The following is a 72,089-nucleotide window of genomic DNA, read 5'->3' as shown; positions in this document are numbered from 1 at the left end:
TTACGTTAGATGGGCCGCATATTGACAACAGGATAGTCTGCCCAAGCCGAGAAGCAGTACAAGCAAAAAACTATAAACAATGGAATCTAGCCTCGTGACGGACATTCAATCGAGAGCATGTGTAGTATAGAGAAGGCCTCTCCCCGATGTGTATCTGTCCGAGCCGACTGGAAAGGGATACGCGGGAAACAGTGGATGAGTTTGTTGAAGTTAAGGACTGCAACTTGTTTACAGTAAAACAGCAGACGAGTTAGATTATGTGAAGGGTCTTCACTACTGCGAAATTAAACTATCGCTAATTTTAGAGTTTATCTGTAATATCCTCAAAACAAATAAAAATATCCGAAAAGCAGAAACGTACCGTAGTTAACTAAGCAATACGATTTTGCGTGTGATACCGTTATCACAATTCATCTATCTGCTTTCGATTTGCAACTGTAGATAGATTTAACAGTTTTTGCGGGTTCTGTAAATAGCGGCATACCAAAAGCAGATAGGTGAATTGTAGTAAAGGTATCACATGCAGAATTGTATTGTCTAGTTCACTACGTTTCTGCTTTTCGAATATTTTTATTACTTTTGAAAATATTACAGAAAAACTCTAAAATTAGCGGTAGTTTAATTTCGCTGTAGTGAAGACCCTTAATGGTACAAGTTCGGGTTACAAAATAAGCATGTGAACACTATTCTGAAATTAAAAATAAATGATAGCCAATTGTCATTCTCTATCTCTTTCTTTCTTTCTCTCTCTCTCTCTCTCTCTCTTTATTTGTACGTATTCAAACACAAGGAAACAAATAAGTAAACAATAAATGTATTTGTTTGTCATCATTCATCGTATTGTAAACAAACTAATCCTAACATGTTTATAACTTATCCTCATGACTATATGATTAGCAGAGGCCCCTTCGGTGAAATAGACACGGGTTTGATTTCTAGTGGGAGTTTTTTGTACTTCTAACTCAAACTCTCATATAAGGATATTCGCGGTGCTAAAATAATTTTGGTGATCAATAGTATTTTTTAAAAAACTATATAAATGTTTCTAATTTTTATAGTTAAATGTAAACCATCAGAAATTCTTTTTACTCACAAGTAAGGGACCATATGGTTGTCGCGCAAATCAAATGCAGACATACGCCATCTGATTGAGCATGAAAAGATATGGAGAACACAGAAATTTAAGGTGCTAAGGACATTGAATGTCAGCAAAATTGAAGAAAGTCAAGAATGACGGGAGTAGTAGGCCCCCCCGTATGGCGAACCGAGTCAGCAAAAATTTTCTCGATTCTGATTGGCTGAGAGAGGTCACGTGACTTTAGGCCCCGCCCACGCGGGAAATTCAAATTTTTCAGGTCACGTGGTATGACGTCATGAGTCACCCCGCGGGGAAATCCCTCACTCTAGATTTTTGAAATTTGTTCCCTTTTATGGCTAAGATGAGTGATTCTGATTGGTTGACAGCTGTCACGTGATCTTAGACCCCTGGGATATTTGAAAATTCGTTCCCTTTTACGGTAAGATGAATCCTTTGGTACCACGATGTTGATTGGCTGATAGAGGTCACGTGATCTTAGGCTTTGGGACTTTTTTTAAAATTCGTTCTCTTTTACGGGTAAGATGAGTGGTTTGGTACCTTGAATTTGATTGGTTGATAGCGGTCACATGATCTTAGACCCTGGGATTTTGAAATTTGGATATCCTCTTTGATGAGTACTTTGGTACTACGATACTGATTGGCTGATAGAGGTTACATGATCTTAGACCCGCTACACGGTGAACAGGTCACATGGTATGACGTCATGTTTTACCCTTGCGGAGAAATCCATCACTAATTCGTTTCCTTTTACGGGTAAGATAAGTGCTTTGGTACCTTGATTCTGATTGGATGATAGAGATCACGTGATTTTAGGTCCTAGGATTTTTGAAATTAGGGTGTCCTTTCTGATGTATACTTTGATATCTCGATTCTGATTGGTTGATAGAGGTCACATGATTTTAGACCCACCACACGGTGAACAGGTTACATGGAAAACCCGCTCACTCATTTGTTTCCTGTTACAGGTAAGATGAATGTTTTGGTACATCAATTTTGATTGGTTGATAGAAGTCACATGATCTTAGCCCCCCCACAGCCCATGAGTGAAATATAGAGCGATATGTCGGTGATCACCCTAGACCTGGATTTTAGAATTTAGTTCCCATTTTATGGTTATGCGTAAAGTTCCCATGAAGGGTTCAACCTCCTCCTTAAATAACCCTTTTTTGGTATCATGATATTGTACTGAAGTTTACATTAAATATTATCGTTCTCTTTGACAGATAAGATGATTACCAGCTTTTTTACCTTGATGAAGAGACAGACCGCCTTATATGTTTACGTATGGAGATCCTGTCCTTGAATTAGTAGCTTATGTCTCTGGAAGTAACAATGGTGAAAGAGGGGTGTCGCTTGTAGATTTCTTATAACGCATTGTTGTGAGTTTAAGCGATTTTTTAAACGCTCAGTAAGCGCTTCATTAATGGAAACAGTGTTGCCAGATTTTTTCTTACCTAAACTCCTCCGATTCTTTTCGAAACGGTTCCGCAGAGTGCAAGAAATTTTAAACTAAAAATTTTTTCGAACTAAAAAATTTTAAACAAAAATTTTCAAACAAAAAATTTTCGAACTAAAAATTTTGAAACAAAAAAGTTTCAAACAAAAAATTTTCGAACCCAAAAAAAAATTTCGAACTAAAAAAAATTGAAACAAAATTTTGTCGAACTAAAACATTTTTTAAAAACAAAAGTTTCGAACTAAAGATGTAAATCACATCTAAAAATTTTCAAATCAAACTTTTTATCGAACTAAACTTTTAAAATTTTCGAACTAGAAATTTAAACCAAGTTTTAGAAAAATCCTAAGAAATGTTTCTCCAGGAATCGAACTCAGGTCTTTCAAACCAAAGATGTGTATGCTAACCGTTTAGCTATGAATGAATTCGGTTTTAATCGTGCTTGGTGGGTTTCGAACCATGGTTCTTGAAAAGGATACACATATACTTTAAGAAAATAAATCTGACAGTGTAACGCTTCCGTTCATGGATTAAAATAAAATGTTGATAGACTTCTTTGTGTGTAGACATAGAAGTACATATGATTGAAAATGCAAACGTCAGCGGATCGCATTACTTTTGTTTTACTACGAACGTGTCAGCATGATTCATGAAAAAAGCAAACATTGACATTCTCGTATGGAATATGAGGAAAATGAAATGTCGTCACAGTTACGACAAGTAGTGACATGATCCTGGCAGAAGGGAATTGGCATCGGAATTGCGATACTAGATGTTGTAACTATTGAGAAACGTGAATGACGTCACGATCGATTGTTACACATCGTTTTGGTTCGTGATTCATGACAAAAGCAGCGAGCGTTTTGATTGGTTCGTTGTGATGTCATTTTATAAATTTCCTCGTTTCTGATTGGTTGATGATGACATCGTTTTCGCAGCGACCTAAATAAAAATCTAAATTTCATTTTTCAAATCCTACATCGCTCTCAACTATCGAGTGAGAAGGTTTGTTTTTTAAAAGTGTCTTCATTAAGAAGTTTTACTGCACCGACTTTTTGTTCATTGAATTTGAGGTAAGTTCAGTGAGATTTTATTTTTCACACAAGATTCCAAAATCATTTTTATTTTATATTTGTGGGCGGATCACGAATACACTGTTTTACTTTTAGTACGAAATATTTAGACTATGAAGGAATTAGTGGAATGGGAAAGTGGGAGTACGAATCAGGAACCTCCACACATTAGAAGTAAGCACGATAAATGATATGGTTTAACGTCCCTTCAGCTTAATGTTGAATGTGAACTCCCGTCGGGAATTGAACCATGGTCAAAGATGTGTGCGCTTAGTTTTGAAAAGAATACATTACAAAATTTCAGAAACTATGCCTGAGAATAATATGGTTCGATACCCTTTGAAACCATTATTTTAGTTTACCGTCCCCTTCAGCTTAACGTGATATTCAAGCAATCACCCGGGATTGAACCTGGGCCAGAGGTGTGTACGTCAACCATTTAGCTTAGTTTTGAAAAGAATGTATGATAACGCATGAGAATATTAAATTTCAGAAAAGGTTTGACAGCGATCCGATGTGTGAAAGCAAACCCCACCGAGGATTGAACCAGGACCTTCCACATCCGAAGCATGTACGCTAACCGCTTAAATAAAAAAGAGTGCATGAATATTTGGTTAAAAGATTTACGCTATACAGATTTTGTTTTGACAATTACGTATGTGTTACGTTAATGTTCGGTGAATCTCTTCAACTTGCAAACGCATCATTTAAAGGTCGTTGTGAGTAGAAAAAATGCTTACGCGTGCTTTATCACATCTCAGTACTGTTGAAACATTCATTCATTTCATGCATTCTTTTTATCACTATAGAATGATAGGTCAGTTACATGCTGATGCAATGGTCTCGAGTTTGACAGCAATAAAATACACATTTCAGTAACATAATTATTTTTTTAAAAAAACTTTAATTTCTAGTACACGTGCTTTAATAATGAGATTCTGAACGCCACCGCCAGGGAATCAAACTCAGGACCTTTACATGAATTACTTAGTTAAGAATTTATCATGAATGTTATGATTTCCTGTTTATCAGGTGATTAAGATTTTTCTTTCTTCTTTTCTTTTGTAGTAAATTCACGCTGCTCAATTCCTTTTTTCCCATTACATATTTGTTTTACCGTAATTGTACCTGTTTGTTTGTTTTCATTTTTAACCATGGTAGAATCGGGTTTTACTGTTTGTAATGAAATCACTCGTCATTATAGACGATTTATGTACGTTTATGTATTATGAGGTGTGTACGTCAACCATTTAGCTTAGTTTTGAAAAGAATGTATGATAACGCGTGAGAATATTAAATTACAGAAAAGGCTTGACATGCCCCCGACGTGGAAAGCAAACCCACCGAGGATTGAACCAGGGACTTCCACGTCCGAACCATGTACGCTAACCGCTTAGTCACAATAATAAAAAAAAATACACTATACAGATTTTGTTTCGACAATTACGTATCCGTAACGTTAATGTTCGATGAGTCTCTTCAACTTGCAAACGCATCATTTAAAGGTCGTTGTGAGTGGAAAAAATGCTTACGCGTACTTTGTCACATCTCAGCACTGTTAAAACATTCATTCATTTCATGCATTCTTTTTATCACTATAGAATGATAGGTCAGTTACATGCTGATGTAATGGTCTCGAGTTTGACGACAATAAAACTCTCATTTCAGTAACATAATTATTTAAAAAAACTTTGATTTCTAGTACACGTGCTTTCATAATGAGATTCTGAACGCCACCGCCAGGGAATCAAACTCAGGACCTTTACATGAGTTGCTTAGTTAAGAATTTATCGTGAATGTTATGATTTCCTGTTTATCAGATGATTAAGATTTTTCTTTCTTCTTTTCTTTTGTAGTAAATTCACGCTGCTCAATTCCTTTTTTCCCATTACATATTTGTTTTACCGTACCTGTTTGTTTGTTTTCATTTTTAACCATGGCCGAATCGGGTTTTACTGTTCGCAATGAAATCACTCGTCATTATAGACGATTTAACATTGAAGGTAGAATGCTCGAAATTCAATTCAACGCACCACCCGTAGGAACCGATATCATACAGTATGTACATAACAGTTTCCAAGCAATGCTGGACCATTTGTTAGCCAATGTCGACGATGAGGCGATGGTTGGTTTATCGGTAATATCACCACGCAACACGAATAAACCATTTTGGGTGAGTTTTCGCCAAGCCCGAAACTTGACACTGGAAACGATGTGGGCCTCCTTTGAAAGAGTTTTACAAAGTAACAATGCATTTCTCCTGCACGAACCATTCACGGTTCATTTCCATCGTGTGGATATTCCACGTGGCTATGGCGGTTTGCGGCAAGGAGTACTTCAAAATGAAGAATTATTACGTTGCAAGCGAGGGATTGTACGTGTAAAAAATCAAGATTCAAGGTGCTTGGCGTACGCCCTTGTTATTGCTATTGGTCTGAGAAAATACAAGAATGTAGATGTAAAACGACATAAGCAGTATAAAGATCAATCGAAATGTATTGTGGACGATGAAGTCGATGCGCTATGTGCAAATGCAGGAGTCAATTTGGATCATGGTGCCAGTGTAAATGAAATACGACAATTCCAGGCATACCTCAAAGAATATAAAATTACTGTGTATACCAGTTTCACAGGCCGTGATATCATGTACGAGGGGCCCAACGACGAAAATCGCACTCCCATAAATTTGATTTGTTTGGCTGGACACTTTGACATCATCCAATCTTTAACTGCTTGTTTTGCAACCAAATTCTACTGTGAAGCGTGCCATAAAAAGTATAGTAAACGTAATGAACATGTGAAAAATTGTCCTATAACGTGCTCCAAATGCTTACAGAGACCTCTATGCGACAAGAATCAAACGCTAGTGCAGTGCAACGACTGCAATCGTCAATTTTACGGCGAGGAATGTTTTAACAATCATCGTAATGCTCCATATCATCGTGGGGAACCTGTATGCAAAATGGTGAAGCAATGTACTAGATGCTACAGAGTTTATTCTTTTGTACGAAGTGGACAACGCATTCATGACTGTAATGAGATCTTTTGCAATGTTTGTAAGAAGATTGTTCCAGGATCCCATCAATGTTTTATGCTTCCTGATCGACAGTGTTTGAAACCTGGTGTTCCTTCGCTCATGCACGCAAAGAAAGCCTTATTGATATTCTATGATATAGAATCTATGCAGGACACGAATATTGGCGATAATATGTATGTACACGTTCCAAATTTATTGGTTGCACAACAAGTATGTTATGCATGTGTTGAAAACGATAATATCCAGCAGTCTTGCAGTACGTGTGGTCAGCGCCAACATATTTTCCAAGGAGACGATCCAGTTTATGATTTTCTCCAATACTTGCGGGAACGTCGTCCCAATATAAATAGGATTTTCTGTCTTGCTCAAACTCGAAAGGCTACGATGGACATTTTATCCTAAAGGCTATGGTCGAACAATGCCAATGGAGACCTGACGTCATATTAAATGGGACCAAGATATTGAGTTTAACCTTGAATAATTTGACGTTCATTGACTCGTTGAACTTCCTACCTATGGCATTAAGCAAATTGTCAAAAGCGTTCAATTTACCCGCAACCAAAGGATACTTCCCGCATTTCTTCAACACCAAGGAGAATCAATCATATATTGGACCACTTCCAGAAACAAAGTATTATGGTGCAGATGAAATGGCCGTCGAAGACAGGAACAAGTTCATGCATTGGTACAACGATCATCGTAATGACACGTTTGATTTCCAGAAAGAAATTATCAAGTATTGTATTCAAGATGTCAATGTACTGCGACAAGCATGCGTTTCGTTTTTGACGTCATTTGAAGTAGAAACCAAAGTGAATCCCTTCTTGGAGACGATCACGATTGCCAGTGCTTCCAATTTAGTATTCCGCCGGAATTTCCTTAAACCCAACACTATTGGAATTCTACCGGCGCATGGCTATCGGTGGAGAAGTACCCAATCGATCGCTGCAATGCAATGGCTGGCCTACATTGAAAAAAGCGAAGGAAAACAAATCTTACATGCGGCCCGACAAAAAGAAGTGTTTATTGCGGGATTCCATGTTGATGGCTATTACCAAGATCCTGAGACGTTAGAGGAGCACATCTACGAACATGCCGGCTGCTTTTATCACGGGTGTAAAGTATGTATTACTACTGGCCGTAATCAGCCCAATCCAGAGACACCATGGAATTCCGTTATGAACGAACGCAACGCAAAAATGCAAGACTACGTGAATTGGGGTACATTGTACATGAAATGTGGGAGTGCGAATTTAATCAGTTCTTAAAACAAATCCTGCAATGGCGACGTATCTGAAAAATCACACGTACATGAACCGCAGACCATTAAATCCAAGAGATAGCTTTTTTGGAGGAAGGACCAATTGCGTGAAATTGTACCACCAAGTCGACGAAAAAGCGGGGGAAGTAATAAAATATTTCGATATTGTTTCGCTTTATCCTTACATCAATAAGTGTGCTAAATACCCTGTAGGACATCCTAGAATTTATCTACAGGGTGATGAAAATATACCATCAATAAATAAAGTCAATGGTCTGATCAAAATGACGATATTACCAAGTCAACATCTTTATCATGGTCTCCTGCCTTACCGATGCAACAAGAAACTACTGTTTCCACTGTGTGCTGCTTGTGTCGAAGAAATGAACCCAGACCCTACAGCAACGTGTACACACAATGACCAGGAGCGATGCCTCACTGGAACATGGGTATCATATGAAATACAGAAGGCAATAGAATTAGGATATCAACCGGTGGAAATTTTTGAAATTTGGGATTATGACATTGAACAATATGATCCCATCACGAAAACAGGTGGCTTGTTCACGGAATATATTAATACATTTTTAAAATCGAAAATGGAAGCGTCTGGCTGGCCCAGTTCCTGTGTCACCGAAGAAGACAAATCAAAATTCATACAAACCGTCCTGGAGCGTGAAGGTATTGCATTGGATCCGTCCAAAATTGAAAATAATCCTGCACGAAGAAGTTTATCTAAGCTTTGTGTGAACGCTCTATGGGGAAAACTTTCGCAACGATCAAACTTTAGCCAGACCACAATTATTGATCGGCCAGAAGAATTTTATGAAAAACTCACTTCCCCCGACATTAAACTCCATCAAATTGTACCCATCAATGATACGATGTTGTATGCGTTCTGGGAGTACAATGAACATGTGCCTGTTCAAAACCGAAACACCAATGTCGTGTTAGGTGCATTTACAACATGTCAGGCACGTCTGGAACTGTACAAGTACCTGGAAATGTTGCAGGAACGTGTTTTATATTTCGACACGGATTCTGTGATATTTACAGAAAAGCCCGGGGAGCCAACCATTGAACCTTCAACGTACTTGGGATGCTTATCGGATGAGATGGAGTCTTATGGCCAACGAGCATACATCAAGACATTTGTCAGTGGAGGGCCGAAAAATTACAGCCTAGAAATATACAATCCGGATACCAACGTCACCAGTTACATATGTAAAATTAGAGGATTTACATTAAACTACAATGCAGGACAACAATTAAATTTCAACACGCTAAAAGAAATGATAACAAATCAATGCCATGGACAAGTCACCATCACTATCCCCCATAAAATATGCAGGACCAAAGACCATACCATCGTCACACGCAAAGAAGAAAAAATGTACAGCATCCAGTACACAAAACGTCGATTTAAAGAACTCAATTCCTATGATACGGTTCCGTACGGGTACGTTAAAAAACAGAAGATGGAACTGGAAAAAGAAGATGAAGAAGAAAAAACTGTAAACACCCAATAAGGCCGTAATTTCTTTTTTCCTTTTCCTTTTTTTCCCTTAATCACAAAACCAACACCAAGAAGAAAAAAACGCAGTACCCAGAAGAGTTCATAAATCACCACCAACACCATCAGTGGAAGAAATGGTGTCATCTCGTACCTAAGGGGGAATCTTGACCATAAAGCAGCAACACCAAGAAAAATGCAGTACCCAGAAGAGTTCATAAACATCCATCAGTGGTTGAAATGCTGTCATCTCGTACCCGAGGAGGAAGATGAGCCTAAACAGATCCATCATTTACGAGTAAGTTTTATTTCTCTCTTATCAATATTGACTCGTTTTTATTGTTTCAGAAAAAAAAATTCTTAAAGTAATCCGTTGTTTCTTCTTTTTCTTTACAGGATACGTCTACAAGATTCGAAGATGATGACACGTCCAACATATTCATTAACTAGATCCTGTATTTATTATGTTAATCACCTTGTATGAGAAGAGCACATACCTTTCGTTAAAATACAAGTTGAAAAAAAATATGTTTTATTATTTCTTGAAACCCTGAACACTTGTTTTCAAATCATGGTAATCTTGAAAATTTAAGGTGAAAAATATATCCAAGATTTGGTTTACATGATTTGTTCGAAAAATTAATTAAAGAATTTTTAGTGTCCAAAATTTGGTTTTTAATTTAGTTCAAAAATTGATTTGAAAACTTTCAAATGTGGTTTACATATTTAGTTCAAAACTTGTTTTTAAAAATTGGTTCGAATTTTTTTTTAAATTTTTAGTTCGAAAATTTTTTGGTTTGAAAATTTAGTTCGAAAGTTTTTTAGTTTAAAATATTTTTTTCGTTCGAAAAATTTTTGTTTAATTTTTTAGTTCGAAATTTTTTTGGGTTCGAAAATTTTTTAAATTCCTTTTAGTTCGAAAATTTTTTTTATTTGAAAATTTGGTTCGAAAGTTTTTAGTTTAAAATTTTTTGTTCGAAAAATTTGTTTAAATTTTTTAGTTCGAATTTTTTTTTGAAATTTTTGTTTCAAAATTTTTAGTTCGAAAATTTTTTGTTTGAAAATTTTTGTTTAAATTTTTTTAGTTCGAAAATTTTTTAGTTTGAAAATTTTTAGTTTTGAAAATTCTTGCACTCTGCGGAACCGTTTCGAAAAGAATCGGAGCAGTTTAGGTAAGACAAATCTGGCAACACTGTTTCCATTAATGAAACGCTTACTGAGCGTATAAAAAATCGCTTAAACTCACAACAATGCGTTATAAGAAATCTACAAGCGACACCCCTCTTTCACCATTGTTACTTCCAGAGACATAGGCTACTAATTCAAGGACAAGATCTCCATCAAGGTAAAAAAGCTGGTAATCATCTTATCTGTCAAAGAGAACGATAATATTTAATGTAAACTTCAGTACAATATCATGATACCAAAAAAGGGTTATTTAAGGAGGAGGTTGAACCCTTCATGGGAACTTTACGCATAACCATAAAAAGGGAACTAAATTCTAAAATCCAGGTCTAGGGTGATCACCGACATATCGCTCTATATTTCACTCATGGGCTATGGGGGGTCTAAGATCATGTGACTTCTATCAACCAATCAAAATTGATGTACCAAAACATTCATCTTACCTGTAAAAGGAAACAAATGAGTGAGGGGGTTTTCCCATGTAATCTGTTCACCGTGTGGCGGGTCTAAAATCATGTGACCTCTATCAACCAATCAGAATCGAGATACCAAAGTATACATCAGAAAGGACACCCTAATTTCAAAAATCCTAGGACCTAAAATCACGTGATCTCTATCATCCAATCAGAATCAAGGTACCAAAGCACTTATCTTACCCATAAAAGGAAACGAATTAGTAATGGATTTCCCCGCAAGGGTAAAACATGACGTCATACCATGTGACCTGTTCACCGTGTAGCGGGTCTAAGATCATGTAACCTCTATCAGCCAATCAGTATTGTAGTACCAAAGTACTCATCAAAGAGGATACCCAAATTTCAAAACCCAGGGTCTAAGATCATGTGACCGCTATCAACCAATCAAATTCAAGGTACCAAACCACTCATCTTACCCGTAAAAGAGAACGAATTTTAAAAAAAGTCCCAAAGCCTAAGATTACGTGACCTCTATCAGCCAATCAACATCGTGGTACCAAAGGATTCATCTTACCGTAAAAGGGAACGAATTTTCAAATATCCCAGGGGTCTAAGATCACGTGACAGCTGTCAACCAATCAGAATCACTCATCTTAGCCATAAAAGGGAACAAATTTCAAAAATCTAGAGTGAGGGATTTCCCCGCGGGGTGACTCATGACGTCATACCACGTGACCTGAAAAATTTGAATTTCCCGCGTGGATATGGAAGGTATAGCACAGTATAGCAATTCATGCACAAGGAAAAATATTAGTAACACAAAAGACAATTGAAAAGACTCTGTACACGTGCGTAAAAAGGTTTAGCGATAGTCGTGAGTGAATAATGTACATGAGGGAGGACAAATATAGACATGAAAGTGAAGGGGGTACACATGATAACACAGAAACGCTATACTGTGCTATATCTTCCATATCAATCTTATGCAGCGCTGGCAACACTGCGGTCCGGATGGCAACCCTGATAATGATCTTTCTTCGTCCTTGATGCCCTTGTTATGTTTAGCTTCGTTCTTTTGGTTGACTTTCTTTCCCTGTTTGCAAGAAATTAACTTTTCCCGTCATTCCTGACTTTCTTCAATTTTGCCGACATTCAATGTTTCCTCTTTTCTCGCTCCGCTCCCTATGGCCCTTAGCATCTTAAATTTCTGTGTTCTCCATATCTTTTCATGTTCAATCAGATGGCGTATGTCTGCATCTGATTTGCGCGACAACCATATGGTCCCTTACTTGTCAGAAGGATTAATTTTTAAAGCAATATTATTTATAAAATAATTTTGATACATAGTTTTCTTTTTTTAAAAAAAAAAAAAAGGTATATAAATGTTTACATCCTTCACGTCCCCGCAACCAGACACAGAAGTTTGGGGGGCCATGAATAAGATAGGGGGCCAAGTCATTAAAAACTCTCTTACAAATATCTAAATTGTGATTTTAGTGTTAATAATAGCATTTTGTATTGAGATAGGATCTAGAATCATTTGAAGATAGCAATGCAAAAGATACACTGACACAGAAAGAACTTGGAAAATGATTAAAGTAATCAAAATGGCATTTACACCACAGTATAATAAGCAAACATTGTACCCAAAGACATGCTCAATAACATCATAAATAATGCAGTGTTGCCAACTGAACACAAAATGAAGTTTTGTTAAATAGCACGGAACACAAATTATAACATCTAGCAAATCTAATTATCAGTAGAACCATACCTGTGAAGTCCTGAACAGTGTTGCTAACGTTTAAAGATAGACCTATATGAATTTCGGATGTAGAAGATAACATACAGTACACGATTCGAACTAGTTGAGACCAAAATATAAGACCACAAACAAGAATATAATCTCTGAAGTACAAAAACAATAGACGAAGCACAGTGTCGAAGCAGTTTTGCCCAAGTAGAAAATCAGAATAGTATCAAACACAACACACAAAACTGAAATGATGCATGCGCTTGGACCGACAATTGATTAGCAGGCTCACATTTCTGATGCACGTAATATTGTATCACCTCACACATTATTGATAGTCAGTTTTGCAGTGTTGCAAAGACGTATATCTGCCTCACTCATAATTTTGCATCGAAATAGCGCCCCCTACATACCCTCAACCAGTTGCGCCCCTGGGCTAATGCCGCGAATTGACCCCCCCAGATTCGGCCCTGCATCTAGCTTAATGTGGGATTCTAACTACTACTATGTTACAACCATAGGCGCCGACTTGAAGAAAATATTGGGGGGGCCACGCGCAAATCCCGGGAGGATGAGAGGGACATGTCCCCCCAATCTTGGACCTGGGGGGACAGTTCTCCCAATAATCTGACGTAAAGTTGTTTTGGGGATAAGTGTTATGATTTGTGTCCGTCTGCCATAAAGGAATGTAAGATGAAATTGATTTCTCTTGGCTTTTTAATTTTTTAAAAAGAATCGTATTCTGTAGTATTTCAAACTGAACTTCGTGCTGTAGTGCGTTTAGTAGTCTCATCAATATGTATTAATTCCACATCCGCTACTTGGGCACAAATTGCAATAAATGCCAGAGGATAATATGCCCCTCTCCTCATTCTGGAAAATTGTCTCAGCTGTAGGCACGGGCACAAATCCCGGGAAAATTGGGAGACATGTCCCCCCAACATTCGAACTGGAGGCTCTCCCAATAACCCGATTTGAAAAGTGCTTGCAGATAAGTGTGATGATTTGTGTCCAACTGCCTAAAAAAAATTTAAAAAATGAAAAAATAAAAATAAAAAAATAAATAAATAAAGAGGGGCGCGGTGGCTTGTTACATTATACTCAAGTATAATGTATCATAGTTCGTAGAATTTTGGAACTCCCTATGTATATACTTCAGTTTATCCTTAGCTTCGAAAATACAATTGAGAATTATTTCATTAATTACTATATTTAGGGTGTAGTTTTAATTGTAATATTCGGTCAAAATAATATCGTAGTTAAGTAATATCTATAAAAATTACATATAACCTGATATTTTAGTAATATTCTATATTTTGTCATTATTATCATGTTATGTGGGTTCAAAAGTGTATATTCTGTAATTTCTCATAGGTTTTGTATTATTTTCAAGGAAATTTTAATGTAGGGAATCTTCACAAGGAAACTCAAAATTTTAATTCTGTAATTTCTCCAAATTTATCATTGAAAAATTCAGCCATGATGTCTTTAGGCACATCCCTTTGTTTAGGTAGTAATTATTTTCTCATTAGAGCAGAGAAATCTCAGCTTCGTTTGAGGCTCATTCCAGATATCATCATTGGTTCGGTTTCTTTTGATGTGTCGAGATTTAAGATGCTATCCTTTTGTTGCGTCATCAGAGAGCCAATTAGAGCTCTTCTCCTTGTCTTTCTTTGTCTTTCTAAAAAGCTGTATCGAAGATAGGACAAGCCTTTCAGTTACTCGTCCATAATTTGTGAAATTTTGGAAATCATCACTAAAGAAAAGTTAAGTTAGCGGAAATTGTGTGATTAGTGGTAGACTAAATTGAACTAAGCGATTTTTTTGGTGTTGAAACTTTAAATGGACGGATGAGCAGAGTACTGAAGCAAAATTTCCTTGTGGAAGCCGAGTGGCGGTAGTAGCCATGACGAGCTGAACTTGGTGTTAGGTAAATTTTTTGAACGCACCGTTAAGATTTTCAACAAGAAAATTGGTGCAATCCACAAATAAGTAAGTAATCTTCTTTATTATGATTCGGTGAAACTAAAGGAAAAGGAAACTAAAATTTGTGTTTTGGGAGTGTTTGAACATCGAAATCTTGTTTGGATGAAGTGATGGTTTGTAGGTGTCTAGTGATCATGTCCGATATTAACATGCAGTTTTAAACTAAAGTAAAGTTTCCCCAGAGGCTGCAATCACATTTATCTGTCATGTGAGCCCGGATATTGCTCGAATTAGTCGGTAAAGGATCTCAAACAAAATGACTTGATTGTCGCAATAGATGGGTTTGCGCTCCTTGTGAGTGCAAGTCTCATCCCAACCTTATGTAGTAACTTTTCAGTAATGTAATTCTAAAAGAAAACAAAATTTTACTCGGAACTACAATTGATTTTAAGAACAAAAATACTGCTCATAAAGTATAAATTTTAAAATTTAAAACTTCTTTTGACTTGGTAATTAGAAATTTTAAAGAAAACATATACGATTCCCGGTTATGTATTATTATTATTATTATTATTATTATTATTATTATTATTATTATTATTATTATTATTATTATTATTATTTTCAATAACCTGGCAGCATATTTTCGAAATACACTCAGCCCTAGCCAGAAGGCATTAGGTTTGGCAACATCGCACGGAAACAAATGAATGCTGAATTGCAATCTAACCCGTTCCTACTACTATTATATTATTATTATTATTATTATTATTATTATTATTATTATTATTATTATTTTCAATAACCTGGCAGCATATTTTCGAAATACACTCAGCCCTAGCCAGAAGGCATTAGGTTTGGCAACATCGCACGGAAACAAATGAATGCTGAATTGCAATCTAACCCGTTCCTACTATTATTATTATTATTATTATTATTATTATTATTATTATTATTATTATTATTATTATTATTATTATTATTATTATTATGCTGGATCTGTATAAGTACAAGGGCAATCTTATTTTAATGAAAGAAGTATTATAAAAAATTTAAAAATAATAAGAAAAATGTCCCTAACAGGACTTGAACCTACGCCAACAACGATTTTCCTTAGAAGTATGTTGCGCTAGCTCACTCGGCTACCAGGGCCGACAGCATCTGGTCTTTACTTTGTGCTATATGTAAGTCATGACTCGTGATCGCGATATAAATGTCATTCATTTTCCTACGTTGTTGCCAAGCGTAACCCCGTTCACAATGCCTTATGGCTAGAGTTCAGTGTATTTCGAAAATATGCAACCTGGCACAGATATACGTTGAACGTACATCTCGATAATTTCTGACAACAGATTTTCTTTCGAAAACTCGCGGAAGCTATGCTATCCTACGAATAGGAATACGACTTAAACATTTAATATTTCTTTAACTTATCTTTATTTTATTTTGTCTGAAATCAATAATTTTATGCTGTTAAGCTTGAGTAGTAAAGTTTGACATCCTTCTACGTCTTTGTGTTTCAGATGTGATATGGGCTATGAATCCAGTGTGAATGTTTTATGAGTGATATATTTTCATGTTCTAGGTTAAGGTAATTTAGGTTAGAATAGTGTAAGTTAGGATATGTATGTTAGGTTACTGTATGTGCCAATCTTTTGATTCTGTGTTCCTGTATGTTTCGTAAAGTAAAATGTTAGGGAGAAAAGACACAGAAAGTGACAATGTTTCCGTGCACAGAGGGCAGGTGACCAAACGTGTATAAATCCTGTCGCCGGAGTCATTATTTGTTTTTCAGAGTCACAAAGCAACAAAATAAGAAACATTTAATGTGAGAAGTTCTAGCCCATTCACTACTGTATGAAACCTTAGTATAAATTGAACGGATAAAGTGTATTGACGTCAACTTGAAGTCGAGATACCAAGTATTATGATCCTCTCAGATGTCAACATATCTCATTAGTTTTATCAGCAGTACTATTCATGGAAAATTATTTAGTAAGAAATTCAGTATGAAATGAAACATTATGTCTATGTTGTCAGAGTTTTCCTGTTTGAAAAATCGAATATTGCAGAAACATTGAAAGAAATGACTTTTTTTAATCTTCATATTGCTCAAGATGGAGCTGTAGCATCTCTGTAAACAAAACCAAAGATTTTCTTGAATAAAATGTAGAAATTGTAATCTGAACGTTTTCTTTTGAGTAGATTTGGGAATTTGAAAATGCAGTAATCACGAATAACATTTATAGAAAAATTTAGATATGTAGTCAAGGTGCAAAATGCATGAGCAGTATCAAAGGTAGTTTAAACTTCCAGTGGAAAATGAGATTTTACAAGTTTCGAGTGAAAAGGTTCTTGGTGTGACCGACATAAGAGACGACCGAATACTGTGATTTTTTAAAAAAATCTTCATCTTCTTTTTTCTCAAAATTCTCAGTTTGGATGATTTTTTCTTTCCACTGCGCTAAAAGAAATTCTGTTTTGAATGTTGTGATTTTTTTTCTAGTAGGGTATTCAAAAACAAATATCAGGTTTTCCGTAGTCCTCATTGTCAGCATAACTTAGGGGTCGACATCCTGTGTCGATAGTTTGTGGTTTGCAAACTTTTTCGCGAGGAGTTACGAATGACGGACTGTAGGCCTGGATGCCGAGCTGTGAGTTGTGATTGAAGAGGCTCGAGAATTATCTTCTTTGGGCAAATTTTAGTTCCATTTTCCGGTGACCACGTTTGGTGAATGGATCGGTGATTGTTAGTAGCATGCCTGCACCGGGCCCAGTAGGTTCGCGACCACAAGTCAGTGACACATTTATACAGTCCATGGTCCGAAGGAAAGTGAACATCATTATTAATTATTATTAATTATTAATCAGTATTTCTACTTCTACTTTATTTTTTGTTACAGCCCAATCCCCAGATCTCAACATAATTGAACATCTGTGGTCCGTCTTGGAAACACGACTCCGGCGACGATTTCCACCTCCATCCTCTCTCACAGAACTGGGCGATGCCCTGCACAAGAAATGGTGTAAAATTCCACTTGCTACCATTCAAGACCTCTATGCCTCCATCTCACGTCGCATCAAGGCTGTTCTGAAGGCGAAAGGTGGCCCGACACCATATTAATCTGGTAAGTTGCAATTTCGTTCAGGTGTTTCCATTTTTCTGATCACCATCTGTATAAGGTAAACAGAAATAGGCCCTAAAATTGAGCCTTGTACAACACCTCTATCAAGAACAGCAGCTTCAGAAATGTTGTAATGAGAGGAACTACGTAAAGCAAGTTGCTGTTTTCTCTTATGTAGGTAGAATTCGAACCATTGTATGGTATTTACGGAAAATTTATAGTATTTCATTTTTGCTAAGAGAATGTTATGCTGAATAAGGTCGAATGCCTTTGAGAGGTCTAACAAAACTAGTATGACCACATATTTGTCATTTAGGGCATGAAGCACATTGCGTTTAATACTTAACAAAGCAGTAGAAGTGCTGTGAAATTTACGAAACCCAGATTGTTCGCATGGAAGTATGCCAGAGCCTACAATATATGAAATCATTTGCTGGAGCACTAACTTTTCAATTACCTTTGAAAGAACTGCCAATATACTTATTGGTCTAAGGTCACTAATTGATTTAATACAGGGTTTCTTTGATAATGGCAGAAGTTTAGCTAATTTTCAGGGATTACGGAATTTGCCATTCGATAAAAAGTAGTTTACAATATTAGTTAAGGCAGATATGATAACAGGTAAAGCATATGTAGGGTTACTTCATCAAAGCCCGCTGCATTGCATTTAATGTTAACAATTGCTCTTCTAACTTCATGTTCATGAACAGGTCTTAACATGAAAGGAGTTCCACAATCAATGTGTTTCAGTGAACTGTATCAATTTATTTGTTAATTACATATATCGTTGCTTGTTACTGAGATTTCGGAAACCCTAGAAAAGTGAGGGTTTATGACATCAGGACAATTTACCGGTAGTTCTTCAGGGAGGTTCAACTATTAACTTTTTCTGCCTATTCCCAAATTATGTAACATTTGCCTAGTGTCTTTATTGTTTTTCAAGACAGCAAGGCCATCTGGTACAGTATTGTTTATTTTGATGTAATTGTTATGAAATACTTAAATAGCTTAGCAACCATCTCAAGATGGTATAGGTTGTTCATGGAAAGTGAATTAAGAATAATAGTATGAAATGTGTTTTGGAAAGTAGTTTAATTTGATAAATTTTCAGTTGATTATTGAAATGAAACCTAACGTTATGAGTTGTCCCAACAGAAATTAATACTTTAACAAGCAATATGTTGAGTACGTTAAAGATAATGAATTTAGTTTTAGGCCAACTTAGAAACCATCTTTTGCCCTTGCGTCGTCTTGAAGATCATACCTTATGTAGCGGAAAAAGAGGAAAGATTATTGTTAGAAATATAAAAGTTCAAAGTGATACACTACAGAAACTAATTGAGTATTTGGAAAATCAGATCAATCATAGAGAAAGTTTACCGGTGGATCTTCCTGTGAAAGAGCAATGCAATATCCTTGACTTTATTCTAGTGTTAGTTCAGGAGGACTTGTATTATGTGTATGGTTTGTTTCTTCGACGACATGAAGACTGCCAACTATCTACAGAAATGCAAATTATTATTGCTGAAACAACTGGTCAAGTTTTTAATATGTATGTGTTTGTTCACAGAATAATGATGGCTGCTTAGTTTCCGTTTCTAACAATTGTTCAATAGACAGTTTAATAATTTGAAATGAGTTTCATTTCCAATTTCCTTATCATTTTTGTATTTCAAATCATGATAATAATAATTATTGCAAAGAAAATTTTAGTCGTATTTTAAAGTTATAAAAATTTTAAAATTATTATTTAATCGAAATCGTAATTTTTGTTGTTCTGTCTGATTACAAACAGTGCAACTCTTTCGGTTTCTTTGCTCAGCTGAAGTTTCGATTCTCGATGGGAGCTCATTTGGTTAGGATCCCACTTTTAGCTGTAGCTCCACGTCTCGCATAACCTCTGAAAGGAATGCTAAAACTAATCCATTCCAATCAGGGGAGGATCCAGGACCGACTTCTGGAGGGGGGGCCTGGGTTGTCATGCTGCTACTTAGAGCTACTTTTAAGAGCTTCAAACTCTGGGATGGGTTTTATTTATATATATAAAATAAGAAAATTTCCTCTTCTGGGGGGGAGGGGGCGATCGCCCTGGATCCGCCACTGAATCCGATGCAGCATATTTATTGTTTCTTCATACGTAAATCAACCCCAAGTATTGTACCATACAATCATTGATAAAAGTATATTTTATAAACAGGGTATATAAAATGTCTCTTTACTTTTGTCACAAATTGTATTGCGTACTAGCGCTTTACTTGCACTTCATTAGAACTGACAGTTGAGGAAGGTACCTGTGCAGATACCATCAGGGACATATGTAGGAAGTGAGTTCTAGGTGCCCAAACCTGTTTCTGTAAATTTAATCTAATATCAGGCGTAATTTTACACATTTTAATATTATTTGTCCTCACAATGAATTTGGTCTTCCCCAAAACTTTGGACCACTTCTGGAATAAATTCCTGTGTATGTGCCTGGATATCATTACACAGGAAATCTGTTATTATATCTGAATTTGATTTCATGTCAATCTAGTCAAATAGTTAATACTGATACTGTATTAAGTATTGGTTCGTACATATTCTCCCATGGTTTTATAAGTGGCGACTTGCTAAACTACAGTTCAAACACAAACAGGAAGTCCTATGCAGCAATGACACGAAGGCCAAACAAAAAATATTAATAAATACAATATATTTTAAGTCGATAGACAGCATTTTCTGTAGAGTTGAACTTCAGTGTGTTCCACCTATTGTTTTATTATTATTATTATTATTATTATTATTATTATTATTATTATTATTATTAATAATAATAATAATAATAATAATAATAATAATATTATTATTATTAAGCTCTTAGGTTATTTTCTGGACGTGTTGGTTAGTATTCTTTGGTACTTAACTGAACATATACATCGCAAGCATATGAACAAAACATCTTATTGATTATTTACGACTTCTTGTTCTTCTACCCAATGTGTTTTTATTTGTTACATTTTTATCTGGGACACGCTACAGAATTTTTGCAAGTCATAACAGTCAGTAGCAATTGATATTGCTTTAATTACAATAAGGAATAGAGAGAGATTCCAATCTGTTCTAAGATATCACATTTAAAGATCGTTATTAGGCCTCCTCGCGGCAACTGATATGTACACAGAATCCGTCATAACACTTAAATCAAATGACTAAGAATCTACAAGTTTATTTTCGTTGGTTTCCAGAAGACTTGATTCTGAAAGTTCCGAATTTCTTTTGAAAAAGTAGGAAGATTAATTAATTAGCTAATTGTAATACAATGTTCCTTTGCAGCACTGAGACTAACTATATCAGATAAGCTAACTGATCAGAATTAGATCTGAACCAATATTCGGGTTTATCCAGGCTGGTAGCCAGCCCAAAAATGTAGGGGGGCTCGGTCGAAGTTAGGGGGGGCGATCCAACCATATTATAGTTCAGTACCATATTATAGTTCATTTGCAATCCTACCGTGAAACTTTTAGGGGGGTCAGCGAAAATTTAGGGGAGCCCTGCCCCCCTAAACCCCCTGGATACGGGCCTGGGTTTATCCAAGACACGCATTCTCACTCAGAATTGAATGCAGGGTCATACAACGAATAAGCCAAAGCTACTTTATGAAGTGTGTAGACAAGAATTGAATACTTTGAAAAATGCTTCAACAAATTGTATTGTAATATTCTGTAGGTAGAGTCAAATAACGTACACGGGAATCTTTTAACCCTTCATTCTTTTGTTATAAAAATGTCTTACATAATTTTTGTACGAAATTTCTACAAGTGTTTCTCAAAATCATTAAATATTCTAAATAAATGATCTCGATGTAGGTTATGAATAGTCCCCTTCAAGGGCACCGATCCTGGGGAAACAGGGGGGCCCAAAGCTCATGTGGTCCCCCCTAATTATATTTATGAATATACAATATTTGGCATAATTTGAATGGAATTTGTCTTAAAAGCCTCGTATATGCCTTCTGCATCTGAATGCCTCCCCTCCAAAATTTACAGAAAAATCGGCGCCCTTGGTCCCCTTCGGCACTGTATGTCAGCTAGAAAGGAAATTTGTCTTAGCCCACAGCGGTCTCAGGCGGAATAGGTTATAGTCCGTAGCTCATAGCAGCCTTGGGAGCAGGTATTAAAGGTGTATACTCCCTAGCCCAAAGCAGTCTGTAGGTATTGAAGGGTAAATCTTCATAGCCCATTGCGACCTCGGGAGAAGATATTGTAAAGGAATGATCAGTATGGTACTGATAATTTCTTGGTCAGTCGTTCGCTTTTATAGCCGTCCTTTTGGATGGAGAACCTGTGGAGGGGTTGTCGGATTTCTTCGTGGTTCTCCGCGTCCTCTTCTTTTCTTCCTGTAAGTGCAGTTTTCTTCTGTAGTCTGCCACTGTTTGTTTATAAATCGTAAAAACACGTGTTTATAGTGACGGGTGTACGGATCCTTGCAATATCGTCCTGTAAACACTCTTTCTCTATTTTGAATATGGCTCACTTTTGCTCTCAATTCATGATATGCAGTGTGCGAATTAGATAACCTATATTGTGGGGGATAAAATTAGGCCAAAGGACATAGTCTGAAGGTTCAAATTTCAAAATGAGACAATAAATGCCTTACCCCCCATATATATATATATATATATATATATATATATATATATATATATATATATATATATATATATATGTGTGTGTGTGTGTGTGTGTGTGTGTGTGTGTTTTTACTTTTAAAAAAAATAAAATGAATGCTCCGGGAGCTTCGGAGAAAAAAAAATCTGAACTTATGAGTTCTTCTTAAGTTGTTTTTTTTTGTTACTACAAAAATTACTGGAGATTATACAAGACAAAACATTTTTTTTTATTCTCGATTCTAATCACAATTATACATAAACCCTATATAATATAATATCCTAACCTAACCTTAACCTATAAACTAAGTTTTTCTCCTTTTTTTTCATCCTTCTAATAATTCCTTTCTTTTCTCTTCGGAACAACGAAACAATTTTAGATTGTCAAAACTCTGAACTCCTATGCTTTCTCCCTTCAGAGTTTGCAATCTCGCTGAATTTCGAGTTAGAGATACCACTTTGTAAGGTCCGACGTAGGTATGCATAAACTTAGCGAATACCTTTTTTGGTATCGACGACACATGGTGAGTTTTCACCATCACCAAAGAACCTTCTGTGACGATGTCTTGTTGTTTCCGCAGCTTTCTTTCTTTCTTCGGTTCTGCTGCCGGAATAGAAACTACAAATTTCTTGTCTTCCTTTACTTGCACCGTCTCTTTGGGCCAAATGAAGTTTTCTTTGAAGCTCTTGGATGCTGAATACGATAAGAAACGCTCTGCTGGAGTACATCCGAGAGCATCACACCAAGAGTGATTGCACAAATCTTGGGCGGCTTTTAGAAAATTACTCCATTTGGACTGGTTGTCACTGCAATATAGGCGGAGAATGCGATGAAGGTCACGATGTCTGCGTTCGATAATGCCATGAGAAGCCGGATGGTATGGCGTGGTAAGTATATGTTTTATCCGGTGTTTTTGACAAAACTCTTTCCAGACGCCCGATAAGAACTGCGGACCTTGGTCACTCACCAAATACTTCGGGTATGGTAGCTGATAATGATATCTCTTTTCAAGGACCGCCACAATCTCTCTTGTGTGTGCCGTCCGAAGAGGGAAGAAACACACAAAACGACTGTAGACGTCCAAGATGGACAAGATATATTTATATCCTTGGCTCTTAGGAAGAGGCCCGACCAGGTCGAGGCATTGCTTCTCAAAGGAAGAAGACGCCTCAACATGACAGGGCTCCTTTCTAATCACCCTGTAGGAGTACTTGGTTCGTGCACAAAGAAGGCACTCTTGAATATACTTTGTAAAAGTCTCACGCATACCTCTCCAATGGAACATGGCCTTAGCGAACGACAAACATCGCTTCACTCCAAAATGGCCTTTATTGTGGATTGCCGAAACAATATTTTTCACTGAGCTGGAAGGAATGACCAGCAACCAAACAGAATTTTGAGAATTTCTGACGTAAACTAAATTATTCTCCACACGTACCCTAGTATTGTTTTGACAACCCTTCCAAATGGTATGTAATTTTCTACAATACGGATCTTTCCGCTGTTCTCGCCTCAGTTCCGCGACATTCAAGAAGTCAGTGTCCTCCGCGGTCAAGAAATTTACAAAATGATCCTCTTCTGCCTGAGGAATCTCTGGAGGATATCGACTCAATAGGTCTGCGATTTCATTGTCCGAACCTTTGATGTGTATGAACTGAAGATCAAAGCGTTGTAGTTTGAGTAGAAGACGAGTAGTTCGAGCATCTAGGTTTTTCAAACTGAAAGCATATGTGACTGCTGCATTGTCACAGTGGACCGTAGTCCGTCGACCTAATATGAAGTATGAGAATTTTTCACAGAGGAAAAGAACTGCAGCTAATTCCAACTGGAACACTGACAACGAGGCCTCGTGCGGTTTTATTCGCCGACTCGCATACGCAATAACCTCCGGATCATCCTGTCCCGGGGGATATTGTGCCACATAGCATGCCAATGACTCCGCAGATGCATCGCTGTACAAATGAAAGTCAAGATTGAAATCCGGTTGCGCAAGTGCGGGAGGACTACTTAAAAGTTCTCTCAACTGATCAAATTTTTCCAGTAACTCCGGAGAGTATTCAATCTTTCGATCCTTTTTCAGAAGATCATAAAATGGAGCTGTTAACCCAGCAAAGTCAGGGAAATGTCGCTTCCGCCATCCCACGAGACCAAGAAATCTTCGTAAAGCTTTCTTAGTCCGCGGCAGAGGAAAGTGACGGATGGCCTCGTTACTTTTTGGATTAATTTTGACTGATGATCCCGAAATAATGTGGCCAAGAAAAGGAATTTGTAATTGAAGAAAATTACACTTTCGAAAATTGAGCGAAAGATTTGCCGAACGAAGAGTTTCAAAGACCTTTTCCAAATGTTGAAAATGTTCGTCAATAGATGATGAAAAACAAAGGACGTCATCAAGATACACAATGAGAAAATTTTTGAAAGGTTCTAAGCCGAAAAAAGTATGCATGATTGATTGGAAAACTGCTGGAGATGACTTCAAACCCATGGTTAGACGTGTCATTTGATATTGACGACCTTTGTAAATGAAACTGACATATTTGTAAGAGTCTGGATGGATCGGGACACTGTGATATGATTGCGTACAGTCCAACGATGTGAAAATGGTTGCACCACTGACTCGTGCGATTAGATCGGAGATCGGCTCGACCTGAATCTTTGGTGCAATCACACGCTCATTGATACCACGCAAATCAACTACAGGCCTTAGCTCTCCAGACGCCTTACGCACAATATGTACAGGGCATCTGTAAGGTGAAGGACCTTCTATGATGATTCCAAGTTTCAACCATTTGTCCAGCACTTGCTCAAATTCCTTCTGGAGGTGAACAGGTACAGGATACAACTTTCCTACCACGGGAACGTCGTCTGAAAGCTGTATTCTATACGGCTCAACCTTCACGACTCTGGGATTCTCTGTAAAAAGACAACGAAACCTGATTAACAATGAAAATAAACGATTCCTAGAATCTGAATCCAAATCAGTTCTCTGAGAAACAAAATTTTGAATGTCTTCTTTCGTAATAGCTGGTTGGTATAAAGAGTCTTCCTCTTTCTCCGATGATACTTCCGCAACTGTGACTCGACAACAATGCTGCTGTTCCATGTTGATGGAGATGGTCTGTCCAGAATCAGTCTCAAGAGAGACTTCTTTCGATTTGCAATTTAGAAGAACACGATACCGAATGAAAAAGAGAAAACCTAGAATACAATCTGTTTTTAATTTCTGAATCACATATACTGGAACCTCGAAAACGTAACCTTGAATCGTAAAATTTAGAATCTGAAAACCCTTGACTTGAAAAGATTCGTCTCCTGCGAAACCTCGTAATGAAATGTTGGATTTTGGACGAAGTTTAGCTGACGGATAAATCTCCTTGATCCTCCTCCAAACGTCTCCAGACAACAAATTCGTATCCGCTCCAGAATCCAGGATACAAACTAAAGTTAAACTCCCAACTGAACAAATTAACGTAGGTGAAGGATAAGTTAAAAGAATACCTTTCTCCGCACTGGAGTCACACTCCTTCTCGTCGATCACGAAACGAATCGAGAACAGAGGCATGCCCAATTTTGTTTCCCGATTTTCGGAATCTGCCAAAACATTGAATTTTGAATTTGGAGGGTTGATATCAAAATCGAACGAGGTTGTTACCAAATTGGGATTTTGACTACTCGCTAACCGATCTTGTTCTTGTTGGGGAGTTGAGGAATCCACATGAGGGCTCCGCATGAATCCACACTCTCCCCTAATGAGGGCTGCGGTATGCATTTCCCAAACTATTCCCGTTCGTTTCCGGTGGCTGAGCCATCGTAGGTACGAATGTCGTATATTGCGGAGGCCATCCAGTGGACATCGCCATGTTCACTCCTGGGGAAGAAGTGGACGTGGGAGCCGCCACTCCCCCTCCAGGAAGTAAATTCGGCGCGTATCCCGGATAGGCTTGCGCTCCTGCTGAGTTCATCGCGTTTGGCGCGCATGTCTGAGATGTACCCCGCGGATACCCGTAACTCATCTCTGCTGGATGGTAGCGTTGGTTGTATCCATACGGAGCATTCCGATTTCCACTACCATCTCTTACCCAATTCGGTCTTCCTTGATTGGGCCAAGGTCTTCGAGACTGAAAGTTCCTTCTTCGACCCCTGTTTCCAGAAAATCGGTCATCTCCTCCTTTGCCATTGGAATTTCCTTCCTTCCTCTTGCCTTCGTCTTCCTCCGTCTGAGACGAAGTATCTTTGGTGGATTGTTTTCCTGACTTTTCGGCCTTTTTGACGACTTTCGCCTGACGCACCTGAAAGCGTCTAAACTTCTTGTCAGTGACCGGTTCACTCGGCTCCGGATGTCCCTCTATCTCGGCTATTTTGACCATAAGGTGTTGAATGTTTTTCGGCTCAACAGCCCTCAACAACTTGGCATCACCAGCTGGTAAACAATCCAAGACTATCTCAATAAGTTCGGTTTCATCCGGGTGTTGTGCCAAAGCATAATATTCTGCTACAATTTTCCCTGCAAAGTCCGTCAATCGGTTGTACTTCGCTCGATCATACTTCATTCCTTGAATGAACTTCTTTTGCAACCTTTCCATCCTGGCCGAAAAATAGTGTTCCCGGAACAGACGCACAAAATCCGCGTAACTATTGATGTCTTGACACACAGTCTGAAACCACGTCTTGGCCCCAGCTGTTAAGCAACAACGTACCAAGGTTAGACGTTCGTGTTCTGATGCCGAAATTACCTTAAACGTTTGTTCTAAATTTTCTAAGAATGATCTAGCCAAACCGTATTCACCAGAGAATGTAGGTAAATGATTTAATTCAGAAAGTCTTAAATTTAGAGTTCGCTTACCAAAGCCTTCCTCGCTTCTACTGGGGTTCACGGGAGAATTGTGGCCAACGACGGGGCTCTTTGCACCCGAGTGATTTGGACCGAAAATAGAATAGTGTTGGTAATTTTGTCCAGAAGTTAAGTTGTCTGGCATTGATACCACCGCGTGACCACACATTCCCTCCTGAACTCCAGCACACGAAGGAGTAATGTCTGCTACATTACTAGAGGACACCACATGGTTCAACCGACAACTAGTATTGGAAGATCCTGACACCTGAGATGAAACTAACAATGGATTCGACCTCCTGGACAACGCCTGACAACCTATTGTCTCAACACAGGATGTACGCAACTTGCTTAACTTCAACGTATGTGAGGATAATTCAAAGGGAAGGACATTTGTGCCGTGAATGTTGGTCGGCTGACAGACAGAGACAGTCACCGTGGGAATAGTACGAGTCTCCCCAACTGAAGAGACCGGTACATCCACGTGGATGTCTGACTCGGTCCCGTCAGACTCGATTCCATCACCGACAACAAAGTCTCGCGATCGTTTACGTCCACACCGTTTGTCTTTTCTTTGGTTTTGTTTCTCTTCCAACGTCTGAATCCTGGCTTCAAGTGCCTGACACGACCTTTGGGTACTCAGTTCGAGATGTGAGAACTCCTTAGTCAAGTCATCACATCGTCGATTCTGCGCCTCAACCGATAACCGGAGACCTTCCTCAACGGCATCTACCCGCGCGTCTATTTTAGTCTGATAGTTCCCAACAGAGGTATGTAGATCGCGAACTTCCGACCTAACAGCCTCTACGTCTTCGTTTACATGTGCTACCTTTTCATTAATCATTTGCAACATTTCGAATTTTACATTATCGAATTTTTCATTCATATCCTGAAATTTACGGTCAACCTGATTACTCATGGCCTGAAAGTTACTATTGATATCCTGAAATTTACTATCTACCTTTTCGAATTTTTCGTTTAACGTTAGAGTTAAAGTTTGACTGAAACGTTCCATCATGGCTGCAAAGTCAGTTAATTGCACATTTGAACCGGAAGCTACGTTTCCTCGACTTCCTTCCTCCTTGTCAGATTCGTTCGGGCTACCCCGCGTTACACGTTCACCTTCCTCACTCTCGGTTTCCGATGATTTCGGAAGTGGCAACACTGTCACCTGTTTCGCCAGGCAAGGCTTACATAGCCACGGCTCACTACTCTTGTCTAATTCCTGAACTTGTTCCTCCGACAAACCATAACATTGGGCATGTACCCATCTAAAACAACTGTCACAATATACACTGAACCCTGCAATTTCGTCACTACAGCATATATATTCGTTCGGATGACGAGATTCGTTACTCGATCTGCTACCCACAGACATTTTCACTTTCATTAAGTTTGTTTCCCACAACATCACGCACATACAGATCCAGAAGTGACCATGCTTCATTCAATGCAGCGATTGTCATAATGATCCCCATTACAAATACTCTGCTGTGATTGTCTGTTTTCCTTAGCGCTCGCGTAGGATTGAAACAACAGAAATCCTGGATATGGGTCGCCATTTTTTACTTTAAAAAAAATGAATGAATAAATAAATAAGTAAATAAGTTAATGTCTGTTGTGTTTTGTATGATGTTCCCTTTCCTTGAGATTACATGCTATGTTGAATGTATCACTGACTAGTGACACCGAACCTACTGGGCCCGCATGGGCTCGTCATCAACAGTCACTGACACACTCACCAAGCCAATCATCTACGGAAAATAGAACTCAAATCTGGCCCGAAATATAAAACTTCCAAACTCTCTTCCATCTCGACTCACAGTCCGATATCCAGGCCTGCAGTTCATCATCCACATCCCATCCGGAAATAGGTTGTGAACCACGACTACAGACACAGGACACCGACCTACGAGTGGAGCTGGCAATGAGCACAATGAAGATCTTGATGTTGTCTGTAAAAGCCCTATCTGAATTAAAAAAAAAATCTTACAAATCTCGAAAACCAGAATTTCGCAACAAAAAAAAATCCAAACTGAGATTTTGATTTAAACGGATAAAATTAGAAAATTTCTACAGATTCGGTTGTTTTCAACCCCGGTCACACTAAGGAAAGTCTCTTCCCTTGATTCACAGCTATTTCATCTCCCCGGTAAACTTATTATGTACGTACTGCTCTTTGCTTTGATCATGCTTCGCAGGCATACCAAAACATCAACTCCATATTTCTACTACTTCTTAAAACTACAAGATAATTATATTTCTGTATTCGAAAAGAAAGATGTTTTCACGGCTAGTAAGTTTTATTCGAAATCTTCATGAAAGTAGTGTTGGACAAAATATTTGACAACAGGAAAAATCTTTACACTAAACTGACATACCCATCTAAGAAAATAATATGATCAATTTCTATATCTTTCAGAGCCAAAACATTATTTACTTTTGCACATATATTCCCAAAATATTCATATTCATTTAATATTCTTCATTTAATATTCTTGACTTTCAGAACATTTACATTGAATCGACACGCAAAACAAATGAAAAGACACAATATAAATACATTACACTATTGAAAATAATACTTCACTGCATAATGTTGTGGTTAGCTACTTTCACTTTTCTTTATTTATTCTTTGGTGCTTAAACTTCTCTGTGCATAGAGGTTGTGGCCGGCATAGAGGATTTACGCTTTTCGCGACCTCTCTTACAGCTCGGACCCACTGGACAATCTAGCACAGGTAAACACTCACTTACATATTGCCATAACTTAAACCTAAATCCCTATTCTAACTACACTAACTTAACCTAAACAAAAATATATATAAAAAAATCACACATATATTTCATGAAGCACCATCCTTATTTTATATTTATATTTTTGTTTTTGTTTCGCTACCACATTCAGACCGAAGACGCAGTGGTTACTTGCATTAGTGTCGCTCTGAAATTTCTAAGTTTCTTAGTAAAGAAGGAAAAGGTATTTATCAGAAATTATTAAAAAAAACTGAAATTTCTAAAACTTGATGGGTATCAGATTAAAATGTTACGAAGGTTTAGCCTATTGTCGAAAGTTTTCAGTTACCAGTACGCAAACTTCATGTACCCTTGCACTTAACTGTAGCCGTGAATCTGACACTTACTTCCAAAATCAACGTTTAGAATCATTTTGTTTCAAACCAAAGAAAACATACTAAAATAAAATACAATTTTAATTTCGAGCAGTATTACCGAAAAACGAAAAATTTCAAGATTTCAGGGAATCTAAACATCTTTTCTTCACTGGGGGAAAATGTGTGTGTGGTACACACATTTTCTTGAGGTTACGACAATCGCTCTGTGCTGAGATAATCTAGCTTTCTTTTCCCCCCTCATTGAATGAAATCACGATGTCACATTGACCGAATCTGCATGTGTGCGGCGTTGAGGGAAACTTTATGCACTTAACACATCATGTTATGAATTTCACACATGCACCAGAAAATATAATCACACATGTTTGTTTTCTCGAGACAAGGAATTTTGAAGACGACAAATACCTGGATTGAAATTTCACTTTCACTGGTTCCTACTTACGTGAGTTTCATTCCTTTGACAGAGACTAAACGGATATATTAAAAAAAAAGGGTTTTCCTGATGAATTACTCCACTAGAGTCTCCTGGGAGACTCTCAACTTGTGGTCCCAAAATAATTTCGGATACGAACTACTGTAGCACCGATCCAAAACGCCGTTGAGCGTCTCTCAACTTCTTCTTCTTCGATGCCTGCACAACGACTCAATATTTACTCTCCGTCACCGTCTCCTCTGGATTCTCCTACGTTCTCTCGCTGACCGAGAACGAAAAATTTGCCAATGAGCTCATTCCGTAACAATAAGCATATCCCATACTAGTATCCTTTATGCAAGACGAAAATCACTTCACAGTTTAGAATATTACTGGTTTAATAATTTCGTTAAAACACCAACACAGCACGTTTATCTCTGCTGACAACTTCTAACACTAGCCAAAAACGAAGAATTTATCACAGTTTTAAAATAACAACAAATTATTCCACAATTTCTACAGACGCCGAACACTGCACGTCTGTCTCCTGAAACGGCTGACGCCGTAAGACAAAGAAATACATGAAGATGATCCCTAATTGGAAGATAATCGTGACGTAACTATCGGATGATAGGCTTCTGTGCGAAGATCAAAGAAAACCGAAATCTCAGCCGCAGCTGTGATTGTGGATTATCCAATCAAATAATTTACTTCGAAACAAAGAGATGCACCAAGAAGAAATTATGGCTGACTTTCTTAATTTGGAATTTTGAAGAAGATTTTACGAAATAAAATTTTTAGCTTTCTTGTGAGGATTCCCTATGCCGAAATATGAATAAAAATAAACTGAGAATCATTAAAAAGGCTGGAATATACACTTATTTGTCTAAAATAATGATATATTCTTGGATAAATACGTAAAATATACAAAATATAATTAATAATCATGTAATCTTCATGTAATATTCATTGAAACGATTTACTTTACTAAAATTACACAAAATTTTCGACCTACGTTTTTCCTACTATAAAATAAAACAGTTTTCTTACATTCTAAATAAAATTAAAATTTCCCTTCCAATATACAAGGTGCTCAAAAGCACCGGGCCATGTTACGTTATGCTGAGCATAAGGTAACATCGTGTGTGTGTGTGTGTGTGTGTGTGTGGCATGTGTAATAAATAAGAGATTTATTAATTTAATAAATCTACCGACAATAACTATGCACATAAGTTATATATTGTGTGACATACACACACCCCACTAAACCTTTCTGAACGTGTTTTAATGTTGTACTCACTCTTGTCCCCGTAGCTCTCTAAGGTTTATTTAGTTAATAATTCGGCTCGAGCGATAGCCATGATCACAAGCATATGTTAATTTTTCCACTCATATTGAAAGCTTCCACTTTGCATTAATACATACAGGTTGCGAAAAGAAACCTACTTCAGTCTTCTGAAAACTACTAAAATTATCAGTTAAACCGGACTTTTTTTTTAAGAAAATCTAGATATTAGCCTATCAAATAAGAAATGGATTGTTGCTGGTCCCGATTTCTCACATCAAGGTCAAATCGAAGGCCAAATATTTAAAATCTCTCAATTCAAATTTCGAGCTTGTGCTTCTACTTCCCGCTAAAGCTGTGCTCATCACGACTTTTTTTCTCCAAATATTCCATGATGGGCACGGAAAGTCAACACTTAAAAATTACTTTACTGTTAGGTTGAAGATGAGTTGATTCACTATGGGCTATGTTATTCAAATAAAGTAAAACATTACACTGAAGTTTTTCAGACAACATTAATTGCGTGCACAGCAAACTGTACAGCGAAAAGATGAAAAAATGAAGGGTTAACTTTAAAAAAACCCGCTCCAGTTGAAATGCTTATACAGACACGGACAATGACACGGAGAACCAGTCGTATTATCAAATGCTGAAACAAATCTTGAATTATTCGCTTATTCACCTAAAAATCACCTTCATTAACATGTCTGCTCACTAGGAGCGTATCCCCCAGCGTGTACGTTAACATATACTTACAAGAGAATACCTATATATCCCAATTATGACAAATTAAATGCAACTTTTGAGTTGCATACACACAATCTACTAGGGAATGAAGACCATGTGCTAACAAAGAGTACAGTGGAAAATGGAATAACATGTTATAACCAAAATTAAAATAAGATAATCGATACAAATATAGAGGATGAATATGAAATATCCGAACTTCGCCAAGTATGGTAGAAGAAGCTATTTGTTTACTTCTTCTTGGCCAACCGCTAAGAACATTTATAAATCGATATGTGGCTTTGTTATACGCAATTAGTACATTCAAATTCACAAACGATGACGAACTGAAGGGTACGAAGGTACAGTTGCAAGTAACAACCGTAGTCATAATAATATAGTTCTACTAAACAACGTTGAAAATAGTGGGTAATTAGGTGGTAAGTAGAAATGACCAAAACTGAACAGTTTACATCGATCATTTCGAAATACAGCTAGAAGATTAAATTTACAAGAAATAACAAAAATCAGTGAAATTTGGAGTTATACTAAGCATAGTTTGAGGGGGAAAGCGAGTATCCCCGGTGGGGATACTTCAGCTGACTTCTTTGGGGGGGAACAAAATGTGATTGAGGGGGAAAATCCCCCTCATCCCCCCGGTAATTCGCACCCTGATGATATGTATTGCTGTGCTGAAGTTTGCACATGTGATGTGTTTGTAGAATCAAGCTTTGATTTGCTAGACCTTTCGCCCATTGAAATCCACTACTGGAGATATTCAAGCATTGTGTGATATTTCGTGTACAAGAGAATACTTGTATAAGTATTTATTCCTTGGAGATCTAATAGAATGGCTGGTATGTTCTGCAGAAATAACACCTGATATTGCTTCTCAAGAGGCTTCAGGCAAAGATAAACGTCCTCGACAGATATTTATGGGTCTTACCAGTGTAGTCTGCATCGACATAATAATATGCAAAATGGTTATCATACGTGTTCTGAAATCGAACTTCAAACCTTTGCCACCTTGTTTTCTAATTCGTTAAATAATTCTAAGTAACATTATTTCATTTTGCAATTTGGACTTTTCTGCAGTTTTGATTTGAATAAAATTAGCCTTGCAGCATGACAATACAAAGCAAAATATAACAATATTTTTAAAAACTTATTACTACAGTCTAATTGTATTTTCATTCTATTGCATAAAACAGCTTAGTTGCTATGAAACTAATCAATTAGAAAAATCTTAACAATAATTACTTAAATATGGTAAGTGTTATAAAATTTTCATACACATCTTTACAATATTTAGGTATTTAATCTAGAATACTGTTGTGGTTAACCGTAGCCAGAATTGCCGCTAGGAACTTAGAAAGTTTTGGTCGCTTCGGGCGCCGTCGACTTAAAAGGGGCAATAGATTTGTTCAATCACATGCAGGTCAAGAAGTCATAATGAAAGAAAATTTTCTTGGATACTGCTATTGCTGGTGAGGGATTGACTGATTGTCTATTAAATGAACTTGCTAAAAGGAAAATACCCTTAAAAACCGTAGCCAGGGATTCGATAAATTCAAACAAAAAGGCAAAAATGTTGGTGTTAAGAAAATAATTATTGGCCTCAATTTCTGAGCATTTTATGCACCATGTCTAAACTCGTTGTGAATGATGCTGCTATTTTATGCCTTAGAGTAGTGGTCGCCAAACTTAATGAAGCTTCTGAGCTGTGTCAGCTGAGTACAGCTTTTAAATCCTACTGTGAGCTACTAACCCAGGCCCGTATCCAGGGGAGTCTCGGGGGCCGCCCCCCTAAATTTTTACTCGCTCCCTCTAAAATGTTCACAGTGGGCTTGCAAATGAACTATAATATGGTGACGAACTATAATGTTTTTGGATCGCCCCCCCTAACTTTCACCGGGCCTCCCCTACATTTTCGGGCTGGTTACAGCCTGTACTAACCTAAAGAACTAACACTTTTTTAAAAGAAATTTTACATTTGTTTATTGCAAGTTACCAAGTGTCTAATATACACACGAAAACACATAACATGCACAACCCCAAGCGCATACAATCAACTGTGTGATGAGGTTGACAATGACAGTTATGCGCGGAAGAAACGAGTAGTCTTTAACGTCAGCTCAGTGGAGGAATCAGCCAACTGGAGTGTTAGCGCGAGCTACCGAAAATGTTTCCTCGACTGTTTGGTGATCACTGCCTTAGAGGGTTGAGATCGAAGTAAGATGTAAATATGCCATAAGTAATGTAAATGAACTCTCAGAGAAATTGGAGATCAGTCCACAATTCTCAGATGAAACTTAAATCAGGTCACAAAAACTCAAGAAACGTTTTTGAAAATGAAATGAAATCTTTAAGTTGTACGTCCCACGGTTATGCCGGTTAGGCTAAAGGAGACGGGGATGATGAGAGATGAGTGAAAGGAAGAAAGTGGGAGGAAACGGGAGAACCCCGAGAAAACCCACGAGCGCGGTATTTGTCCACCACAAAGTTCACTTGGTGGGGACTGGGATCGAACCCGGGACCCCAAGCACCAGAGGTGAACGTTCTACCACTGAGCCACCGCGCCCCCCAAGAAACGTTTTTGATTTGGACTTCATTAGAAGTTTACTTTTTACTTTCGAGTGACGATAGAAGAAAACAAAATATGATTGTCGTGAAGAAAATCGAGTGAGCGATTTGAACGAATTTACATGTTTCATGACCTTTACGTAGCAAAAATGTTATTTTTGAACATTGCCCAGCCGTTTGTTCGTCCCATTTAAATATGTCCATTTGCCCAAAGGATCACACCAAATTATAAACTAAATGTGTAAAATTAATGAAACTAGGGAGGGATTTGATTCTTTCCTACCCCCCAAAACAAGGATGGTATAGGATATTGAAAGGTGAACATTTTAAAAATGCGTTTTTGTTGAAAACCGTTCAAACGATCTTGTTTACATTTCATGTATCAATAGTTACTTAACAACCCTATATTATGATATGTCATTTCTATAAGAAAAATCTACGAAACATAAATTTACTCTTCGGGGTAAGTCTTTTCCTAGGGACTTTGTCAAAAAAATTACTAAGTTGACTTTGTTCTTATTTCATCACTAAATATTTCATTAACACTGCAATACTAAGTGAATCGTGTCTCATATATAAAGTACGCACAATGGAAGTTTACTCTTGAGTTTTTTAAGTTCCTTTCGGATGATTTTCTCAGAAACGACTAAGGCAATTTTGTTCATATTTTATTAGGGATGGCCAGACCGATTTCTGGTGGAATCGGATTTCGGTTCTGAACGGAACCGGTTCTAGAAGATCCGGTTCTGGAACCGGTTCTTCGAATTCAGGTCTGGAACCGGTTCCCAAGATCCGATTCTGGAACCGGGTTTTCGGATAAGAGTCTGGAACCGAAACCGGTTCTGAAAACAGGATCTCCAAGAACCGGTTTCTCCTGGAACCGTTTCCGCTGAAACCGGAACTTTGTGACCATCCCTATATTTTATAATTGAACATTTTATTAATAATCCCATAATATTGCGTAAATCCTCTCCATGAAAATATCCATACGTGCTGGTTTATTCTTAGTGTTCTATTTACTTATTTATTTATTTACAAGTTTCTCAAATTCAATTCACGCTACTTTGTTAATACTTCGTAAACAAATATTTTATTAATAACCCAAATAATAACATAAGACACAAGGGGTTCTTATGAAAAAAAACACAAGGGGTAGTTTACTTTTGGGGTGAACTTTCTTTGAGTGAAGTTTTCCAAAAACGCTTTATAATTTTGTACGTATTTCAAAGAAAATGTTTCAATTACTGTAATAGTAGTAGTAGCATAGCATAGCAAAGCATGATTTAGTTTAAGAAATATGAGCGAGAAATAGGTGCGGTGGCCTATATATTTTATTTTATGTGGTTTTTAGATAGTGATCAGTTCGATGAAAGAAACGTTTGAACAGATGCAAAATCACACTGATAACTAGGGACCAGTGCAAAAATGTGGTAGGAAAAAGGGAATAAAAGTTGCTGAAAAATCATTCAAAAAGGTAAAAAAAAAGTGCTAATAGAATGTCTTTATTAAGTGCTATAGTATACAGTTTAATGAACATTCTTTATTCATTATACCAGCAAATATTTTTAAAATCTTGACTTTAAACATTTCATATAAATTCCAAAAATTGTTTTATTTAATCTCATAAACTTGTGCAACATTCAACTTCTTCTAATAAAATTGTGGTTAAAGCCAATTCGGTATAAAACAAAACATTAATTTAGCAATACAGGGTGGCCCAAAAGTAGGTATACAGTCACGTACTGACCGGCTCATGAGTTTTTATATCATGATTGTTATCCATACAGGTAGTGACTTAGTTTTTGTATTATTTGTTGTTAATTTTTTTCACTCATATCTTAAGATTGGAACAGACAAGCAAATAAACTCATTATCTTAATAAACTAAAACGTCATACTGTGTAGGACTGTATGCCTACTTTTGGGTCACCCTATATTGTGGTTTGAGAAACTGTTACATACTACTGGGTTTCCAGAAACCCTACTTGATTATGCTCAGCATTTCTATGTTTTCGAATGTTAGTTTTTGTTGCTTGGAGCTCAGGAGATCCTTGTATGCGGAGAAAATTTGCACGACATCAATGGAAACCAGTAGTGCATATCTTGTAAGCACGCAGAAAGGAAGTTCAGTTGACGTTGCAAAGATTTCTACTAGGGATGACCAGAACCAGTTCCTGGTGAAACCGGTTTTCGGCTCTGAACAGATCCGGTTCTAGAAGATCAGGTTCCGGAACCGGTTTTTCGGATCCAGGTCTGAAACATGTTCTAAAAACCAGATCTCAAAGAACCGGTTACTCGAGGAACCGGTTCCGCCGGAACCTGAAATTTGTGACCATCCCTACGCTAAACCCGAGCTGCTGGCAGGCTGTGAACAGTGTGCTAGATGAAATCATCCCGCTTGTCTCATTTGGCTAAACAAACTGGGTAACCGGCAAACTCATTGGTTAAACAGGCAATCTGGCAAATTAATTTGGCTAAACACCCACTGAAAATAAATACCAACATCCCTTACAATTTCATTGACTTATGTTCAGCCAAAGTTGCCGAAAGGCTAACATATTCACATTTTGGACTCCTTAAGGAGCCCTACCAACGGAACGACGTCCCATGCAAAGTGTCCATAATTGGACGAAAGTTGCTAAGCTACAACAGTAATACACACCCACTGTCCATTACTGGTAAACCTAACAAGCTATCAGTTTTTTTTTTTTTTTTGCTAGCCAAAGGCTAGCTCCCTTGCGAGGGTTACGCCCTCTATTCGGGGTGAGAGGTGAAAGTACTGGCGCAGAAAGGAGATTGGAGCCGGTCTATTGGGATGCTGAGGAAATTTGGAATATCTTTTATACGGATAGCACTTTATTATATTACATCTTTATTGCATAATATTGCGGTATCCATTTGGACATTATGATCTTGTGATCATAATCATTAGGGCAGGGAAAAAAGATGATGGTGAGGTGCACTCTACAGGACAAACACAAACAAACAATTTGTTAAAAGGACGAATGCTGGTTATCTTCTTGTCCAGGGGCTACTCTGGACAGTGATGAAGACATGTGAAGCCCTGTTAGTATAATGGATTTACAGTGCAGTAAATGTGGGTGAAACATGATGGGGAAGATGATCGGAAGAATAGGCAGATGCGACAAAATGGTCGGGGTGATCAGGTGGAAGAGTTTTGAGATAAAGGGAGAAGAGCAGAGATAAAGGACAGGTGATGAAATTATAACCCAGATCGTAGTTGCGATCGATATCCATCGTGTCCACAAGTAGAGGACGCCGTTGCTGAAAACGGGTAGTAATGAACCTGAGCCTTAATTTTTCGATGTGATGAAGTAGGGTAGGAAACGCTATGCGGTCATACAACTCCTGCGTTGGACTCGGAAGCTTGATTCGGTATGCTAGACGAAAAGCATGTCGTTCGAGCACTTTTAATTTGTTGTAGAAGTAAGGTAATGCACTAACCCAGGCGGGATGTCCATATGTTAAGACGGGGCGCAAAAATACCTTGTAGGTATTGAGTACTATAGAAGGCTGTAATCCCCATGTGGTACCAATAAGACGTTTAAGAAGGTTTAAACGATTATAGGCCTTGCGAGTGATTTCTTTAAGATGTGGGCGCCAAGTTAGATGATGGTCGATAGTGAGACCGAGGTAAGTGACCTGTTTAGTGGGTTGAATTCGTGTACCGTCGACACTGATGTTAAGGAGATTCGGATTTTTCTGTACTCGAGAGCGCTTGCGAGGTGGAATAAAGACAATTGCCTGCGTCTTAGTGGAGTTTATGTGGAGTCGCCACTTATTGCACCATCGAAAGAAGGAGTCAATCGCTATGCTGAGAGAGGAATTAATCTGTTGAATGGTTCGGGCTGTACAGAGAAAAGCAGTGTCATCAGCATATTGAAAAGTGTGCACATTGAGAGGAAGTGCCGGCATGTCAGCTACAAACAGAAGATATAGTAGGGGTGAGAGAGCAGAGCCTTGGGGTACACCAGAGTGAATAAAAATCGGATGAGAGAAGGAGCTATTGATGGTTACATAAGAGAGGCGGTTAGAAAGAAAGTGAAATATGAATCGGAGATAAGAAAGCGGAAGGCGGAAGCGGTGTAGTTTGAACAGGAGAGCTAAATGCCAAACTTTATCAAAAGCTTTTTCGAGATCGAAAAGGATGAGACAAGACGGTCGAGCAGTATTATAATGATTGGTAATGAGATTTAAGAGTCTGATCAGTTGATCATTGATGCTAAAATTAGGTCTAAATCCAGCTTGATGCACAGGAAGCAAATTATGGGTAGAGAGATGGAGATGAAGTCTGGTGACGATGATGCGCTCGAGAATCTTGCTAAATACGGAGGTTAGCTGTATTGGTCGGTAAGATGCAACAGAATCTGGAGGTTTGTTTGGTTTCAGAAACATTAAAGTAGAGGATGTTTTCCAGTCTGAGGGGAAGTAGCCGGTACGAAGTATAAATGTATAGACATAAGAAAGAAGAAGAATAAGACAGTATGGTGCTTCTTTGATGTGGCGATAAGTTATCCGATCCAAACCAGGAGCTGTATTACGCTTGCAATTCACGACAGATGAAATATCGTCAGTAGAGATAGGAGCGGTGAGAGGATTATTGTCGGGAAGACTATGAGTTTCACTCGGTTGTAAGTAAGGTGCTGATAGGTTCAAGATGTCCGTGGGGTGCCTCCGGGGAAAATCTGGTGAAAAGGGAGTGAATGTAGTTTGCAGGTGGTCGGCAAAAGCGTTCACTTTATCTTCATCTGTTTGTAGCGGACAGTCATTAATAAGCAATGGATAATGCGTCCTGGTAAGCTTGCCCGTCAGCAGATTAAAGCGTTTCCAGTACTTAGTTGGGTGCGAAGTTTCTGCCAAGGTGTTGCAAGTCTTTACCCAGGTCCGGAGTTTATATGCCTTAACATAGTTTCGGACTGTGCGCTGGAGTTTGCGATGATGTTGCAGAGCTTCCAAGTTCCCAGTGCGCTGAAACTCTCGGAAAAATGCGCGGGAGCGGTGTATAAGAGGTAAATAACTTGGTGGTAGACGTGGTTGGAACCGGGAGATTTCAGTGGTTGGTATATGAAGTTCGGACGCATAACGGATAGAGTAGGTGATATCAGAAATGCAATTATACAGATCATCTTCTGTGGTAGGCGGCTCAAGATTGGCTAAATCGGCAGTGATTGTTGAGCGATAATGTTCCCATTTTGGTTAAAACGTGGGACACGCCGAGATTCTGGTAAGGTTCGAAGAGTATGAGGCTGTGGTTGATCAATGTGAAGTTTGATGGGTAGATGATCGCCACCAATGGAATCTAGTACCTCGAGAGTACATCGTTGGGAAAGGTTGACAGATGAAATCACTACGTCTGGTGTGGTTTCAGTGATAGGTCGGGTAGGTTTTGGCATGTCAAAGATATGGCCTGTGGTATGACTGGTGATGAAGTTAAGGAAACGTTGTTTCTGGTTATCTGAACGGCTATGAATATTAATATCTGCCATAATGATATAATATTTAAAGTTATTAGAGATATACTGAAAAAAGGAGAGGGGGATTGGGTGTCCAGGGCGCACATATATATGGTGGCTATAGTGACATAAAGTGAGTGAAAATATAGGGTGATAATGAGGTGCTCCGGTATGTTATGTAAGGCAGGGTGGTATTGGCGATGACTAATGGAAGAATGAAAGCCAACAGCCACTCCCCCATTTACTCGGCGTGCTGCTACCGTAGAATCACAACGTAGTAATGTATATCTAGGTATTTTAAAAGACATAGCTGGTGTGAGGTGAGTTTCGTTAATGAGGAAGGCTTGAATAGATTCTTCTAAGAGAAGCTGTTCGAGAAGGGTATAGTGAGTAGCGAGGGATCGAATATTAACAAATAAGAGCGAAATACCCATGATTACAGTGCAGTAGAAGGGTTGGAAGTTTCTGCGGAGGCATGTTCTTCGAGTGGAGTGACATGAAAATACACGTGTGGACCAGAGTAGGTAGCTTGAAAGGAACATTTAAAGATCAGGCGAGCAGAGTGATTGACCACCCCGAGAATGTATTGGCGAAGAAAAGGATGAATGTTTTGCATAGCGATAGTGAAAAAAGATAGTAATTGTTGGAGAGTAATAGGTTCATCGGTAGCTGGTGGTGGTAGAGCTTGCTGGGTTGGCGGTAAAACAGGTCGCAAAGGAACCGTTAGTTCCGGGCTGATAGGCTCAGCTGTAGGTTTCGCTTTGCATCGATAACTGTACGTCGGATGCTGCTCTGGACATGTAGAGCATTTAGGTGGTTTAGCTAAGTTGGTGCATGCCTTAGTATCGTGGGCACCGCTACAGTATCCACATTTGCTAGGATGCGTACATTTTGAAGTCGGGTGGGAGTTGTACGCTTGACAGCGCTCGCATCGCAATGGTAAAGGCGGAGGTGATTTTGATGGCTCGACGCGATGCTTCCTTTTATAAATGAAGGCGCCATAAGTTAGCAAGTCATCGATGGTGGTTTCGGAATTAGTAAGGACTCGTACCATGTATGTGGCTCCATGGTCGTTTTTAATGCGTATGCACTTAAGTATAGAGTGTTCCTCTTGAGTGAGTTCTTCCTGAATCTCATCGTCTGTCAGGGTAGGATCCACCCCCCTAATGACAACTGAAAGAGCCGGGGGTCTTCCTGGAGGTGGTGCCTGTTTGAACGCCTTTGATTCAAGTCTCTTCATTTCAGCATGTTTTCCAAAAATTTCGAAACTGCATTTGTTTCGTACAGTGGTCAAGAATGATGAACCGTATGACTTGAAGATTATCCCATTGCGTGTATGAACAATTTGAGCGACTGGGGCGCGTGGTAGATATTTTATGAGTTGTTGAAAAGCCAGTTTGGTATTCTCAAATTTGGGATCAAAGTTGGTAAGCAAGAATGAATGAAGACGAGGTTTGGTAGAATCCAGTAGTGTCGGAAATTCATTAGCGTCATCGAGGTTCATGGATGAAACAGACTGCTCGGATTCACTAACAGTATGATGATGCTTAGGCGGTGGCTGAGTTGAAGAAGTGAGATGTTTGTCCGGTGTGCGTGATCGGGATCTACCAGAATTTTTGCATTGGGAAGCAGATGTATGCCTTCGGTCAGTCCCCTGGCGTGGGACGTGGGGTTCAGAGACGGCCCAGGAGGTTGTTGTGGTAGTCCCGGATGGCCACCCGACGCCATCCAGATGGGCGCAAAATACTTCGGCGAAGAGGATGATCGAGAGGAAGCCCACTGTGGCTCTCACTTGAGGCAGCAATACGTCCTCGCGGAGATGTCGGTCAGTGCGAGCACTGGCCCTCCACAAAACAGATGAGAAGACGAATATGATGATGGCCACGGGCTCCCACTTGAGTCAGCAATACGGACTGCAAGGGGATGTCGATTGTCTGTTACAGAACAATCCTCCCTAAATGATCAAAAATACTAGTGAATGCTCGTAGAGCGTTAGAAATCGAACTCAGACCTGTAAATCGATGAACGATTCGGAATTCTGAGTGATTATGCTATCAGTTTTTTTTTTTTTTTTTTGAGCTAGTTTGTTCATATAGCTTTCATGGTACTTTTGCAGTGGGTATTTGTATTATTGACACATTTTCACATTCTACCAGTAATGGACAGAGGGTGTCCAACATTATCAAATAGCGCCTTTCTCTTACCAGTCATAGACACACCAAATATTGACGTCTCAGGTTTATTAATATATATTTTTGCCATACTTATGGCTTTCTTATACCAATATTAGTGCGTAGAAAAACACATACCTCTCATTTTGTTCATAACGTTACTATAGGAGAGCTGCCAAGTGATTTCTTAGCTTATTCAACTTCTTAAAACAATGTGAAAACGCGCGTACAATCGATACCACGACTTTACCATAACTGCAGAGCCCGTAGATTTAGCAGACGATAGCCTAACAATCTTGAGTGGAACCAGTATATCACGTAGATAATTTCCAACACAATGCAAACTTCTCTGCGTTAGACATTGTCTTATTTTTCACCCATTTCCGCCGAAGTGTCCATTACTGGTGGCGAATTCATCCATGTCCATTACTGGGGTGTTTACCTTATATAGTACAATACTCCACATGAAGCATTTTATGAGTCTTTCTGTAACTTACCTTACCTTAATAAATATTAATAATAAATAATTGTATGCGTAATGTGTTGTATTGTGTGTGATTGTGTATACTGTTATTCTCTGATGTTCGCTATGCCACGGTTATGCCGGTTAGGCTAAAGGGGACGGTGATGATGAGTAATGAATGAAATGGTGGAATGAAGAAAGTGGGAGGAAACGGGAGTACCCCGAGAAAACACACGCACACTGTGCTTGTCCACCACAAAGTTCACTTGGCGGGGGATGAGATTGAACCCGGGACCCCAAGCACCAGAGGTGAACACTATACCATTGAGCCACTGCGGCCCCACCAAGGTGCGTTTGAGTATATCACAAGTTTAACCAGCTACAAGTCTATGTGGCCATCACAGAAGAATAGCTCGCAACCAGAGATACACTCATTCACTCCATAGTCGTGGAAGAAAGAATCGGATCTCAAATGACCTGTCCTAATGGAGTACAGTCTGTATAAAGTTTGCGCAACGGATTTTTTTTTAAAAAAAAAAACTCGAAATTTAGAATATATATATATATATATATATATATATATATATATATATATATATTATGGCTTCCTTGTAAAATTTCCTCTATGCCATTTTCCTGTGGCGATTTGTCAGTACGACGGATAGGAAGACGAAATATTAATGAGCAAATAACTGATCAAGCTGAACTGTACCAACCAATTAAAAAACAGTTATTCTACTATACTACTTCTTTGAAATAGGAAATAAAACAGGTTTTAATAATCTAAGCCTTTTATTTGTTTATTTCAAGGAAGCTGCGTAGTATTCTCACAAAGGTTTTACAGAAGATTGGGAGCAACGGTACGTTTGCTTTACGCTCCTATTGTTAAGCTGTACCAAAGTACGTGTCACCATTTGTGACCAAACATTTTAAAATTCCACATACATACATGGCTTTCTTATATTTTCCACACACATCACATTAACTTTCATATTATACTAGCAGCGTTCACCCCGCTTCGCTGCGGTCACCCCGGAACGCAATAAACGTTGTTACTTAGATAATTTTTACTTTTTCGCTTTCAAGTGATATGATAAAAACCATAGAAGATTGCATTAAATGTTAACATTATATCGCCTGTCATTTATGTTAACCCGCCCCGCTTCGCTGCGGTCACCCCCGAACGCAATAAACTTTGTTACTTAGATAATTTTTACTTTTTCGCTTTCAAGTGATTGCAGTAAATGTTAACATTATAGCGCCTGTCATTTATGTTAACCCGCCGAGTGACACGGTCATGCGGGTTGCATATAAATACGTTTATTTTTACCTATGATGATCTAACAAAATATTTGTACGTTATGGACACTTGAATGGTCAATTATCTCAAGACACTGGTAATTAAAAATTAAAGTGATATGATAAAAACCATCTAGGGTCCAAATCCTAATAACCCCCCAAAAATAAAAGAAATTGGTTCAGCCGTATTAGCGTGATGAGGGAACAAAGGATTTGTACGTTCTCTTTTATATATATATAGATACTAAACCGTTTGCTTTGTTCATTTGTTTTTGGTATTTTCATCAATTGTTAAAAAATTCTAATTCCCATAGCTGTACACTACAGCTTGCACTAATAGGCACCACATATTTCCCACATACATATCAAAAGAAGCTTAACCTAACATGCACAAATAAAATGTATCGGTATAAAAAAATCTTAACCTAATCTAACCTACAACGCATTCCCACCACACAAACACAAACACACACACAAAATCAGTAATTTTTCTCTTCTTTCTCTGTAAAGACGTTTCGGTTGGCATTCAAGGCCAATGTTTACAATCGTGATGAGGTTTTGCCACTGACTGTGCCTCTGCACCTAAATGGATAAGCACACAATGTAGAAAACCAGTTGCCCCTATCGGAATCTTAGCAACAAAATTTATCAGCTTCTCTCAGCCAAAGTACAGCTTAGGAATAATATTTCAAGATTTTCGACACAAATACTTTAGTAGGTTAAAATATTATATATAATATAAATTCGATGCCATAAAACGTCGTTCCTATCTCCTATCTGGTTTGTTTACATTTGGGGGTCGAAACAATACATGGCCAAGCAAGTGAAATAATAAAAATAAAAAACGAATGCTAACGTATATCTGAGATTAGGCTTACTTCGAATTTTTATATAAGATGGTCATTCCAAAAGAAAATTACGTCAAAAGAACATATTCTTACGTTTTATCAGTAATTTATTCTACTCCCCCCTTTTTCTAAATAAACTTAAGCCGTCACATATTGTCTGACGTAAGTAATTGGGTAGATTCTTTGGAAACGGAAGTGATTACGAACGCATAATTGCACTGAAATACATTATGAAACACACCATCATAACATTGTATCTTACTCTGCAAAATTTGAAAGTTAAAAATAATCCCGATGCAGGTTTTTGAGCACTTGACACTTGATTTCACCCAACGTTTAAAACTAAACATTACTTACAGTAACCCAATAGTGATGGATAATCACACCACTTGAGATTCGGACTGTTGTCCGTCCAAAAATAAGTAACTACATAATGTCCTACTTACAAACAAGAGGCTTTAATCTTCATTTTCAAGTTTAACATTTCAGTTCCCTTCAGGAAACTTTTCCACACCTCTCGGAATGCAATGTATCTTAGATTGAACAGGTTTATCTAATGATAAACTTCTAACGTTCTCTCACAAAAAAAGTTTCTAAGTCTCAAAAGAATTAAGATTATGTCAACATTCGCCATACTGGCGAAATCAACAAGGAAGCTGCCTCACCAAATTTTTGCATTGTTCGCTCCGTTCCGTCCAGCTACGAACTTCTAAATCGCAAAATTGTCAGTTGAATAACAGTTTATTTTTTATTTATTTTATTTTATTTTATTTATTTATTTATTTTATTTTTTTTTTTTTTGCATAAATCTGTTCTGCAGCAACGTTCTTGACCACTTTTATTAAAAGGAATAGACGGACAGCATCTAGCTACTGCTCTCTTGAAAACTGACACCATTCGAGACGGCAATATAGTGACGTAATAATACGAAGATCGGCTAATGAGCAAATTACGAGATACTTCAAAGAAAAGCGACCATTTATTGAGAATTTCGTAAATCTGTGTTACTGATGTCCGATGAGACAAGATTGAAGATGATGAACATTAAATCCAGTAATTTTGACAAATTTCTATCAAGATGGTTGAAAATGGAGAATTTTTATGAATGATATTTTTGAATTAAAATTTGAAGAAAATTTATAAGAGAGGTTTCAAAATGTTTTGAGATAGGAAAGTCGTTCTACTGATGAAAATGAAGAGAAATGTGTTTAAATCTTTGAGAAATATAAGAAATTAAGGCGGAAATAAACGAAATATATATAATAAATGCAAAATAAATACTAAATCTATTCTAAACACTTCCTAACCTAATCCTACCTCTAACATTACCAAAAGAATAAATCTCAATATTGCACCACTACAATTTTCACATCTTTCTGACATTGTTATACGATGTTATACAGGATGTTCCAAAATTCCCTAACATGGTATCTCCATGTTGGGAGGTATCATTTTTCTCAATTCTTTATTCAATGTTCCGCAAAATAGTAATTTCCTCATCCTAAAGGCTTCTTTCGCCGTTCCTATCCTTGCTTTTATTTCACGTTCACATTTCATATTATTACTAATAATACTACCTAGGTATCGAAAACTAGTCGCCTGTTCTATTTCCTCCCCCTCCTACTTCTATATTTGACACCGATCTCTTCATTCCAATCACCATGGCTTTTGTTTTTCTAACATTTATTTTCATCCCATTTCTACACAGCCCTTCCTCAAGTATTCTAACATCTTATAGATTTTCTCTTCAGATTCTGCAATAAGCGCCATATCATCTGCAAATCGTACACACCTAAGCTTTCTACCTCCTACAGAAAGCAGGAAATAGAGGACATGGAAAAACGGGCAAGTAAGATCCATAGTGATTGACTGATCATTACAAAATTCAGTGGTGGTCACTTACAGATCCGTAGTACCTGTTGATTTCTTACCAAAATCAACCGTTGCTCGACCATATTATGCCATGTAACGACAACTGAATCATATACGATAAGAGAAAGCACAGGTGTCCCTCATTAGTACTGTTCAAGAATTTAAAACAATCAAAGCTGACACCATACAGGGTGGCTACAAAGTCCCGTTACTAGGAAAATAAATAACATAAACCACTAAACGTACATAACTAACTGCACGGAAAGAACTGAACGACATGAACAACAATGCTTTCGAGAAATTTTGAGTTGAGTTGATTTTGAGTTTAACGTCCCTTTCAGCAGCGAGGCTATATGAGATGGGACCTACTGATTAACTTGGAATCCAAACTACATGAGTTCCCGCCGGGTCTCCCACGCCAGAGGCGTGTACGCTAACCGCTTAGCCACGAAGGAGTTCGTCGAGAAATTTTATTCAGATAAAAACATTGTGTCCGAAAGATCAGTCTGTCGGCCGTCATTCTCATGACAAAAGATAATACGCCGCCAGGTTCTGTGCGACATTGCAGGATTAACTTGAGTGAAAGCTTGTTTCACAAGCTTTTGTCAGTTCGGCAGTGGTATCGTAATGTTTTGTGCGACAATGCCCTTTATGAACGCCCCATAGCGCATTATCATGGGTGTTGAGATCTGTGCTTCGTGACCCAACAACTTGCAATAACACGTTCTTGCAATATCAAGGGGTAACGAGACTTTATGGCCACCCCGTAGAAGAATTTGTTGTTATTACGATTGATAACACTAGATGTCGTCAATTACAAATTCTTTTCTCCTGATGTATCCATTACCATTGACACATGCTGTATAAAAGCTGACTAAATGCACCAACAGTGATGTAAAAAGTAGTCATGTTCGGTGTATTAGAGAGGTTTTCTGGTCTTCTAAGACACAAGTAAACATCACTGAACGAAAATTATAAAGCAAACTATGAGGGATCTGAAGTACGAAGTTCTCCGATTCCTACATAAGTTCCCTTATTTAGCATAAGCAGCTTATCACATATTTATGCAGTTATTATATAAAGGATAGGGTATTCTAAAACACCTGCGGGGACTTCATTGCCTCACGGAACACTTTTATAATAAGAAGAAATAGAGAATCTTGTGAATCATTGGCAAAGATGAGTCGCTGCATATGAATACTGTTTTGAATGAGATACATCTATTTCTCAATTGCGGAAGTTATTAGTAGTTTATCTTTTAAACGCCGACAGACGCAAATGCTGCATCAAGGCTTTAAACCTTAATAGCTCAGCCTCTAATTAAGCTAGGAAGAAAATTTTCACATCAATGTGTTTCTGAAGAACAAAGCTTGCCGCTGATATGCATTTTATGTATATGAGGGGTACCACGGCGAAGAGGGGGAGAGTAAAGTTTGTGTTTTTTTGTTCTTTTTTGCATCCAGTTTTTTGGGGGGCCATTCCCATCAGGTTTTTTTTGGGGTGGGGGGTACAGCCATAAAAATTGGTATGTGAAGCAATGAAGTAGTCCGCTACACGATAATACTCTTCACAGGGACGGATCCAGGACCGACTTCTGGGGGGCGGTGGGTTGTCATACTGCTACTTAGAGCTACTTTTAAGAGCTTCAAACTTTGGGATGGGTTTTATTCATATATATAAATAAGAAAGTTTCCTATTCTGGGGGGGCAATTGCCCCGATCGCCCCCCTGGATCCGCCACTGACTCTGCAAAACAAATTGTTGCTTATATGGTGGAAATACGGACGGGACAAAGTTGGACAATTTTTCGAGTCTGTTTTTTGACGAAAATTACATTAATTTTTAGGACGGTTCCATATAAGACAAGATATCTTTTCGCTAAATTGATCTGCACAAATTTTATCTCGTTGAAATTTCTATTCTATAAGCTTTCAGGTAAAGCGCGATTCCTTTTCTTTGTTTTTCCTCGCTACGCACGAACGTCTTTATTGTGTGAATGGACATTAAGGAAATGAAGCTAAAAGAATATGGCAGAACATGCCTCGTAGTGAAGCGTGTTTCTGTTTAGTAATTGTATCTTTTCTAAGACTAAGACAGACTCTGCTGTAAAGCTTTAGGGTGTAGGATGACCAAACAAATGAATCACGCTTCATCTCCCCAGCTCGCGACACAGTGATTCCAGCGTTTGCATCCCACAGAAGCTATTGAATTTAGACTCGCTAAAAGTTAAGGTGGACCACTAGGTGTTCTCAGTGCTATGCTAAACGCTGCTTGAATAATGTGGCGTTGCCAGATAGTGTCGAGTGTTTACTGATGCCAGATAATAAAGGAAGTAATCATGGAATTCTGCTTGAATACTTACTAGAGAATTTAGTTTTCGACCCTTACCGCAATTCCGCTTCTCGAACTGCAACGCTAAAATCCAGAAATTTTCTTATTGTGATTGCTACAGTAAATGTGCAAATTGGCGTTCTGAGCTAGTTTCATCTCAAAACCTATTTCCATAAATGTAAATTAATATTTAAATTAAATTTGAAACATAACACGAAAAACGGTGAAACAATATTTCTATTTCGTGAGAAGACCGTTACTTTAAAATACTTTCCACATTCAAATAAACATTTCATAAAACTGAGCACTTCTAGTAAGATCTAACAGCAAGTGCCATCTTGTGTGCTCATTGTAAAACGAATCAAATATTTTCTTTTATTTGTTACGTTTTTCGATATCAGTAGACACAACCAAATGAATCAATGTCCTGTGCTGTAGCTGAAACATAACTCTATCTTATAGTACAATATTTAAAATATGTAACGTTTCATTGCGCAGTAGTTAAGGCAATGAGCTAAAATATGTACTGACTTCTGGGTGGTGATCCACCTTAATATTTTAAAATATTAACATTATAATTTAATTATTCGTATAGTTAACAGAGAATTATGCAACATAATACGTACCAATACGTGTAATATTAGTACAATTTGTATTTGTATGGCTTGTAATTTTACTGAAAATTCAACTACTTCAATAAGTTTCAGAACCATCACTTACCACTAGTATATAATAAGGAAAACGGTCATCTATTTCTAGACCATATGACAATTTAGTGACTAGAACTACTATTTTCCAAATTTAGTGCATGAAGATTAAATTTTCAATTACTGTATTGGTTTCTCTTCAGACAATGAATATCCGATCGAAATACAGTATGCTGCAAGGAATTTGTCCAGATATCAAATGTGGCGCTCGGTTATTCTTCTTCCGGTTTGAAAGTGTCATTCAATGTTCACAGTGTGGTCAGAGTCATGAGAAACAATCTATTAGCAATATCGAGGAAGTCCTCAATGTATCTGTTGTTGCTAAAACTATAGTACAAAATTGTCTCCTCGAAGAAGATTCCATTCGAAGAAACAACACTGATATGATTAAAGTTCTCGGGCTTTCGAGTTACCACTGCAAACTGCTGTCACCATTGTTAACAACTCATGGGTTAGACAAAAATACAGGAAAAGCGATGCCATTGGAAGAAATAAAAGGCACAAGAACATTTGATTGTGCAAGTTTAGGCAATAGAGCATTCCTAATAGATATAAGTGACATTGAAGTTGTTGGTTATGGACGTGATATATCTGGAAGCATGACCTATTTGAAAGATAAATTGGAAATGATCCGAACCTTTAATGGTGGAGAAGAGAGATTAATACCGATTCACACTGATGCTGGTGTTCACTCCCTTGTATATGCCATTTCTAGGGCATTGGTTGGACGAGAGATATTTTGGCATGCATTGCTGTACAATCTCAAGACACATTTTGAAAATAACATTGAGCAATATAAGGAAACTTTCCGAGATATCATTGCTGTATCTGAATGGCAACTGATAATAGACAAATGCGATCCGGAGCGTCAACCAGAAAACTCGATCCCTTCAGACTTCCGCAATACTAGTATACAGATATTCGGTCTGGCTAATGTATTGAGGCGACCAATTATATTGCTGGATTCACTGGAAGGAATGCAAGACATGATCCCTCATTCAGCTTTGTATGTTCCAGTTTTCTCCAAGCCAGATGAATGCAAAGATACAGAAAATGTATTAAATAAACCGATATGTATAGCATGGAGTAACAGCAAGAGAAATCAGTTCGTCCCCTTAGTTGGTATAAAAGGCTGTGAACTACCTCGTTTACACTACTCAATGCTACCAAAAGTTTGGGTTTTTCCTGAGCAATTAGCTAAACAATACATTGACTTTGACTCTGAAGAATGTGTGGTGATAGGAGGAGGCAAGTATTTAAACAACAATTATATATTGAAATTGGTTGAAGCAATGGATAAATTATTTTACCAAATTCATTCTGTATCTCCATCATTAGTTGCTGATATTCATCAATGTGACGTTATAAGGAATGCGTTTAATAATGTGAGTCCTGAGTTAGCACTTACCATTGTACAAAAAGGGGCCAAAGATGAAATATTGTATCGTTGCTTAGCATGTGATGCGATCTGTATATTACCTCAGAAAAACGAATGCCTGTTGCGAGGTGGCTACCTGTACACCTTAGCCCAAAAAGAATTTGGGAACTTGGAAGAAAGACAATCTTATACATTGCCTTTGCATGGAATAACCTTTACGTATAGCCAAAAGAAAGATGTTCTCGTTCCCCGAAATTATGTTGTGCAAGAAGTAAGATGCACACGGTGTTTTAGTTATCGTATTCGTAACATAAGAGATGATGGAAGTGTTGAATACAGGAATGGAGATTGTACCAAAATTGCCAGTAAATTTACAAATTGCGGCTGCGGTAATAAGCACTTTTGGGATGGCGCTGTATATGATAATGTACCTTTGGGTATTTTTGTGGTGTTGAATTGGAATGGTAAAATTATAACCGAGAAAGTGAACTGGTTTCAGAATGAAAGTGAGCCAAGCCTAAATAGCAACGTTTTTGATATAGCAGATTCTCTTGTCCAGAAGCATTTTCCAGGTGAATTTGGGACTGAGATTCTAGCTCAAAACATCACTTATCAAATATTGCAGCAAACAAAAGTTTCTGAAGACACTAGTCGAAATGGGAATGTTTTTGAGTTGAACAACGAAAAATTGATTGAAGATCATGAGATGGACGAACCTATTGAAACTAATTCTAATGACAGCTGTCAACAAGAAATTTCTGTACATGACACATCACACAAATTTTGTAAGCATTACCGCTCATTAGACATGGGAGACGCAGCCATTGCCTTGAATGCTTCTAAAAATAACTGTTCCATATGGGAATATGTACAGAATAATAGTTATTTATTCAAACGTGGTGGACATTTATATTGTCAGGCTGTAAGTCAAGGTTACCTCTGTGACGGCCAACACTATGTGTTCAGTTTGCTACCAAACAAAGTATTCTCCTATAATAAAGGCAAGGATACCTTCGATATTTGCATTGAGCGTTATGGCCACTTCGGTGTTGAATCTGGAATTGAAGAAAAAATCAGAAAGGAACCTCCTTCTTCTACTGAATACTCTGGCATCCATAATCACGAACTGTGCTCACGTTTATACATCGGGTCTACCGGTATCTTTCAAAATCATTCAACTAAAGAAGACCAACCATTTAAAGGTCAAGGGTACAAAGTGAATGGTAAACTACTGAATCTTAGACATGCGTCTAGACAGAGAATATCATATACCAAGGCACTAAATTCTCAATCAGAGGATAAAGCTTTAGCTTTGTTGGATTAGAATTTAGCGAGAAGAAAGATATGGAAAACACGTAAATTTTTTTGTGTATAAACACAGTATTAATCGAATTTCTACAACATATTTAAAAGGATGATATGATGCGGAGCCGGAAATTTTTTTGATGCCTCGTAAATAAATTATTTAGATATTTTATCTGACATCAAATTTGTAGACAAATGGATCTGGAAAATTATACTAGTACTTAGATTGCAATAATAGAAATTTTAAAACAATCAGTAAAGCAAAATTATATGGTAACGCGGTAAAAAAAAAAATGATTAAATGGATAAATAGACAATAAAACAGTAAAATCGAGATAAAATATAATAATTCAAATGTAATAGTTTCAATCAATAAATTATGGAGTAATCTAATAATACAGATTTACTTTAATAGATTCACAACACGGTACATTTATATGCGGATCTTAGTACTATTCACGAAAGGCACCAACGTATGCGCCAGCCACATTGATTTGAGCAACAGATGTTTCAACGTGATACCGAAAGAAATTTGACCACAAATCATAACTGAAAATATTAATCATTATGTTTCATATGGATCCAGGCCCGCAACCAGTCACGGGGGGTCAAGTCATCAAAAATTCTCTTACAAATATCTCAATTGTGTTTTTTTTTTATTTAATAATAGAATTTTGTATTGAGGTCTCGAGGAGCCACGAAAAGTTTAGGGGAGGCAGGTTTCCCCCTAGCTCCCTCTAGTTGCGGGCCTGTATGGATCATTATATGTAACTACAGGAAATTAGAAATAGTACTAACTCGACGTATATTGAGTAAATTCATTTTAGTTGGTGATTGCTAGATTAAGAAACAAACTTTGCAATACATCTAAAGTCAAAGTTATGTTCGTGGTCCTGGAAATATTGGTCCAAGAACTGTTTAATTGAAAGAATGAAAGGAAACAGAAGATACCGCAGATTGAGACCAATATAAGCTTATTTTATTATGTATGAGCAACTATTTCCGTTAGATGTTTCGTCCTTTCACTTTCGTATTACAGAACTTCTACAGTACAAAATTACTTTACTGAAAACTGGATCCGAAAATCTATGCATCTCCCTTATTTCAGATTTTCCTTTTCACTCTAGTACATACAGTAGGTAGTGAGGAGTGAGGAGATTGTTCGGTTAGATAACTTCTCGATCTAAGCAGTCGATCAGAGTGGTAAATTCGACTATGAGTTTCGACCTATTGGGCCTTATGCAGAGTTGTTTTGACGTCTGATTAAAGTCATACTATGGGGTTGACTAACGGATGGTTATCAAAATTGTATTCAGAGTCTCTGATTAGGACGTAGTATTTGACGAAGTTAATCACATGTGACTAATTAATCTAGAGCAGAGGCTAATCTTTTACCCAAGATTTAGCGTGCGACACAACATTTGATATTTCGTATTTCATGTATTTTCATTTTTACAGACTATGCAAGCGCTGATCTACTTTTCCGTAGTTGCCACATTTATTTTTCTCACCCTATGCATTAGAGTTATATAAGTTAATTATACCCAAATCATCATTTTAGTTGTACTCAAAGTTGACTCTGAATACCAAAAAGTGCACCTTCCTTAGTAAAGAGTTAGTATTCTTACTAACTAGTCTGTTGACTAACCCTCGATTAACGAATCCTCTCTGAATACCGCCCATTAAGTCGAACCAGGATGGTCAAGGGCCAAGCAGCCTAGAGAGGTGAGGAGTTTCTCAAGGTCCATGTAATTAAGAGATGCGAATGAAAAGCCCCACTGAAACTGATATCAAAGTGTTATTTTAGTGCAATTTCATTCTTGTCCGAAGACGGTTGGATCCCAGAAGGTAACGCCTTCTCTGAGGCCATGAACATCAATTTACTTGTAGGCCTATTTGGAGATGGAAATCAGGATTTTATTTATTTATTTATTTATTTCATTTTTGTTTACGCATAAGACAGTGATGTGAGCATAGCATGTCACGAAGAACGTAGAATGTTACTTACGACTAGTCTTCTGCACTGGGGCTACTCAGAATTGAATCAAAGTAAGTGGTGCTCCTTCTTTTATTCAGGATCTTCGGGGATCTTCGTCCATCCTCGTTATCTTTGGTGACGTATCCTTTGTTCTTGAGTATATGATGATTTGTTGATAATGATGTTTCGTCTGCTACTGCCGATATCCGACACATTTGCAGAGTATCACAATGTATAAAATTTAAGTAAAAAATCGAGATTACATAAACACAGAAAAGTACTGTATTTATTTGGTTGGTTAGCTGGAGTTTAGCGTTCTATACAAGACGTGGATCAACAGTTAGAAATGAAAACTGAAACACAGTAAAAGACTCAAATTTATAACCTCTCCAACTGGGAATCGAACACGGAATCCTTTGCACCAAAGGCGCGGACGCTAGTCGCTAAACCAGCGAAAGGGCTGTACTACATTTGTGTAATATTAATCTTAACAGTAACAAGGATTGAGGATTTAGATTTCTGGGCTTTCGGCATCTAAGGCCATTTAGCAGTCACATTTTGAGGGATGACGTCCCTCGGCGAGCACACTATCCGAGGAAAGGGGAGGAAGAAAGGATTGGGGAAGGAAGGAAGCGGCCTGGGACCTATAAGTTAGATACCACCCCAGAATTTGCCTGGTGTGAATGAGGAAAACCCAGGAAGACCTCATTCAGATTGGCTGGCCTGAAAAAGCGTTTTACACGTTTTCGACCGAGTGCCCCCACCGGGAATCGAACCCGGGACCGCTCGCACCGAAGGCGAGAGCTTTAGAGACTACGCTACGCGGGGCCACCTTAACAGTAATGAATCATTAAATTTTGGCAAATATTGATTTAAAAGATAGTCTATTTTTTATCTCGTTGCTAAGAGAGGAGATTAGTAGACTTCCAAATTATGCTATGCATAAGTGTCGAAAGTCATTTAGAACGTCTTTGTCTGTCTGTCCTTCCGTTTTTCGACAGGTATCAGTGCGAAAACGGTAACAAATATCAAAATATGACTTATACAATAAGTTCAACATCCCAAGAATAGGTTCTATCTCCTCCATTAACTCTTTATTCAAACCGAAAGTGATACAAATTACTCATTTTCAGTTTTAACGTTTGTCGTCATAGAACAAAAACGATAACAGATAGCGAGAAGCATTTTCTTCAAACGATTCAGCGTGTCAAGGTAACACATAAATATCCCGGAAACTCTACCAATACCGGGTGTGGTTAATATTAGTATACTTCCGGTTTAAACAGACATTTCCACAGAGTATAAACTATAAGAAATATCAAGATACGGTTTACTGCAATCGATTCATTGTTCCAAAAATAGTTTGCATCTTTTTCATTAACTCTCTATTCAAAACGGAAGTGAGTCATTTCCGGTTTCAACAGTTATCATCATAGAACAAAAATGGAAATAGATAGCGGCAAGCGGTTTTCTGCAATAGATTCAGTGACTCAAGGCAGCATATCGTCACAACCCACAATATTCTAATAGACCCGCGAGTGATTGATGCCAGCTTTAATACTGATTTCCATAGAACAAAAACGATAAGAAATATCTAGATGTAGTTTTCAGCAATTCATTCAGCTCCGCAGTAATAGGTTCCCCCTTCTCAAGTAACTCTATATTCAAAGCAAAAGTGGTTCAAATCAACGATTTCCGGTTTCAACAGTTATCACCATAGAACAAAAATGGTAAATGGAAGCGGCAAGCAATTTTCGGCAATCGCTTCAGAGACTTAAGATAGAATATCGTCACAACCCGTAACTCTACCCAAACAAAAGTTATTAAAATTTACTACTACTTCCGGTTTTAATATTGATTTCCGTAGAACAAAAACGTTAAGAGAAATCGAAATGCAGTTTTTTTTTTCAATCGATTTAGGTTCTAAAGAGTAGATAAGTTTTATCTCCCCCTTGAATTCGGAAATGCTTAGTTCAACATTTATCAGTAGGACAAAAAAAAATATTTAAAAAAATGGTTTTCTGCTAACGATTCAAGGTCTCAAGAGTACGTTCCACCACAACCCGCAACACTCTACCAAAACCAGAAATTGTTGAAATTTACTACTACTTCAGGTTTCGATAGTGATTTCCGTAGAGCCAAAGCTGGAAGAAATAAGGACATGTAGTTTCTTGCAATCAACTCAGCCTCCCAAAAGTAGGTTCTATCCCCTCGCTTAACCATCTATTCAATCCGGAAGTGGTTCAAATTAGCGATTTCCGGTTTCAGTCTTTATTGTCATAGAACAAAAGAGTAAGGTATAGCGAGTAATGGCTCTTCGATATTGATTCAGTGTCTGAGGAACAGATTCTATCTTTGATCTTATTAATTAATAGCAACCAGTAGTTACAGATATACTACTTAAAGTTTGAGTATTGAATTCACTTAGTTTGGAAATCTACTGTAGTTTCATACCGCAGTGTTGCCACAGTCCTAGCTCTGAAGTGGGCTCAAAAATAGTACCAAATTGAAACAAAAAGGGCTGAATTCATTATTTCATAAATAGGTAAAATTCTAGAACCCACCCCCTCTTACAAGAGTCCAATCAAGAAAGTGTTCTTTAAAAAAAAAAAAAAAAAAAAAAAAACTTTTTTAAAGCATCCAAATAGGAGGATCCCGAAGAACCGTGGAACTAGATTTAACTTCCTTGTACGTAGGAAGTATAAGAGAGGCTACAAATTAAAAGGGGAAACAGTTTTATCATCTTCGGTATGTATTGTGAGGAAACCAAACGCGTCTCTATTTCAAAGTGACCAATAAAACAAAACGGTATTATGGCCATATAAGAAAAATATATAAAACGAAGAACAAATAAATCATCTCCGAGTTCGTGTGTAAACAGTACGTTATAATAAAATATTAAAATATAAATTATTCCATCTTATTCTCGCTTTCCACACAAAGTTCGTAGTATTATGCACTGCAACGTCAGAGAAGGAATGTTCGAGACTATTTTTTAAGTTGAGTATGAGTAACGTGAGATGTAAAAGTTTTACTGACACTTTTGAAAATGTGACAAGTATTTGTTAAATGGTGCTGAATTGGGTAGAATTGTACCAAGTTTTTCACAAAAAGGGCTGAAAATGCCAGCGTGGTACCAACGGGCCGATGAATGACAAAAAGGGTTGAATTTGGTAGAATAGTACCAAGTGTGGCAATACTGTCACACCGTAAAACGACTTATTATTATTATTATTATTATTATTATTATTATTATTATTATTATTATTATTATTATTATTATTATTATTATTATTATTATTATTATTATTATTGCTTACAAAATCCTACAAATTAATACAATATTGTTGTGCCTGAATAATGTTCAGTAGCGCGTAGATATATTATTTAAATTCAGTATATCATCCATCTCATAACTTTAGGTAAAGAAAAAAGGGGGTGGCGGAGAAAATGTTCCTTCCATTTCCTCTCGTAAAAACGGCACTGTTACATTCGCAACGTGTACGTTCAATTGTTGCAATGTATAGAGTGCCACAAAGTCCCGTCACTCCTGAAAATAAGTAATGTAAACACTAAACGTACGTAAATAACTACATGGAAAGAACTGAATGACATGAACAACAATGCCTTCAAGAAGTTTTATTGAGTTAGGAAACATTAAGTGTTCAAAGGATCAACCTGTAGACCGTCATCTCTGTACGGGCACCGCGACGAAATGGCATTTTTCTACTCGTGTTGACGGTGTGCGACGTCTTTCCTTATTCTCCACACTTCCTGTGACAAATAGTTTCTGTTCCCATCGTGAAAGTGTCTGCTTCGGTTGGCGATCTCGTTGAAAGCTTCTCCGAAAGTCTGCACTCACTTCTGCCAGTATCTTACCTGTGTGGTTTCTATCATTCACTCAACAACTTGCAATACCAGTTCTTCAATACTGTAACTGGAAGTATAAGCCATTGTTCACACAATCTGAAACAATGGAAAATCCTTACATTAGCATTTATAAAGGGGTAAGGGGGAAACCTTACATTAGCATTTATCAAGGAGTAACTGGAAAACTTACATTAACATGTATCAAGAGGTAACAGGAAAACTTACGTTAGCATAGGTAGGGTAGGGCAGGTAGGATTTAGATTTCTGAGCTTTCGGCATCTATGGCCATTTAGCCCGTCACGTTTGAGCACACTATCCGGGGGAAGGGAAGGAAGAAAGGATTGGGAAAGGAAGGAAGCGGCCTGGGAACTATAACTTAGGTGGTGTGAATGAGGAAAACCCAGAAAAACCTCACTCATGGTGGTTTGCGTTGTACACTTTTTCGACCGAGTGCCCCCACCAGGAATCGAAACCGGGACCGTTCGCACGGAAGGCGAGAGTGTTAGCGGCTGCGCTACGCGGGGCCACACACGTTAGCATGTATCAAGGGATAACGAGAAAGTTGACATTAACATGTGTCAAGAGGTAACGGGAAAACTTACATTATCATTTATCAAGGGGTAACGGGAAAACTTACATTAACATTTATCAAGGGGTAACGGGAAAACTTTACATTAGCATGTATCAAGGGATAGCGGAACTTTGTGGCCACCTTGTATGCATAAAAGTAATCAATATTTACCATTGTCAGACATAAAAATTTGTATTTACATGAATTAATTCAAGGATATTCTTAATAAAGTTTAAGTATATACTCACCATTCAGTATTACAGATCTTGATTTAATGGATTTCGGAGCGAGGGACAAAACCTTCAGTTTGAAAGACCTGATTTTAAACTTAATATACTGAATTTACTACACTTTAATTTACATTGTCCGCTTGAAGGTCCTGATTTTAAACAAAAAGCTTTGAGTTTCCTATACTGTAGAATATATTTTCGGTTTGGTAGTCCTTATTTGAAACTAAAAATGCTAAATTTACCATATTGTGACATATAACTACAAGGTATAAGATAGTATATACTGTCAGCCTGGATATTGTGCTAGAATGTAAATATGAGTCGTCCAGTTCCAAAACAGCTCTTGTCCATTTATATCAAATTCCAGAAAACCGAGCAAAACTGTAGGATCGGTTTGTAGAACTATAAGTCTAGTTGCAATATGCTAATGTAGAACTATAAGTCTAGTTGCAATATGCTAATGTTGAACTATAAGTCTAGTTGCAATATGCTAATGTAGAACTATAAGTCTAGTTGCAATATGCTAATGTAGAACTATAAGTCTAGTTGCAATATGCTAATGTAGAACTATAAGTCTAGTTGCAATATGCTAATGTAGAACTATAAGTCTAGTTGCAATATGCTAATGTAGAACTATAAGTCTAGTTGCAATATGCTAATGTAGAACTATAAGTCTAGTTGCAATATGCTAATGTAGAACTATAAGTCTATTAGAATCACGCAACTGTGATACGTTTTGTAGAACTGGAAATGCTTGAAGATGTTCAAATTTTTCACATGAAGACTCTGAAGTACTCCCACCTCTACAAAACATGCACATCCTACATTTTTTTAAGTTTTCTGGCATTTGCTGGAAATGGACAAGAGCCGTTTCGGAACTGGACAACTCATATAGTACTTTATTAGGATCACGCAACTGGACTTATTATAATGATATTAGGATTACGCAACATCACTTATTGTAATATTATCAGAATTACGCGACTAGACTTATTGCAATGTTATTAGAACCATGCAACTAAATTGAATGTAATATTATTAGAATCACGGAACTGTACTTATTGGAATGTTATTAGATCAAGCAACTGGACTTATTGTAATGCTATTAGGATTACGCAATTGGAGCTATTGTAATATTATTAGAATCACACAACTGGACTTAATGTACTACTATTAAATTCACGCAACTGGTCTCATTGTAATATTATTAGAATCATGCAACTGGACTTAATGCAATATTATTAGAATCACGGAACTGCATTTATTATAATGTTATTAGATCACGCAACTGGACTGACTGTAATGTTATTAAGATTACGAAATTGGACTTATCGTAATGTTATTAGAATCATACACCTAGACCTATAGTAATGTTAGAATCACGCAACTGGACGTTTTGTAATGTTATTAGAATCACGGAACTCCACTTATTGTAATGTTATTAGAATCACGCAGCTAGACTTATTGTAATCTTATTAGAAGCACGCAACTAGACTTATTGTAATCTTATTAGAATCACGCAACTCGACTTAATGTACTATTATTAGAATACGAAATTGTACTTATAGTAATGACATTAGAATCACGCAACTGGATTTACTGCAATGTTATTAGGACCACGCAACTTCATTTATTTTAATGTTATTAGGATTATGCAACTGGACTTGTAATGTTATTAGAATAATGCAACTGGACTTACTGTAATGTTATTAGAATCATGCAACTGGACTTATTGTAATATTATTAGAGTCACGTAACTACACTTATTGTAATGCTATTAGAATCACGCAAGTGGACTTATTGTAACGTTATTATAATCATACAACTGGACTTATCGTATTATTATTAGAATGCACTTATTATAATGTTATTAGAATCACACAACTGGCTTATTTTATTGTTATTGGGATTACGCAACTCGAGTTGTAATATCATTAGATTCACGCAACTGGACTTAAAGTAATATTGTTAGAATCGCGGAGCTGCACTTGTTGTAATGTTGTTAGATCATGTAACTAGACTTATTTTAATGTTGTTAGGATCACATAACTGGGTGTATTGTACTATTATCAGAATAGGGAACTCCACTTATTGTAATGTTATTAGAATCACGCAACGGGATTTATTGTAATGTTGTTAGAATCACGAATTTGGATTTATTGTAATGTCATTAAAATCAGCCAACTGGACTTACTGCAATGTTATTAGAATCACGCAACTGGACTTAATGTATTGTTATTAGAATCACGCAACTGGACTTATTGTATTGTTATTAGAGTTACGCAACTCGACTTATTATAATGTTATTAGATTCACAGGACTGGATTTACAATAATGTTATTAGGATCACGCAACTGAACTTATTGTAATGTTATTAGAATCACCCAACGGGACTTATTGTAATACTATTAGAATCTCGCTACTGCACTATTGTAATGTTATTAGAATCACCGAACTGGACTTATTGTAATGTTATTAGGATCAAGCAATTGGACTTATTGTAGCATTATTAGAATCACGCAACTGGGTTTAGTGTAATGTTATTAGAATCACGCAACTGGCTTATTTTAATGTTATTGGGATCACGCAACTCGACTTGTAATATTATTAGAATCACGCAACTGGACTTATTGTAATATTATTAGAATCACGTACTTGCACTTGTTGTAATGTTGTTCGATCATGCAGCTAGACTTGTTTTAATGTTATTAGAATCACGCAACTGGACGTATTGTACTATTATCAGAATAGGGAACTCCACTTATTGTAATGTTATTAGAATCACGCAACGGGATTTATTGTAATGTTGTTAGAATCACGAATTTGGATTTATTGTAATGTCATTAAAATCAGCCAACTGGACTTACTGCAATGTTATTAGAATCACGCAACTGGACTTAATGTATTGTTATTAGAATCACGCAACTGGACTTATTGTATTGTTATTAGAGTTACGCAACTCGACTTATTATAATGTTATTAGATTCACAGGACTGGATTTACAGTAATGTTATTAGGATCACGCAACTGAACTTATTGTAATGTTATTAGTATCACCCAACGGGACTTATTGTAATACTATTAGAATCTCGCTACTGCACTATTGTAATGTTATTAGAATCACCGAACTGGACTTATTGTAATGTTATTAGGATCAAGCAATTGGACTTATTGTAGCATTATTAGAATCACGCAACTGGGTTTAGTGTAATGTTATTAGGAACACGCAACTGGATTTATTATAATGTTATTAGGATCACGCAACTAGACTTATTGTAATGTTATTAGAATCACCCAACTGGACTTACTGTAATGTTATTAGGATCACACAACTGGACTTACTACAATGTTATTAGGATCACTCAATAAATTTTTAAATCGTGACACTTATATCGAAATTGTTTTCAAGCTTATATTGAAGTCTTGGCTTCAGGAAGAGATAACTAAATTCAATTGTCAGCTATGCACTACACCACCGGTACTAGTACATCGGTAGTCTCGCGTTGGACACACGATTGGGCCCTCCCCTTATCTTAATGTCCAAGTTAAACTTTCACAGTCGAGCAGGACGAATTAGTCCCAGAAGTGACAGTCCTATTAGCGACAGGAACTGTTATTTGTCCTATGAGCGACCGATTCATTTACATTGAGATGATGGAAGATGATATGATTCCCTCTCGTGAAATATGTTTGCCTCTGGCATTATTAGCGCCCGAACAACCTTGCTACGAAAAATGTACGTGCCAGTAATACAGTTCATCAAATATATTTTCCCTCTACAGTGAGTGCAAATAAAACTTATTTTAATTTTGAGTTAGATTTGACATAAAACATATCAAATAACTTAGCGAGACAACAGGGACATTTCCATGAAAAGTATATTCCTATGTAATTATTGAAAATCCAGTTGTAATATCCCCTTTCTTCAAAATCTCTGTTTTCTGTGCTTAATTTGATTCAAATCTAATTACTCACTAAGCACAGTAATATATTTTATTTTGAAAAACTTAAACGTGTAACAGTTTCGCCATCTATCTACTTTTTAGACTTCCAAAGACACTGAATAAAATGAAAAAAGTCAATGATAAAAGACAGCTTTTGAGATCCTTTATATCCGATTGGCTATTCTCAACCAATCTCACCAATTACAATGCAGTTCGCTCTAAACAATCCAAAAGGTAAACAAACTCTTAAACTACCTTCTTTCCTATTGTAAGCTACTAAAACGTAAACTAATTGCTTAATTTGCCTTCTTTCCTTGTTTTGACTTATACAGAAAAGCTTGTCGTATAGCAATCTGAAATAATCCCTTATAACTAGACGAACTGTTAAGTCCTGCGAGAGATTTGTAACTTGTGTAATAATTTCTTCGAATACATTTTTTTTTTTTTAGATTTCTTTGATATCCTCAAGTGAACACCCTCTTTCCATGGGCGCCCGATGGGAAGGCAGGGATCACCCCCCTTGCTCACGAAAATGTATACGTAATATAACAAACCACGTATATAAAATACCAGATATACCAGACATGGTACAGCAACCATGAAGATGCCCCTCCCTAGAAAATTTTCTTCTGGCGCCCCTACCTCTTTCTGATTTCTTTCTTATGCCATAAACATATTCAATCTAAACTTATGCTCCGCATTATTTTAACATGGAATTTTTAATTATATTAGAATCATAGACAAAGGCGGAGCTACTGTAAATATTTAGTTAGTTTCCCCCTTGATATAGTCAGTGTATTCATAGAAAGTAATTCAAAAAAATAATATTAGGAAAAACGTATAAAATATTGTTAGTGTAATGAGAGTAGTCTCGCGTATTAAATTCAGGTAGAGCGAAATTTTTCATAGTACATTTTGTTAAGTTCTAAATCGCATTAGAATGAAACAAGTTAAAGAAGAGAGAACCTTGTCTTCTTCCATTATCTTAGTATGAACGAATCGGTGACTCATAGGACAGTTAACAGATCGAATCGGTCGCTCATAGGACAGTTAACAGTTCCTGTCGCTAATAGGACTGTCGCAAGTGGGACGACACCGAGCAGGACGATTGTTAAGTCTTTCTTTCATGCAAAGTATTATTATGTCACGTAATCATACGCACTGATCAAAAACATTAATTACTAGGAGTCGGTGATTCATTATCAGAAAGAGAAACACATAAGCCTAGTAACTAATCACCAATTCATACTGAGCCTTGTTAGTTTTCGAGTGCTTACAGAACTATAAGGTCCTTCCTCCAATCAAACTTATCATTATTCGAAATAATTGTTATAACACCACACAATGAACATTCCACTAAAATACAAAGAGTTCAACTACTTTTGACATAGGGGTATGTTCACAACACTAATCACAGCCCCTCATTGTTACGAGTCCCTCCTTCGACTCCCGCCATAGGCATAGATGAGTTTTAGAAATAGTAATAATTCCGTACTTTATTCGTTTTCTTTGACACAAAGTCATAGGGCACACAAATAAGCACCAAAGTATCACGATTTACTGGAAAAATTAGAATCCAATTCACAATTCACTGGGAAAACTTTGTCATGACACGGCTTTGTACATCACATAGAACCACGACAGTGTCAATAACGATACGAAAAATAGTAATACTCACCTGAACGCTCTCCCATGTCTCCCCCTGCTGCGATGCAATAAAGACTTCCATGAAATGATGAAAAGATAATCTGGATAAATCAGCCGTCTCCAGCTAGTCGAACGCCGCCAAGAATTGAACCCAGCTTCCGCTTGGGAATCTGAAACATGTAACCACAGAGAATCAAAGTCTAATATTGATAGATTTTCAATACACAAGACAATATCTATGCCAAGAAGTGCATAAGATGCATGCTGAATACCAACACAACATGAAATAATTACATCCGAATTTCCTAGTCTGGCCAAGCCATACGGAAACCACCTATATTCAACAATCCCCTTGCGAAAATTTGTAATAAATTTACTTCTTGAACACTCGAACAAAATTGACAAACTAGAATATGGAAATTAAATCATGAAATTTAATATCTAGTTATAAACTGTAATAAAAGTATTGTAGAACCTAATTCAATCTAACTCTCTCTCTCTCTCTTTTTTTTTTTTTTTTTTTTAAGATAAATTGCAATGCTTAATCGCATCTAGTTGGAAATAATTTGGCCAATTATAAGTACAAGAAATTACACCTCTTTGGCAACAATTCGGAATAATCATAATAGAAGAAGTGATTGCTGAACAATTTAAAATAATAATAATAATAATAGCACCTCGATACCAAAGTATGTGGAACCTCAGTTCATACTGTTATTAACGCTAATCCTAGTATTTTAAGTAATTAACTAACTACCCCTAACAAATTTCGTAACGAGATAGATATGACCAGAAAAATAAGAAATACCAGAAGAAAGAGGGGATAGTGGTAGTAAGTATGCATCGATACTTTTGTAGATGTTATATGAAATTGCCTAGGAGTAAGTGTCTTTGCAGATTAGCTACTTCAGAGAAAGGACAGAGAGGTGAACAAAACCGCGATAGGCTCCATGGGTCTCAGAGAGGGAAGCTCACCTAACCAATTACAAGAATTACCTAATAAGTATAACATCTTTATTTTCTTTTCCTCTATATAAATTAATAAGTGAAAGGTATATGTGTTATTGAAAATTAACGAAAAGGAAAATGTAATTCTGTAGTAGAAATCATGATTGCTAGAATTGATAAATGATAGAATGCAATGTATAAGTGATAGTTTGTTTTTGTCTCTCCGAGCAACTTTTGCTCTGCAAATACTAAGAAAATAAATTTTATGTATTTTACGCATTTTAGGTATTAAACTTTGCAGTAAATAGATATTGGAAGCCAGATGGAGTATTTTAAAATTACTTCTAATTCAATTCTATTAAATTCAGAGTATTAAATGTTCCTTCATACCGAAGCTGGGTTTCATACAGAAGTAAATGTGATATATTTTATTTTATTAATATCAAGTATCTCAGTTCAGATAGTTTAAGTATGCTTGTTTTGAGAGGGAAAATGATACAAATCAGGCCGGTAGCCAGCCCCAAAATTTAGGGGGGGGGTAGAAGTAAGGGGGGGCTCGATCCAACCATATTATAGTTCATCACCATATTATAGTTCATTTGCTAGCCTACTGCGAACATTATAGAGGGGGCCCGGCCCCTCTAGACCCCCCGTGGATAGGGCTTGATACAAATAGCTATGAAAAGTTTTTAATGATTAGGAATGATTAGAAAATTGAATAGCCTAAAGTAAAAAAAAAAAAAAGAGAGAGAGAGAGAGAAAATTTGTACTTAACTGATGCTGCTTCAGATGGGATATCCAAATGAGGACGCCTTACTTGCGAACTACAGTTTTAGCAAACAGTGGAAAACGACTCAAACAGTTTCCTATTGAGAGCCCCGCACCCCTCTGTGAGACCGATACTAAGTTTTCCGCTGCCGGAAGTGTCAATGAGCAGACTTGTTGTTATACACATAGACCAGTTAAGCTAGTTGCTAGCTGCGTAAATAAAATATTTTTTCGTCCTCACGGAAGTTATAATTCTTAACTTGAGTTTGGGATTGTTTCTCAAACTGGGCCGCGTGATCACATGTAAACTATCCATGAAGACAAAAACTGGCTCACCTCAGTGATGTGAGTTACATGAACCCCTAATGCAATTATTATTCCGTTCTTGTCAATAACTGAATGAGTTGCACATTCAGTCCCCCTCTTTCCTTTCTTCGGCTCAACCTAAAGAATAAGCAGAAAAATACTTACCCTATTCGTTTTCTTTATGAGAGCAACCGGACCACATGGAAATAATCCCACTAACTTAATTGGAGTCATTTCCTTGAGTGCCATGAGCATCGAGCGAAAACGAAATGCATTCCTCCAACATACCCATTTCACCGATCGATAAATACCGAGAATTACCCTGGCTACATGACGAGAAATTACCGTTCTTCCTCTTCTTCTCTTCCTAAGTTGAAGTCCGAAAGGAAATAGCACAATAATCAGATCCTCACTAAAAGGTGAGTGGACAGCGCATCTTTTTCCGTCAAAATATTAACCTTCGTTAGAAATAAAGAAAGTGTAATAAAGGAAGCACTCCTTTCCTACACTCTTCTTGAAAAGAGAACTAATATAACTCAAATCTCATGAGTAAGGTGTGGACAGCACATTTTTTGAAATCAAACCAGGAGAATTTTAACCGAAAAACGAAACAGTTTGGCACTTTGAATAGTATGCCTTACTGTCCAAAACAAGTAAAAATTGAAATCCGTAAAACGATGTGTAGTTAGAACACCTTCAATCTGTGGTCAACATAAATAACTTAATTAAACTTTCCCTTGCTAACATCATTATGTTTCGATATAAAGAACTTTGTTAACAGTTCCCCACTAAATGTGTGGTACGCACATCCTTCTTTCGCAAAATATTTAAGTCTTGGAGCAGTCCAAAATTATGCTTCCATTGACTAAACATATTACACCCTCGATTACACGTAATACTTACACGTATTTGTCGAAACTCGAAAAGCACGGACTTGCCGTGGTACTATTCACACTGATGATTATATATATATATATATACACTAACTAAACCAATTTTTTATACGGGGTATACTTCTACCCTAATGACCCTATAAGTTGTCACACAAAGAAAAACAAAAAACTCGGATACAATATTAGTGGCCACAGCCATTAAACAACAATTAATCTAGCGAATACAATACTGCCCATCCCACGGGTCTTTTCATCTCTTCTCTCCTGTACTCATTGCTTTTGTCATACTTAAGACCAATACCAGTACGGATGTTTCAAGTTCCCTTGTTTCACGAGACCATTCCATTGAGCTGTCCAAATGACTGAAGAGTGACCCAAAACTTCCAGGACCTGAGATGACCCAGAGACAGAGTCTAAAAAGCTGAGATTTTACGACCATTCCAGGGTAGCAGAGCAGAAAAGTTTATCACCGTCCGCCTGACTAGTGTACACCAAAGGCCTGACTGGTGCACACCAAAGGCCTAACCAAGGAAGCAGATATTCGTCGACAGAGACTCTGACAATTCTATCCTCTCTTCAATACAACATGTCGCTCCAGTACGCAAAAGCATTTCTTACTTGTGCGAACCAGGAAGGTTACCAGATGTTAGCTGAATCAGCGGCGATGAACTTTCATGAAGTTTAACACATTCCCAAACTCCAAAAACTAACCAGTCCAAAACTACTGAATGCACCATCGCAGAAGTTACAAACCTAAATACTGTTGTGGTCACTGAGACAGTATACTCTAAACTTGAACGTCCTCATGCCAGAACTTATATTTCCCTATCCAGGACAAAAGAATTCAAAACTCTAAATTTCCGATAGAAGGGACAACAATGCTATGCTCTAAAAATAATTTCCAGTGACCCTATTCACTGTATATTTCCTGTTATGAACATACAGAAATAATAATAATAAAGGCAATAAGCAGCAGTGTCAACTCACCCCCGTGAAAACTGGATAACATAGTAAGATCTCTAGTAACCGATCCCTGGAAGTGGACATTATTGTTGTCTTCAACCATATCATCTATTAACCCTTTTCTTAGCAAGGAGACTTGTGTTGCTCAGGAAAAATACTGGATGCCACTTCCGTGCCATTATAAAATAATAGATAATTACACATTTTAGTTACATGTTTTATTTAGACAAGGCTGTGATGTAATGTATCCCATAGGATACATTGCCAAAATAGGTAGTCAAAGTACGGAAAATGTTCAAAAAAAATTTGTATCCCAAAGGATACATTGTCAAGAAAAGGGTTGAAAACAACTACACAAGGACTAATTCTTTTCATCAGTGTTTTGTAACTTCACAATTATATTCTCACTTAAAGAAACTGTTATTTAGGAACTTTTAATATAAACTGCCAGTGTTCCAGTTTGTTTGACAAAATATTCCAGTTATAGTTACTTCTACGAACTATCAAACCCAGGAGAGAAACCCATCAGGTTGAACCCAAAATGGTTGGAATGCAACATAGAACTACCTTTCCACACCTTGTATACCCCCCGATGGTGATGTAAAGGACAGTGAACTAAACCGAATTTGAATGAATATTTTGTACGCGATTCGTCAATAATGTAATTACGTGGATTGTATATGTGTCATTACTCTTCTATTGTCTTGTTATCTAGTGGTATTATCTTATTTCTTTATAGCCGTAAGGCAACGTTACGCTATGAGGCTAACGTTATAGAAATATCATAATGTATCTGCCTTTTTGTGTACATCACAAAGAGCCTCATGCTGTGTTCGTGGGGGATTGAAAACGGAACTTCCCATATATGCATCACTAACCACTATGTCACTATGTATAGAAATCAGGGTTGAACCAATGATTGTAGATATCTCGTTTTCCTAGCTGGTTTAATAAGAGGTAAAAGACGTAAAATTTATAGTATAATGTACAGGTATATTGCAATTTTTAATGTGGCAATGTTATGAAAAAAATAAGTATCTTTAACAGGCTATGTTGTCAGCTTGTTAGCAGTTAGTCGATGAAGCGGAAACTCTACATCCTGTTCGTAACCACAGTAACTTGTGTGCTAAGAACTGTTTCCGCACAACAAAGATATGTATTCCTTTAACAAAGCAAAACTTCCTGCCAGCTTGAATAAGCCAGAAGAACAGAAATTTAAGCTAGTGATAGATTTTTTTCTCTTCTCTTTCTTTTGTCATGCGAGAGAATCACCTTGGAACTGAAACCCGGGCTTACAGGCGGGAATACCTTTCCACCGTGCTTATTGATGAAAAACATAGTATATAAAATATTAATAAGCACTAATCATAGGATGTTGCCGCCTAGTTATCAACAGTCGTGGTGACGAGTTCGAAGCTGAGTTGAGTTGAGTTGATTTTAGTTTAGCGTCCCTTTCAGCAGCGAGGCTATATGAGACGTGGACCTACTGATTAACGTGGAATCCGAACCACATGAGTTCCCGCCAGGAATCGAACCCGGGTCTCCCACGCCAAAGGCGCGTACGCTAACCGCTTAGCCACGAGGGAGCTCGAGTTCGAAGCTGATTCACTCGTATGCTCCACTTAGTTTTTTATAAAAATAACAATGCAATGAGTATTCAACCAGTCAGGTTGCTAACTAAACCTTAATCATCCTAATCCTATTGGTTTTATTATTATTAGTTTTAAAGTTAAAGAATCCATGTTGAACATAGAACTTGAAATGACAGAGAATGAATCCATTAATTCGTTAATCGTCTCACTACACCTATAAGGTGTTTATACAGAGGTTATTCCTACATGAAAATAACTATTAGTTCAATGTAAGCTTAAACAACTTCTCCAAAAATAAAATTCTTGTTACGATAACTTAAATTCGGTAATGTTCAGGATGCTAATGAAGTTCAAAGTCTAACTATTATAATAAGAAAAGTAACGTTATATGATTATCTATGCGACTAGTGATCCAAATTCATGTATTTCCTGTTCGGCAATAACTTCTCGCATGATTCAAATAGCCTTGCTTTCGAATGTCTTACCATACTATGGTAGTTAGTTTTATTCAGCCTATGTATAACTTAAAAGTTAACTGTAAAGCGGATCACCCGCCGAACAGTATAATTCATACAGAGCCATACCTTCTGTATAACTTAATTTCGCAAGGTAGTATTGTAAATTAAACTTATACCATCCTTCACCAGTATGATGTATAGTAATGCTCTTACAATGTCAACATTCGGAAAACTTAGTATAACTTAAGCGAATATTTATGTATTACAATACCCATCAGTAATGTCCATCGGTAGTTACTGTTTGTAATAGCTATCAATACACATCCATATTCAAGCATTGGCATGTCAATCCTTAAGGTTTCGTTCATTAGCGCTTAAGATTATGTAAGTACAAAACAAGAGGAGGAAATAAATGCAGGGACTAGTATCCTAATAATTGATCAATTCTAATCTTAGGTAGTGTTGTTTTTGTTCATACCTTAACCAGAGTCCCTGAGTTTGTTTTATAGAAGGAAAATACACAAAATAAGGGTATTGAAGTGTCAACTGCTTGATTGGTTTCAATGGTTGATGAAAGATCAATTAAAGGTAATTATAAGATAGAATCATGAGTA

General features: G+C 37.2%; 1 protein-coding gene across 1 annotated transcript; it reads left to right on the top strand.

Annotated features, from left to right (window-relative positions):
* Positions 1–34,101: 34,101 nt before the first annotated feature.
* LOC145666406 (deubiquitinating protein VCPIP1-like) lies at positions 34,102–53,703 on the top strand. The gene is made up of 2 exons (XM_081733618.1): positions 34,102–34,147; positions 50,768–53,703. Exons 1-2 carry the CDS (start codon positions 34,145–34,147, stop codon positions 53,324–53,326), a joined length of 2,562 nt encoding a protein of 853 aa, XP_081589744.1. The 5' UTR covers positions 34,102–34,144; the 3' UTR covers positions 53,327–53,703.
* Positions 53,704–72,089: the final 18,386 nt, after the last annotated feature.

The sequence above is a fragment of the Thermobia domestica genome, chromosome 12, assembly GCF_964235325.1.
Source record: "Thermobia domestica chromosome 12, izTheDome1.hap1.1, whole genome shotgun sequence".
Taxonomy (NCBI): Eukaryota; Metazoa; Arthropoda; class Insecta; order Zygentoma; family Lepismatidae; genus Thermobia; species Thermobia domestica.
Note: the sequence above shows the minus strand (reverse complement) of the source record. Positions and strands in the feature narration are given on the sequence as shown.